The sequence below is a fragment of the Panicum virgatum genome, chromosome 2K (assembly GCF_016808335.1).
Source record: "Panicum virgatum strain AP13 chromosome 2K, P.virgatum_v5, whole genome shotgun sequence".
Lineage (NCBI taxonomy): Eukaryota > Viridiplantae > Streptophyta > Magnoliopsida > Poales > Poaceae > Panicum > Panicum virgatum.
In genome coordinates this window covers 38,751,412-38,807,122 of record NC_053137.1, presented here as the reverse complement: position 1 = coordinate 38,807,122, position 55,711 = coordinate 38,751,412, and the positions used below count along the sequence as shown (strand labels likewise).

Here is a 55,711-nt window from a genome sequence, read left to right as displayed (position 1 = left end):
ACCAGCGATGACGCCCGCAGACGCCAAGGGGGTGGCGGGTATTTCATGAACCACGAATAAATCTGCAAGCGCACGGAATATCGCTGCAGTATTTTACCCAGGAGTATAGCGGGGTGTCATTTATATTTTCGCAGGGAAGGCGGCGAATGGAAGTACATAGGCTTGTTAATGAACCGATCTAGATTAGATATTCAAATGCATAAACAGAGGTAAGATAAATAACTGGTAGGAGGTAGTGTGACACACACACAAACTACCCTCAATCATAAAGTATATTCTATAGGCAAGGAGAAAAGAAGAAGTTAGAGCTCGAGTCAAAGGTGCTAGGCTAGCTATATCTATTCTATCTTATGGTTAGACCAACAGAAGATTAAACTGGTACAGGGAAACCGCTCCTATAGCTGATGGTGGAAGCCCAACCAACTATACAGCTTTATGCACCTCCTACCTCCCAATCCGAACATGGAGGATTACAAGGCACGGACAGAACTGTCACCACCTGTCGGGTACCTCTACAAAACATGGGAAAGCGCAACATCCAGCAACACATAACTAGTCTATACACCACGTCTATATTAGCAGGCGATACTTTAGTGCCCCGCGTGGAGCCCCCACCCTTCGGATGGACAAACATCACACTAGAGAAAGCATACAAATACTAGAGTAGTTGCCAGAGTTCTAAAGCTAAAATGTTAACATTGCAAGCACAAGGCGATCACACAATGCAAGCATCGAATGATAACGCAACCAGATCACGAAATATAAGTCTGATAACTCAGAATAAACTTCAAGCAGATATCGTTAATCATAGTCTAAATCTATTACAAACAACTAAGAGTTACACGAGGGAACTAGAGAATAACCCATACCAGCACTCCCGAGCAACTCCGGAGACTCGACGACTCCTAGACTTTACCTAAACTCCTCTAACCTATAGACTAATGCAAGAGAGCTTCACTTGAGAGGTGAGAGAGAGAGAGAGTGTGTGTGTGTGTGTGTTCATTCTCACCCCCTCCCCTCATATTTATAGTAGGGAGCCACATGTGAGAAGCTATCAATCCTCGGTGAACTGATGTTGGGGACCAATGCCAAGCCTCCACGTGACTGGTTGAAGGTGGTGGGGCCCACTAGGCCATCGGCCGACCAGGGTGGTCGGCCGGCTAGGCCAGGGCCCCAACCACCCCCCCCCCCAACTGCTGGGGATGGGCTTATATGGGCCTCCTTTTGTCCAAATGGGGTGGCACGCCGTGTCCTAAGCTAGTTCACCTAGGTTCTTAGGCTACTTTTGGTCCAATTGAGCCTGAACTTGTGCTCTAATTTTATCTTAAGTATGCTTGCAACTTGCAAATTAGCTCAAAAACATAATTTGCAGTTTTCTTGAGGTAAATTGTGTTTAGGGGTTTATTTGATAACTAATGCGTGTAAGAAATGCAAACTCTCATGATTTTCTGATCAAGTTGACGCCAAGAATTGTTCGTTACTGAGCATCAACAATGTAACACCCGGTTTACAAAAGGACATAAACCGAGCAATCATATATGTGCCAGGATCAAGTCACACGTATATACAACAGAATGAATAGTATATCATAGCACATATCACGTAAAAAATATAATAAAGAGAGTACGAATGTTATTTATTACATTAATGACAAAATGTCTGATACAAATATATGGAAGCGTAGAACAAGTACGAAACTCTCTCTGAAGCTGGGTGCCACAGGGACGTCGACTAGGAGACGACCGCCTAGAAGTCCTCGTACTCCTGGTAGCTCTGGGTGAACTCCCTCGTGTCGGCAGAAACTGAGCAGTAGTAGAGTATCCCCAAAAAGAACAAGGGAAAAAGAGTAGAGTAGGCAAGAGTGAGTACACAACTTGTACTCAACAAGTATAACACAAACTATGAGGCTCTAATGTTGGCTGACTCAACTGCATTAACTTTTAATCTTGGCAAAATTTTATTAAAGCTATTTACTACAAGTTGATGAGTTACCATACCCCAGTTACATAGTAATTAATCAGAATTAATTATGATACTACTGAGAACCATACCAAACCAAACCACCCGGGGAACCCCCCTAATCAAAGGAAGATAACCCCACTAATCGAAAGGAGGATCTGGGCCGCTCATGACCGTGAGCACGGCTAGTATACCAGTTTTACACTCTGCAGATGTTGCACATCTTTACCCACAAGTCGTGAGCTACACTAGTTGTTCATCACACTTCCGTAGGTGAGATGACTAGCAAACTCACTACGAGGCCGTTACAAAGGACCACATTGGTAAGGTGTAACCGCTAAGAATTCAGGCTCCGCAACAATAGGGCCCATCTCGAGGGGGTACAAGATAATACAGACCAAGCCTCGCAGCGCAGGGACCATTGAAGCTCACCCTTCCTCTTGCCCCGTCGGTAAGTTACTCCCGAACAAAAATGACCTAATTAGTAAGCCAAGACCATTCCATTCCAGTCTTGTGGTAGCGTTGTTGTCCTAGGTTGTCGCTCTGTGAACTGGTCCTTAGGGAGAGTGGCCAACCCAGCAATAAGCACCGTGCTGGCCACCTAAACCATGTTTCTAGAAAAACCAATTTTAATGAGACGTGAGCCACTCAAGTACACCGCACAGAGGGCCACTCTCAGAATTAAGTTGCATATACCATTAATCAAATTAATTAAAAAGGACCAAGTGTGTTATAGCGCGGCACCTAGCACAACTAACCAAAATGCAACCCAAGGGATATATATAAAGGATATAAAGTGGCTAGGAAAGTCCTTATAGGCATACAGTATTAAAATGCAGTATGAAATTTTGTTTAAAGGTGATAGGTGTTGTTCATGTTATACTTGCCTTCCTCAAAAGTTCTCCTGCTGCTCAAATTGCTCTGAAGATGGCTCCTAGTACTCCTCCGACGGATCAACGACTACTCACGATCAAAACGCCAAAACAAGTCCAGCACATACACATACATGCAAACATAGTCAAACACTAAGAAATAGTACAACATTACATAAAAACAGCAAACAAAACAGAGCTAGAACTATTCTACGCATTGCAACGATCACGTGGAAATAAAGAACGCCTAAAACGGAGCTAGAACGCGAAATCTAGGGCTAAAACAAGGTCCAGGGACTAAACTGCGAGAAAAACTAGAGTTCCAGGGGCTTCTGCGCAAAAACTAGGGACTAAAACATAATTAATGGTTAGATCCAGGGGCTAGCGCATAAAAACGCACGGGCTGGACTGCGGGCGCTATTTTCAGAAAGCTCGGGGGCTAAAACGCTAAAATCAAGACCTAATTGGAATTTCTTTTGAACTAAGAAGAACCGCGGGTTGATTTCAAGGAAGATGGGGGGCTCTTTAGCAAAAGTGACAGCGCTGAAAATTACGCCGCGGGTCAAACTGGATATGGGCCATCGGATCGCGATCGGGCGATCAAGAGTTGCTTGGGCGCGCGGGCGGCGGCGCAGGGTCGCCGGAACAGAGTCCCCGCGGCGGCGCGCGGCTGGATCTCGCCGGAGTAAATCGAAGTCGGTCATCCGGGGTTCAAATCGACCGGAGTTTGCCTCTGGGGTGATCTACGTGACATGGGTGTTCCACTAGAGGCAACAGCTAGGTACGGCAGGGCTCAGGGGCACGAAAGCGGCTGCGGCGGCGGCTCTGGGCGTTGGTGCTCGCCGGCGTGCGGTGTACCGGCGCCTAGGACAGGCCCTGGCCTACGGAAACTTGCGCAAAAGCACATGAAGGTTGGGCAACGGCTTACCGAGGCTTGAACTCGAGATGAGATGCCGTGCAGGGGTGCTGGCGTCGAAGTCCGGCGGCGAGTCGCGGGCGGCGCTCGGGGAGGAGGCTGTTGCAGGTCGTCTCCGTGCTCTTGGACTCCACGGATCGATGCGTGGAGTGCCTGCGAGGGAGCCACGACGGTTAGGGAGGCTCGGGGGTCACCGGCGGTGAGGAATCGGGCGGCGGACCGAACTCACCTACGGCGACGCTCGATGAAATCCCGGCGCGGGTGTGGACCAAGGTCGGGGCAGCGCACTCAGGAAAGGTCCTGGGCACTAGGCGGAGTTGCTGCGTGGCTTTGGGTTGGCTGTGGCGCGGTGAGGCCGTGGTGGCGCACGGAGCTCTGCCCAACAATGGCGGGGCGGCAGTGGTGCTGGGGCTGGTGGCGGCCTTGGCGTGGCGTGGTAGGGTTCAGGAAGGTGCGCGAGGCCAATTAAAGGCCGAAGCGGGATCTGGGCGTGCGTGCCCGGGGCTGGAGCGGGGATCACAGCGGCGAGCACGGCGTGCGGAAGAGGCGGATCGCGCACAACGGCCTCGCGCGATCTCGGCTCTGGTGATGGAGCTTCTAGAAGGAAGAGGGAATGCAGGTGCTGGCCAGTGGGCCTCGGGCGCGCGCACGGGGCGGAGCGGGGCCACGGGACAGCGAGGGAGCACGGCAAGAGTGGAGCAGAGGGAGCCGGCACGGGGAAGAAGATGGAAAGGAGGAGGGAGACGCTGACGAATGGGACCGGGAAGTCAGCGAGGGAAAAGGCGTGCGCGAGCACGCGGCGCTAGCGCTGAGCGGGCGGGCGACTGGGCTGAGCGCGGAGCGAGGAGGGGAGCGGGCCACGCGTTTGGGCCGAGCGCGGGGGGAGAGCGGACTGGGCCGGTGAGAGGGAAAGGAGAAGGAGTTGGCTTGGGCTGCAAGGAGAAAGGGAGCAGGCCCGGCTGGGTTAGCTGCTGGGCTGGGTTTTTCCCTTTGGGCTGGTTTGGGTCTTTCAGGTTTTCCTTTTCTCTTTCTTTTTCTCAAACTAACTCAAATCTAATTGAATTCAAATAAAATTTGAATTCAAATCCTAAGCACTCAATCAAAAATAAAACTATGCTCCAGCATGAATGCACAACATGTTGACCTAAGAAAAATTTTATTTACTTGTGGAACCAAAATTAGATTAAATGAAAGACTAATCATAATAAACCTTAGAAAATTAAATAAAGCCAATTAAATTTATTATTAAATACTGAAATTTAAATTAGGGTGTTACAAACAAGATCCCCCAAGCTGTCTTTTGCTCATCCCGAGCAAAACAGGACAAATCAGGTTGTTGATCAGAAAATCACTTTGAGTCTAACCTACTTGTCATGTCATGGTCTATATAGCAAAGATATTCATCTATGAGTTTAAATGAGTTGGCTCTCATACCTTTGCCTTAGTCCCTTACTCATCCATGGGGTTTTTTAGCTATCTCCTTGTCGTGGGCTGTTAAGAGTTAGAACGGTTCATAGAGTAATACTTACTTATTTATAAATCATCAATCCATCTGGAGATATTTTTGAAAGAGATTTTTGAAAATATGGCTAAGTTCCTCAAAATTGTTCTCTCAAAGCACTCAACTTCTAACATCCTTACCAGGGTAGTAATTGCCTTCAGTCTTTTCTACTATAGATAAAGCTTTTATGGAGCTCAAGGTAGGTTAAGAACAGGGCATACATGCATTCCATATATTTTAAGTCAAAGAAAAGATCCATGAAGAAACAAGTCATACAATCTCGTTCAATATGTGCAAGTGTGTGAATTGATGGATAAGTGGGTAATGGTATGGCTTACTTCTTACAGTGTTGGTTCCCTCTCTCTTTTATCATCCTTTGACATATATTTATTTTTATTTTTTCAGACATGGCTACCCCTTTTCCTTTCTCTCTTTTTTTTTGGCCTTGCTTCTTCGGCATGACATTTTTTCTCTTTTGGGGTAACCATGATCTAACATCATATTTTATTTTAGCAATGTTCTAAGAGAGAGTTTGCCATTATATGGAGTATTTATTGGTGGATGGTGGTGGTGCTAATTCTAAGTGTAGGAATGTCGCAGATGGTGGTGGATGGTGATGATGCTCTTGATCGAGAAAGCATAAAAAGATTCTCACTAGGATCACAAAATTTGACAAAACTCAACAGAATGACAAGCAGCATGTGCATAAGGTTTCTCATGGTGTATGACATATGGCTCTGGTAGGACATTGCTTATCACGGAGGAACTTGCCTTAATTTGAAATTTTCGAAAACAAAAACTCCAGATTTCAAACATCATTAGAACAAGATCGCAAAGCTTTATTTACCATATTCATTCTCACAACAACCTAGACTTGGATCAAGCATGTGCAACCCACAAAACTTTCAGGTTTATGGCAAAGATTTAAGATAGCCAAAAAACTCAAACTTAAGAGAACACTTAGCCATAAACTAAACATATCAGGTGACGCAGAACAAAGCAAATTTCATCCTTTCAACTTTAAGAGAAGTTAAAACATTCTTACCGTGCATATGAAAGGGAAATAAAGCAATAAATATTTATTTTTTAGAAGTTTTTTTTATCAAATTTTATTCAAAGCAAATAAAATAATACAGTTGACTTAGGGGAAGGAACCTCCCACAAGATAGCTCTTAGTTTAGGGTCAGAAAAGCAGGATCTTTCTCTATACCTGATTAAGTTGAAGTCATTTTATCCGTACCTGAAGAAGTAGTAGCGGACGATGACGTCTTCTTCTTCTTCTTGCGCCACACCTCCTTGGTCTTCTCTTGTGGAGTAGGCGGCACAGGAACTGAATCCTTAGGTGTAGGTAGACAATTTTTAGATCTTCCGATACGGTGTTGGTGATGAAGTCAGAGATATTCTCGTCGTCTTCTGCTGGCTCAGTTGGGGGCTCATGAATCTCCCAACCTTCCCAAGCAAGCTCGGAAGGAGAGTGATGAGTGTCCCAATTTTCTCAACTGGACTCAGCCCATAATCCTTGCTTTTCGCTATCCTCATGAATCAAGAATAATTCCCTCTTGTTCTGGAAATTGAATCTCATGGTTTTCCTCATGATGCGGAGGCTCCGACATCAATTCTGGCATTTGTATCTCTCAGGAACGGTCGCCCAAGTATGAGCGGAATCCCGAGATCTCCTTCCATATCAAAAACCACGAAGTCTGCGAGTATGAAGGTGTTCTTGACTTTCACCAGGAGGTTCTCCATGACTCCCTCGGGATACCTCATGGTGGAGTCTGCCAGCTGCACACACATGATGGTAGGGGAAAGTGCAGGATAGCTTAGCTTCTCGAATGTTACTTTAGGCATGATGTTGACACTTGCTCCAAGATCGCACAGAGCATGATCAAAGTTGCAATCGAAGATTGAGCAACTGATCACTGGAGTTTTAGGATCCTCACTTATTGTTGCTGCTAATTCGCCCCACGTGCTCCTTCTTGGTTGCGTGAGTTTCTCTGCATAACTAGTAAAAGGTGATCTACTAGATGGCTTATCCCACCTAGTGGTCACGACGTTGATGCTCTCTAGGGTGGATTCGGATTGCCCTAGGATCTTTCCTAATTCAACAGCAGGAGTAGCAGCAGCCAGTTGAGCCAATTGAGTTTCAAGCATCTTGTTGAAACTCAGCTGGTTCTTGATGGCAGTGGAGAAGTCGTCCATCTTGACATGGATGGTCTCCAAGGATTTGTCATTAGCATCCAACTTCTTCTAAAAGGGACTCGTTGATCTTCGCTTGGTCGTAGACAAGATCCCTCAATGTAAGTTGGTTAGAATTGAAATAATTTTTGAATTTCTGTTACCTCCTTGGTAGACTACGAATCCGGGACTAAAGACCTAGATTATAACTTCAAATCTGAGACCTCTTACCTCGTGCATAGCTTCTTTACCACCCCACCTACATAGCACATGTGACTTTAAATATGATAACTTCCTTTTAAACTAATTCGTGAAGGACTCTTTAGTCACGGTTAGAACCACCAATCGGGACTAAAGGCTCTTTCACCAACCGGGACTAAAGTATCATTATTTAGTCCCGGTTGGTGTTACTACCCGGGACTAAATATTCAGAACTATTAGTCTCGGTTAGAGCCACCTATCTGGACTAAAGGACTTTAGTCCTAGTTGTAGCTTCAACCGAGACTAAAGCTCCCCACCGCCCCATAAACCGTTGGACTCAGGACTAAAGTCTTTATTAGTCTCAGACCCAACACTAGCCGGGACTAATTCAAAAATCAAAGACCATTTCTGTAATAGTGACAGTGACAGTGACAGTGGCAAAGACACCACCTTGCTAGCACAAGCACAAGCCATCCGGCTGTTGCTCCAACCACCAGCACCAGGGCAGCCCTTCCGCCGTGGCTTTTGAGGAATGTGGAGTACTCACTCCTGGTTGTGATGAGTGAATTGTCAATCGTGCGGTGTGATCATGTGCTTGGTCTTTGGTTGCAGGTACACGAGCGTCGAGTGTCGACGGAGAGCTGCCGTGGAGGTGTTGTGACCGATGGACCGTGCGATGGACGGCGGTGAAGGGCAGCCGGGACCGGAGCTCGGGCCGGGCGGCAGCTGTGGCATCCACTCCTAGATCGAGGGCGCAAGCACCGGTGGATGGCGGGTTTCTTGGTTTGTGCCAAAAAACCAAGCTGGCGGACGGCGGTTGAAGACGCCAAGTCGTGGAGGCACGGGCGTCGGTCTTGGGACTGGCGGAGAAACGGGCGTCGACGGCATCTAGGGCCTCGCTGCGGGCGAGGAGATGACGGGCGTCGGGCGGCGTCTTGGGCCGTCAGAAGGCCGAGGCGGGAACAGCGTCCAGGGCCACGGCGTGGAGGCGGGAATCTCCCCGCGCGTGGAGTTTTGGCGGTTTTCTCAAAACCGGCTACCTACCCAGGTTTCGCGGACCCTCCAAAACCGCGGACCGGATCTTCATCTACGTGGCGGCATCACGGAGAAGACTTCGATTCGAAGAAAGAACCTCGGCCGTCGGATGAGATCGTGTAGATTTTTCCTGTTTTGCCCCTACGGCCTTCTAGTTTAATTTCAGCTCTTAGGGGTATTTTAGTCTTTAGAGGGAGGTTAGGAGGATAAGAGAGGAGGGGAGGCCAGCAGAGAAAAGGGGGCTTTTCCCAGGAGCCAGAACGAACGCCCCCTCCCCTGCTCTCCCGTGCTCTCTCTCTCTCTCTCTCTCTCTCTCTCTCTCTCTCTCGTTCTCCTTCTCGGTTCTTCCTTCCTCTCCTCTCTAGGGTGAGTAATGGATTTTTGAGAACTTGTACTAAGATTGAATGGGAAAGGAGGTCTTTCCCTCCTTGTGCCCTCGGGGTGTTTGATTTCATCTCGTTTTCATACGTCTTGTGCTTTGTTTGTGACGATTTTTTGTTTTCGTTTGTATAATCATGAAGCACGAGATCGTAGTTCTTCTCTAAGCTCTTTGTGGTGAATCCATCGCTCTATACTTAGTACACAACGCCTAGGATTCACGAGCTCCTTCGAAACGAAGTTTTTGCGTTCTTGAGAAAACCCCGTTCTTGCTCGGGAATTCCTCGATTCCTCTCAAATCATGGAGTAATTCGTCGATTCCTTTCGTGGATATGTTCACAAAGTCTTTGTGATCGTGCCTACAAAATTTGAGCCCTCTAGACTTCATTTGATCCTCCAATCATCGAGTTTTCCAAAGGACGCGGGCTGGAAAAATGTTTCTGGACTCGAACAGAATTCTCCCTATCACCGGATGAACCAACGTATTTAAACATATACTCGTCGGATCAACCGGTGAGTAGGTGTTTCGGCTGTTAGGGTTTTTGACGAATTGAACCGATGCTTCTCTGTTGCGCCGCTACAACAACGCCAGATCATCCGGTGTATTTGTTTTCGTGACAGCATCTCTGGGTGTTGAACCGTTGCACCGACGAGTTCATTTTGTCCCTCATCGGTTTAACCGGTGAGTGGTTCTGGGTTTTGTCCTATTCTGGGCATCGGTTTAACCGACGAGGTGCTCCCTGTGCACGTCGGTTTAACCGGTGTTCACTATGGTGTTTTGCTGCCTCTCTGGACAACTGCACCGGCGTTAATTGCTGATTTTATCGGTTTAACCGGTGCATTGTTTTATCGTGCTGCAGGCTCTGTATCATCGGTTAAACCGGCGTACTCAAGTCTTTGTACGTCGGATCAACCGGTGATATATACCGTGCTGAATCTTGTGCTATTCTTCGTGTTTGCTTCCGTGTTTATTCTCGTTTGTTCATATGGTTGTTTTGTGTTGGTGTAGCTCCTCTATAACTATTCCACACTTCACCTAGGAATCCAGGGTTGAGTGCGCACTTGAGATCATAGGCCGAACTTCTGCTTGCGAGAATTTTTAATCGGCTCCCATTCACCTCCCATCTTGTCGCCTTTTCGGTCCCTCAGCCGCTGGAGGGTTGTACACGTACTGAGTAATGGTACAGGGCAGTCTTGGCATCCTTAATAGATGGAAGCCACCAATAAATCATTGTTCCTATGAGTTGAATCCTCATGATGAGCCACGTCGCTATAATTAGCTCACCGTTCAATTTTTGTATTACACGTCATCCAATCACTCACATTGTTACAACCAACGAACAAGGGAAGGTGAGCTGACAGGCGACGTTGTTCAATACCGGCCTGAAACAAGCATGAGCAGTTTAGGAAGATAAATTTATGTTCTGCACGTCCCGTAAACACGAGATGTCATGGCTTCTTGTTTTCGAGTTCTTGTTTTTTACCAACATGGCGATCTTGTTACTTTTATGAAATCATGAAAGCACGCACAAGGGGCACGACAAGGCACTTGTTCATGACTAAAATCGCGAGTCGCCAATCTGTTAAGAATCCCAATGCCAGCATGGTTGTTGCCGGGTGCAGACAAACGTGGCACTCTGGTCCACGAAGAGAATCTGAAAAAGGCACCGATGCCACGTCCGGGCTCCAGTTGACGTCTAGATGACGACGACGACACCAATGCAACCAACCAACACCAGAACACTTGTAATTTTTTGTCAGCGCTACAACGTACTTGGCGACGTCGTCAAGACAGAGGGCACTGTAAATCCATACAAGGTGCAGGTCTCGTTTGGTGAAGCCTCTGCACGGCTCTGTCCGTTCTGCCGGCGCCTTCCTCAACTGGCAACAACCAGCAAGAACCGATGACTGGAGTATTGGATTCGCAACCAAACAGAATGCCCGGGAGAACCAGAAAATTTCCGATAACAATGCGAGAAATGAGAGTAGCGACGAAAGTCTAGGCGTGGCATCCTCTTCATTTCCTTTTCCCCAAAATGGAAGGCTTATTCCTATTAATAATAGGGTTTCACACACTTTCACAAGGCCGGCAGATGTCGCATCGACGAAACCTACAAGGAAACGCATTTTAGAGTTGAGTGCATGCTGTTGTCGTGGAGATAAAACGCCGTAGAGTTCCAGGTTCCAGCCCCAAATTAAATCCTCTTTTCAGCAGCATGAGACCTTGATCGTTGATCTCGAAACAAACGGTCAGGATGCATCGCTGATTTTGGAGGCTGCATCGGATCCGCATCCACTTTCTTTATAATCTTTCAGTTTCAGGGTACCCAACACACTGCCACACTGGTATTGTTAATTGTTATCATCGCCACCTACGCAACTGCAGGGCTGTTGCCAGTACGTCCAAACAGCTCAAAAGACACGTCAGTGTGAACTGGAGTGAGGGATATACCAGCAGGACGTGGATCCCGTGCCTCAATTGGCCCTTTTATTCTGACGTGTACAAATGTTCACTATAAATCGAGGTCCATTTGTACCGGATCCTGCGAGCTCGCGCCATGATGGTGAAGGTGTCAGCTTCGTTTCGTCCGTGTCTCTTTCTGTCCTGTCGCGCCCATGGCGGTCGGTCATCCATGTCTGCCGGCGCAAGAGCGTCACCTGCAACATCTATAAGCTCCAGTTCAAAGGTCTCTCTCTCTCTCTCTCTCTCTCTCTCTCTCTCTCTCTCTCTCTCTCTCTCTCTCTCTCCATGTTACGGTTCTTTGCTGTAGCGCCAAGCCCTCATCACGTTCCTCTTGTTCCTTCAGAAGAAGCCTTTGATCGGAGACCTCCTGGGGAAAAATCTTTCGTCGAGGATCGATGAAGCCTCAAAGGTCCTAAAGGATGTGCCTCAGCGATTTCTGGATGCGCTGGTTGACTCAACCTTCAAATTTACTGATCAACCTCTGGATCCTTCTGAGGTACTGTACTTCATTCAACAGGCCTCCTTGCACCATTCTTATTACTACTGAAAAAAAAAGAAGAACAATGGAATCCTTATGCTTCTTTTGCAGAGCAATTTTGCACCAGTTGATGAAATCGGTGAAGCCATAGAGATACACCAGATCGAAGGAGCGATACCAGAAGATTTCCCTGAGGGGGTGTACATCAGAAACGGTGACAGATTCTGTCTTTACTTGTTACTCTATCAGTCCACAAGCTGGGGAGTTGATGATTGCAAACCATGCATGTCCTGAATGGTGAACAACTCTAACTAACATAGGTTCCAATCCACTCTTTGGTGCTCTGCATTCCACGGCCTCAATCTTCGGGCAATCCAGAGAGACATGGGTTGAGGGTGAGGGCATGCTCCATGCCCTCTACTTCACCAAAAACAGTTCAGGCCCTTGGTCGGTCTCCTATGTCAATCGCTATGTGCAATCCGAGACCCTCAGGCTGGAAAGAGCCCGGCAGAAACCATGCTTCCTCCCAGCAATTGAGGGTGACTCTGCAGCCATCATCGCCGCCTACATTTTCAATTTTGTAAGCAAACACTTTGCTACCTTGAATTACACGCGCAGCAAAGTATATATTACTATGTATCTGACATTCTGAGATGAGTGAGCATGAACAACAGCTGAGGTTTGGCAAGGTGAACAAGGACATCAGCAACACCAACGTGTTTGAGCATGCCGGCAGGGTGTTTGCTGTTGCGGAGAACCATCTACCCCAGGAGATCTGCATACAAAACCTCGACACTGGCGATACCTGGGACTTAGGCGGCGAATGGGATCGGGCCTTCACAGCTCATCCAAAGGTATGGAAAACTGTTTATCTGTAGCCTGCACAAGATAGATCAGCTGACTAGTATCAGTGATTGAAGAAGACATAGGGCAACAGTAAATAACTATCACTATTCACCTGAAGTAATTGTACTGCTGTCTCTAGCAAGTGTAACGCACATTATCTTCAAAGAAAGAAAAACAAGATAGCGACTCATCTTCCATACAGAAACAATATTCGACAGTTACATGTTACGCAAAGTCATATGCACTTGTCATCCTCTGCGAATCCTGTTAATTATGTATCTTATACATCTATAAACAAAGAATAAGACAATGGATTATCATTCATGTCAAGCAAAGTCATGTGCCTATCATACTTTTTGAGAAGAAGAATCATGTGCATGTGCACTCTAAAAAGAATCATTAGATGTTGCAATGCCAATCCTGGGTTTCCCCAATTTAATTATTTTTTGGAATCCATTATTCAATATAACGCAGCAGAAAAAGAAGTATTTTTAAACGAGGTTAGATGTAACAGCTTATGATGAATAACTGCAAACCAGAACATCTAATTCATTCATATTCACATGACCTTAGGTAGCTCCTGGATCAGGGGAGCTTGTTATCTTTGGAACAGCGGCAAAGAGGCCATTCCTAGTAATTGGAGTTGTCTCAGGTATTTCATTGTACTAGTTTGCAATTTTATACCTTCTCTGTGCCAAGGTTGGTATCAAAATAAGGACCCAATTCAAGTTCTACTTGACTGCAGCTGATGGGACCAAATTAAAGCATAGGGTGGACCTCAAGCTGGACAGATGTACACTTTGTCATGATATAGGAGTTACTCTAAAGTACGTTCATCCAAACTTCATTTTTCTCCCAATAAATTTTTACTTATGAAAATGTGGAGTGAACTGCACTTCGAAAATATCCCCTTGTTGCTGATCATGCTAAAATAGACTAGTAGAACTCCAGTAACAATTATGAATTTTGGTCTCCTGATGTAGGTACAACATAATAATGGATATACCACTTACCATCAACATCGGTAGACTCATTAAAGGCGGTCAGTAAGTAATCGTCACAAACTTTCTTGTTAAAAGATATATTTGGATGAAATTGCAAACCATAATACTCAAAATCTTGGCACAGGTTGATTAAGTTTGAGAAGGAAAGCTATGCAAGAATAGGAGTTATGCCCCGTTATGGTGATGCAGATTCAGTTATCTGGTTCAACGTCGAACCATTCTGTATGTTCCATCTTATCAACTGCTTTGAAGAGGGTGATGAGGTATAACAATGCTTAGAGTGGTTATCCTGGCCCCCATAGCAGTAATTGTATTGATCAAACATTTGTTTATTCTGCGAATCACCTGCATTACAGCTCATATCTTTTTGCTACTAGGTTGTGGTACAGGGTCTTCGTTCACCAGACTCCTTAATACCAGGCCCAAGACAGGCATTGAACAAGCATGACTCTAAAATATCTGAGCCTGTAGAAGATGACGAGTCAATGAAACAAGGAACTAGCAATGAATTTTTCTTTAGGTTATATCAATGGAGATTAAACTTGCGAACAAAGACTGTCTCAGGGGAATATTTAACTGGAACAGAGGATTCCTTGGAGTTCCCAATGATCAATAACCTGTACACAGGCTTACAACATAGTTATGCCTATGCACAAGTAGTGGATTCTTTAAGTCCTTATGGAAACAGTGAGAAAGGTATTGCTGGAAAAACAGAATTTAAGTTCTTATAGAATCTAGGTAGGAATGGAAATAAGTGACATCTCAAGGTTGTCTTAAGTCAACCATTCTACCAGTCAAAAAAAAGTCAACCATTCTAGACTTTGGTTGAGAAATACATTTTATGTGTTAGATTTGGATGTTTCAAAAAGGCATATGTAGATTTGTCTCGTAATTTAGTTCCATAAAAAGTGACAGCTTGACTGATTACATTCTAATTTTGCAGTTAACCCAAAGTATGGAGGTTTTGCAAAATTAGTCCTTGATAAGAGAAAGAATACGGAGGTAAGAACAAATATGTTTGCTGGATTAATCCAAGTACTCGTTCTTCAGTATTCTTAAACTTAAGTATGACAAAACAACAGATATCTGGGTCGAGTTTCATAAGAATGCAGTATCATTGGCTTGGTAAAGATCAATTCTGCTCTGGAGCAGCTTTTGTACCGAGAGTTGGTGGGTCACATGAAGATGATGGGTGGATAATTTCATTCGTACACAATGAAAACAATAATACATCACAGGCAAGTTTTAATTGTCCTATACACCTCAACCTTCCCGTCATAAAGTGACGCAGGAAATCAGCATTGGAATCTTTATGTTTTTACGTTGCAGGTGCATATTATTGATGCTCAACGATTTGAAGATGCTCCTGTTGCAAAAATAACAATGCCACGAAGAGTACCTTATGGATTTCATGGAAATTTCATCTATAGATAATCAATCATGTGATGGAACTCTATGGATACTAAAGAAAAACAAACTGTGCAGCTTAGAATTTAGCCCCTGAATCAAGCATAAATTTGTGTGTGTCATATTTTCTGCACTTGAGATGTTAGTGCATGGTCTCATGGTCCCTGTAGTTCAACAGTTGTACATTTTTACCATGTGAATATTGCGTGTGAGATATGACCTGCAACAATGTGTACCTACATTGGACACTTGTTGCACATGTAAAACAAACCGAATTCAGCTAACATGAGCATTTGTTTTGCAGTTATAGTGGTTTAATATAACCGATTTCCCTTGAGAATTAGCATGATTATTCTGTCGGTAGCTCAAAGATTAAATAAGTAACTAATTGAAGGATCGAAACGGACGACCAGAGAGGGGAGGAGTGAATGGGAGCCTTTAAAAATTCTCTCCGATCCAAGAACAAAGGCATATGTCCCGATTGCCACTCCACAGCACACTGTCATGATAACACAAGTCAACTGGTGACAAGCTCACCCTTAGAATGGTTCGCAAAGCTCGACGCAAAGCTGAAGCAAGCGAAAAGCAATCTACTCGAGCAAGCAACACAGAGCGGAAACAACGATTTACCAAAGTGCCAAAAAAGCTTTTCCAAAAGGACTAGAACCAATCACCACACAAAAGATAACTAAGCATGCAAAGATGTAAAAGAGATTAGCAAGAAAAAGATTTAGTCTTAACTAAGCATGCAAATTATCACAAGGCATTAGTGCAAGCAAGTACTAAATAAAGGGTTAATTGGATTCATGCTATTATAATTGTCCAACTTCACTGATCTACCATTACTATTCGTCATATTAGAACCGTGTCATTATAATTTTACAACTCTTTAAAACGCATCATTACATACCCCTTGAACTTGTTTCTAAAAAATTTTAGACCTAAATGCCCTCAGCCTTCTTCCTCCTCTCTTTCCCTCTCTCTCCTTCCTCTATCTCCATGGGCAGCCTCATGTCCGGAGCTTCGGCTCGGCCCCACACGTCCACCGTCGCCGCGTATCAGCTCGACCATCTAGCCTGCCGCGCGTGCGGCACTCCGGCCCACGTATCCGGCGCCGCCAAAGCCCGGCTCGGCCGCGCGCGTCCACGGGATTGAAGGGTGCAGTGCCGTGAGCTGATTTACCGTGGAAGAGGAAGACGAGCGCCTTGGGCCGTTGAGCGCCACCGCGGCGGGCGGCCAGCCGCAAGTGAAGAGCTTCACGCCCCTCGTTTCGCACACACTCGTGCTGGGCAGACCAGCTGCGAGCGCGTTCAGCGCCGCCGCCTGCCCGCATGCGCCACCGCGCCCTGCGCCCCTCCACGCGCCGCCGTCGGTGCTGGGCAAGGCCGCGTGTGGCCTGCTCCGCCTGCCCAGCCGGCCTCCGGCTGCGAGCGCACAGCTCCTCGTGTGCGCACAGCTCGCACCTGCTCCTCCTCCTGGATGCTCACGAACAGACAGGAACAAGAGCGGAGGAAACAGAAAAAAAGCCGGAGCTTCGAAAGCAAATTAACCTCTCAAAGTTTCATGGATACAAAAGAAACTTGAGACACAGATGCGCACAGACAAATCCCAACAGATCCAAGAACAATTTCGTGAAACGGTGGAGTATAGCTCGCGAATCGAAAATCACAAAAAAATACCCTCGAAAATTAAAAAAGAAAGAAAAACGCGAAACAAGAGAATGAACTCAAAAATTACTTTTATTTTGACGCCCGGAGGGCCTTTCCCAATAAAATCTTAGCACAAACTTTAATTCAAAAATCATAAAAATTAGAGGAGCAAATGAATAGGTTTTAAAAGCTAACTCATCCCCTAACCATGCCTATTTATATAAGGTTCTCGGTGAATGACTAAAATACTTCTACGCTAATAACTACGATACACAGCCACGCAAGGACAAAATGGTCCAGGTTTTTATAGAAACATCGAACAGACACGTTGCCTTCACAATTTTGCTTCGCCTCGACTCAAACTTCGTGATAGTGCCACATGCCCTCCACCTCGGCCATCCGGCTGCGCCTCCGGTTTTGAGGCTAAACCGGTCAAGCCCTCTCACACGCCGCCGCACGACATGACGGACTCTCCAGTTTTGAGGCCAAACCGGTCAAACCGCTGATGTCGACGCATGTCCGATCTCTCGCCGAGCCTTGATGCCTTCGAGTCATTCGCGCGCACCCACCGCACGGGTCGCCTACTTGACTCGCCATCGTTCTCGCCGACTTGACTGACGCCGTCTTCATCACCATATACTCTTACTCTTTCATGCACCATGTGGACCAGCCATGACTCCGCCCGGCCTCTTTGGGTCCCTCGGTCCAAGCCTACTCGCATTCACCCTTCACCGTCTTGGTCCCTCGACATGAATCTTTCGCTTCACCAAGCCTACTCGCGTTCATCCTTCACCACGGTTCTTCAGCATGAATCTTTCGCCTGATCTTCACCTCGCGCCGTCTACCGCCATGCCGCATCGTACACCTGCATATCATGAGCTAAGAGATATATCAAATTCATATGAAGTGGGTCCTCACTAATTTAATGCAACTGAACACTTGCTCGTGTATCCTGACCTGTGGGATCTCCTCAGTGTTGTGTTGGAGACAGAAGTAGAAGATTCACACGCAGTTCTCTGAAAGGACACTGTAAAAAAAATTAATTAATTAATTAATTAGTGGATAAACCAGCTGCGTGGTGGCTAGCACTCAACTTTGTTTAGTAAATAAACCAAAACAAACCAAATTAGTATAGATGATGATCACTAAAACACATGTCAGGGTTGGTTTAGTAGTCATGCTCCCAACACCCGTAGATGCAAGTCGTCAAGATGGAAATGCCGCCAATTCAAGTACAATCTAGAGGGAGCTATGTTATACGTGTGTGTTTGCGGTAGGGCTGCGACCTCACTTATTATATAGGCGCAGGGGATAGAGAATGTGTCAATAGTATAAAAGGCAACTAACCATAGAAAGAAAGTAATCCGGGCAGATATCAATCTCTTTATCTCTTTACTGTAGAAATCACTAATACAATCCTTGATTTTAGCCCACTGATTTTAGAAACCTTTGGTGCATATATACGGCATACATTTATAAAATAAGAAAAGTAATCTGAGCAGATATCAATCCTTGATTATTGCACAAATCACTAACCTAATCTATGATTTCAGCCCACTGATTTTAGAAATCTTTGGTGCATATGGCATACATCTACAAACCAAAGTAAATAATTCATGCAGGTATCAATCACTAATTGCATAAATCACTAATCCAACCCTTGATTTCAGCCCACTGATTCTGAATATCTTTGATGCGTATGGTATACATCTATAAAACATGGAGAGTAATCCAGAAAGGTATCAATCATTTATGATTGGCAAAATGTGATTGATAATGGATAATAGAAAATATAACATTGTAAATGGGTGCATCATGATTGATAAAGAATAAAATAAATGGAAAGTAGAAGTATTACGCGCAGTTAGAGCCACCAAAGGGGGAAAAAGTAGAAGGATTGTTCAAGATGATTACTAGTTGTCATTGTTTATATCAGCACATGATTGATATATTTTTAGAAAATAAAATCGATGATTGATTAACGTTCGAAAAAAATAAAGGAAAATTAATTGGCAACCGAGGATGCTTAATTGACGTCAACACAAGGAAGTGGAAGCTTGATTGGCGAGTGGTTAAGGAAAGGATAGGTTGAGCTGAGCAAAAATAAAAGTTTTGGGTGGAAATATTTTCCTTCATCCAATAACATGGGTCTACATCCATTTCATCAAATCTGAGGACTAGCAAGCAGGTTCTTTCTGAGGGGTATGATGAGTCTATTCTTTGTGGCAAGTGACTCCTTTCTGAAGGGTACGGTGAGTTTAATCTCGGTAGGAATTGTTTTCAATTATTTCAATATTTATGATTTATGATAGGGTAGATATAAACACGGTGATCCTTACTGTTTGATTTGTTTCATGTTTCATGGTCCAGAAAATTGCTTGCCAGGTTTAGCCCCCTCACAAAATTGCCTGCCAGGTTGGTTGTCAGACGACCATTGAAATATTGTACATTACATTTGTTTACTGTGAAATGTAACTCCGTATAGGAACGTTGTAAGGGACCTCGCAAGGTACCTTCCTTAGTCGATCGAGTTCGAAAAGTTTCTTTGCAAAACAGAGGAATAAAGTAGCAGCACTTCACCAAAGGAAAAAGGAACAAAGTAGCAGCACTCCCAGTGCTGCACTGAGCTTTCTTAATCTGTGTAGGCAGCTTGTCTGCGACAAGTGACAAACTGTTGACACCAGAATTTTGTAAGAAAATTTCCATATATGGATTACTAATGAACGCCTGCCGTTTTCCTCTCTGCAGCCAAAAAAAAAAAGCACCGCCATAGACAGTACATCTGTAGCATAGAACATATACTTCCTTTGTAATTCTAACAAGGGACGACAGTACACATGTCTAAAATCACACTATATCAAATATTCGACATTCTTGTTCCTTGATCATTGATCGGTACTAGAAACGAAACCATTTATGTACAATCGACGTCGAGCGGGGAGTTAATTCTGCTTTTGTCCAACTTTCTCTTTTTTGGCAAAAAACTTTCTCTTGCAGTTGTTGTTATACTCTATGGGAAGCACATCTGACTGCTAGGCGCTTGTTGAGAATTTGGCTTGCAGCATCTTTTGACTTCAGTGGTTTGCCTTTGCCTCATGATGGGGGGAAGAATCTGTTGAGGTTGAACGGCAGGGTATAGAACTCTTCGTTCCTACTGTCGCCTCTGAACGTCCTGAAGCGTGCCCACCATGGCATTCCTCGGTCCCTTGCTGCATCTCGGACGTCGAGTGTGTTGTCAAGGAGTACTGACACGAAGAGGGCCACAGTTGGCGGGGATGAGAAGACGGTGTTAATGTAGTCATTGAACTGCAACAAAAAAGTACATGTTAAGACAATTTCGCCTCTTTTTTTGCATTGTACAATACAAGATCAGATATAATTCGTTAGGGGAGCTCATTTTAAGTTGGAAACTTTAATTCTATGATAAGAAATGTACGAACCCATCCAGCCTTCGTGTGCGCTGGGCCTTGTCGAGAACTCGTGGAATACCGAGAAAAGTACTCTGGTATAGATAAACCAAGGAATAGTGAAACACCAATAATGAATAGGTTGCGCATTGAGTTCATGTTGGTGAACTGCATAAAGGAGAGCCCCACAGCAGCTGATGACAAAACAAATGAGAAACTTGGTTATACTGTTCGAAGTAGAAAGTTAAAACAGGGCATTTCACTTTGTTTGATATGATGCTTACCGACAATTCCAAACATAACACAGTAAATGGCGGCAAATATTGTGAAGGGAATGGAGGCGAAAAGTGCTCCAAATTTACCTGCACTCAAGATATGTTCAGAATCATAAAAAGAACTAAGTAATGCATCTTAATGTCATTTTCGAGGGACAAATGTTACCTAGCATGGAGAAGAAGATCATGAAACCAGCAGAAATTTGAATCACTCTTCTGCTACCAACCCTTGTTGATCCAAGGAGACCAACATTCTCACTGTGTTGCCGGCAGACATCCAGAGTATGGCGTTAGGCATGGAGTTAAAGAACAATCACAGAATGAAGAATTATGTATCAGTAAAGTGATGCACATACACAGAAACAGTAGAACCAGTCCCAGTGCCAAATAGGCCATCTAATAGGGTGCCAATGCCCTGGATGTATCAGCATAGGAAAACATTAGTTATTCAACAATTTTACCACTGCAGTTAAATGCCAGACATTTTTCTTGTCTGGGAAGATTACAGCAATCCATGAAATATAGTAGTAGATTATTTGGACTAAAGTTTTTCCTTCAACAAATAAAAGGAGGATTATATTATTTCCCATTTCATAGACATAGATCGAGTTCTATTGACGCCAGGATAATATCACTAACCTGCCACCCAATGCCTCTGCTCAGGACATATGCTGGTGGGGGTGTTGCACTAGCCAACCGGGCAGCAGCTTTGAATGCTCCTGTTGTCTGCAACCCTCAAATATTGTCGACCAAGTCAGATAGATACACAAATAAGCCTAATATTGACATCATGGCAAATTACTATAAGGCATGATAGAGAAAACACTTTTAAAAAAATTGCTACGTGTGGTTTTAGTGTGTCATACCTCGATTAAAGAGACTAGCACCGCAGCCATCATACCGAAAGCATAGTCTGCACTGAATGTTGGTGCGCCCCATTGTAATGGATATGGAATGCTTATCCTAACGAAAGTGCAGGGGAAAGTCACAAGAGGAATGTAAAATATGAATGTACACAAAAGAAATCTACAAACCATTGTGATGAAGAGATGAGGTTGGCAAGGTCTGTTCGGCAGTTGATCTGGGTGACAAGTGCCGTGTGCTTGTATGCACCACTTGCTGTGAGGATGTGTGCATATACCCAGACAAGAGCGATGCATATTAACATTGAGAACCTCTCCAAAACAGGAACATGCACGTGCTTTAGATACTGGGAAAGCGCAACAAATAGGATAAGCATTGGAAGACCTATCTCCACGCATTTCCCAACCTGCAAATATTTTTTCTTGAATTAGCTTACTCGGATTTTGTAAACCATAGCGGTAGAATGCCAGCTCGTGGCTAATAGTCGAATCCCGCCTATTATAGATGGATAATTGATTTATTATTTCCAATTGCCAAATGAAGCATTTTAAGTGTACTGACAAAACTGATTATAAAAAGATTTCTCAACGGCACTAAATACTACTCTAAAAATGACTAGATCTAACATATACTGAGATTACATATTTGGTAGCACCGTAGCAGATAATGTAAAATGGGTAACAATGTAAGCTCAGATCTACTCATACTTCAATTATAGTAAAGCACTAATATCATATCACTTAAGCAGCAAGGTAGGACAAATATAATAGTGCAGTAATAATGTTTAACAATGGAAAGAAAAGAAATAATAAGATTGTTGAGGAGAATATTTTTCAGTATGACGAGGAATCAAAGTGGCTGGCATTATTGTATTTGCATGCATAACAAAAGTAAGACTGCTAGAGCTTTTACCACTGGGAATCCTCTCTCGAAAAGGCCAAGCCCCACCAATGCAATGACGGGAACCATCCCAAGTGGGCTAAAGAATCTGCAACATGCACATCAAAGTGTTACATTCTTATTCCTGCCGTCGATCCGAAGGTAGCAGCCATTCCCATCACTTTCCGTATTTTCCATTCTCCCATTGAATATCTTATTAGCATATTGTACTTTTTCCTAAAGTGATGCGCGCAATTCAAACAGACAGATGCATAAAGTGGATGGATAGCCAAAGGACCCAGACTAGATTGTAAAGAATCAACAGATAATGATCCACGTATTGACTACATGGCCCACTATACCAAGACATGTCAACATGTCATGCTAAAGTTGAAATATTTATACCAAAGGGCCCCTCAGCTTCATCATATGAATCTTAACAAATTATTCTTCAGACATTCGGATATCTCAAGGAAATAACTTGTGTACTGGATATGGAAATTGATAGAAAATTATATCATGCATAAACTGAGGCAAAAGGGAGAGTTCCATGTACCTAGAACATATTGCCCACAACTGGCTATATCCAAGAATTATCTGAATGCTTGAGGATACAATCAGTGAACCTTGTATGGCCCTCATTGTCTGCAGAAATCTCTGCAAACAAGACAGAAGGAATACCATTGGGTACACAAAAACATGAAATTTTCAGCAGTGCAGTGGCCTAAAGATATCAACCTTTTTTCCATTTCAACATGGACTTCTGTTTTTGAAATACATAAAAAACGTAGGAAGATAATGGTATACTTACAGTATGGCCGTCAGCTATTTGCGCGAGCGAGGGGTCGCGGATTATGGAGAGGATTGGAACCACATATGCATATGAACCTCCCATGATTGTAGGAAGGCGAGTGCCAAATAGCGTCTGGAGCAGCGTCTTGATTCCAGTCACAAACAGCAGAGTTTGTACCACCTTGGCCTTATCATGCTTTGAGAAGGAAAAACGAAACAAACATTTCTATAGTCACAATGGATCCTTCCGTGGAAGTAAGAATGGTATGACTTGGCACTAACAATTCCGCATCTTTCAGTAATCTGTTTAAGTTCTAAATTTAGTTACCACTAAGAAAATAATTCTGAAACTTGAGTTACTGCCAACGTATACACTGAATATCACTGCGACAAAGAAAAACATTCAAGGACCGAAGTCTCACATCATTACCACCCATGAGCTGAACCAGCATTGTGGGGATCATGACAGCAGTGCCCAGGGACAGTATGTAGTGCTGGAACCCCAAAGCAATCCCTTCTCCTGCAACCCCCACAACACATTCAGAACTAGCAATATCTACACATTCAGAAACAGAACAGCAACATGATCCATACCCCAGGAAGGATTGGAGTCGATGCAGTACTCGAACCCCTGGAGCTGGTCCATGGGCATATGATGGACCATGTCCTCCGGCTTCACCTCGGCCATCTCCTGATTTCTAACCGACTGGGCTCAAGAATTTGTCAGAGAAAGCAGCAGTTGGAACCTTTGTCAGCAGAAGTGATCAAGAAGCGGCCCCGAGCTCTCCTAGATCTGAACCTGAAGCACAAGCAATGATCTTGGTGATCAAATATGGACAAAGAAAAAGGATAATCAAAAGCAGAAGGCACCATCATACCTTGAGACCAATCTGGACAGAGCGAAGAGACCCCCCCTGAGAGCAGAATAGCTGCAGTAGACAAGCGCACTAAACCAAGAGGAACCACTGCAAGACCCGGAGCAATGTTAATGCCGTAGATAAACACCGATACCCAGCAACGATCCTCTCCGGGCTGGGGAGACAAATGTCAGCGGGTGTCAGCGGCGGTAGCGGGGGTGGTCAGAGCTCGGCGAGGACGGCGACGACGGAGCTGCGACTGCGACACAGTAAAGCACGTACGCAGGCGAACAAGCAAAGAGGGAGAAAGGAGGCACCGGTGAAGGAACTGGTGATGTCGATGCGGCCGCCGGGGATGGGGGAGGATGTGTCGAAGCAGCAAAGGCGAAAGGTGCCAAAGGGGAAAAGATGAAAAGAGGCAGAGGCGGCAGCGCCGTTGCAGCAGAGGCCATGAAAAGGCGCGCGTGTGAGTGCGAGAGGTCAGTGGGCGCGCAACCGCTGTTCCCCTGGCATCAGGCTCAGATGCTATGCCCCGCAGTGGCAGAGTCTCTCTCTCTCTCTCTCTCTCTCTCTCTCTCTCTCTCGATTAACGGTTTTCTATCTCTGGAGTAGGAGTAAGCAGGATTAAGGAATGTGCGACAGATGTGTGGTGGGATCTTTTTCTTGAAATAAAGACATGTGGGGTGATGCCGATCCCGTTTGCTCTTCATGCGTTGAGATTGGAGCTGCAGAGATGTGGGGCGAACGAGGGTGCTGGCGATGGAATTGGGCCGTTGGAATTTGTTTCTTTGTGGAGAGAAAAGAGGGCAGAAGGATCAGAGTAAGGCCGTGTTTAGTTCGTGAGGGCTTTAAAAATTCTGAGTCGGAATCTTTCCAATTTGAAGTAGTAAATGAAGTATATTTATAAATTTTTTTGCATGGATGGGTTGTAAATCACAAGACGAATCTAATGATGCTAATTAATTCATGATTAATCAATAATTAGCGGTCGGTTACTGTAGCATCACTGTTGCAAATCATAGATTAAGTAGGCTCATTAGATTCGTCTCGCGATTTACAACCCAACCATGTAAAAAATTTTATAAATAAACTTCATTTAGTACTTCAAATTAGTAAGATTCCTTTTCACTTTAATGCGTTTACGGAATGGAAACTAAACAGACAAATAAGATGATGTAAGCGGGTACGACCGTACAAGATAGCCGCATCTGTATTAATGGTTTATATATATATTGTAAATAAACATTGTGAGAGAATATGATGCATCAAGTATTAATGGTTTATATATTATAAAAGCAATATGGAAGCGGCTTGTATGAGTTGCTACGTTACGAGAAGAGAGACGCTGAACTATAGCTTCTAAGATTTATTGTTCCGCTAGTTTGTCAGCCACTCTCGGGCCGAATCAGCACCGACCACCAGCCAATCAGCATACTTTTCTCTCATAACAAATTAGCACCAGCCACCAACTATAACTAATCGTGTTTAAGGATGAGGTGGTCGGTGAGCCATGCATTAATGATGTAACCTATACTCATATCTACCTATTATACCAGTGGGTTGTTATAAGCAATTCAAGTAGCACTACTGCCGGCTAAATTATTAGTCTTACTCCAAAGGTCTATTTGAATGGGCTAAAGTTGAGAGCTAAACTTATCTAATAGCAATCATACTTCTGCTAAAGTTTTAACCTTGGCTAAAGTTTAGCCCACCTTACTAGCACTCCTGTTTGGATAGGCTAGTGCTAAAATTTAGCACTTTTAGACTAAAATTTAACACATGTAATATCTTAGAAATCTACTCCATCCATCTTGGACGTAAGGCATTGGAGGGTTTAAAATTTGTACCAAATGTAATGCATCTTAGGTTTTTTGAAAAAAAAATCATGCTAATCTTTTTGGTTTTGGTGCTAGTTTTGTAAAGAAATCAATTGCGGTAGGCTGGAGGAGTAAAAAAGGCACGCTAATTTCTTTAGTTTTGGTGCGGGCAGGATAAAAAGGCATATTAATAAGGGGTATATATGTTTTTTTATACCTCTATAATTTGTCAAAAAAATTCAGGATGTCCTATATTTCAGAACGAAGGGAATACAGGGACCTATTATATAATGATTACGATATTACATAGTTGTTGATAATATATTAACAGTAAGTAGCCACCAGCTGGTTTAGAACAGGAATTAATGAATGCTCCGAGAGTGCGTGTGGAGTAGGACCGTGTCTCCCAAAGAATCTTTGCTGAATGCCTGCAAGACGCTGCAGATATGACGGAGCGCCGGAGACCAGTCCTTTGGTTTTAGTTGGTTTTATTGTTTATCTTTTACTTTTTCTCCATAGGAACGGTGACGGGCATGTAACAAAGGAAAAGTGGAGGAATCTTGAAGAATTTGGAGTGACGGCGGTGTGGCTGGAGGCGTGGCGGCGGAGGAGATCGACGGCGGCGCGGCTGCGGGCACAGCCTCCTAAGGCACGTGCGGGTGCGGAAAAGAAGACGAGCGTGGCGGGGGCGTGCGTGTGCATTCGGGCTGGGGGCTCGGAGAGAGCGTGCCCGAGTCCCGATCAAACTGGAGCTCGGGGATAACATGCGGATCCTAGTGCGCTGGATTCGGCCCAACAGAAAGAAAGAAAGGACGAGAGAAGAGAGGAGCCGGGGGGGAGAGGCAGGCGCGGTAGGAGTGGCCGACGGTCCGGGAAGAGAAAAAAAACTAAAAAAAAAGAAAAGGATTTTATTTTACTAAAAAGGAAAAAGTGTATAAAATAGAATTTAACATGGAGAAATTTGAAAAAAAATATGAAAACACTGTAGAGCTCAAACACAACCAAACAAAAAAAATGCATCGCCATGAATGCAACAAAACCAGTTTGAGCTTAAGGTATGTTTTAAATATCCTAAAATTATTTCTCTTGAAGCCTATGATAGAATAAAGCTAAGCACTCTAAAGGTGAATTTTAGGGTGTTACAATTTAAGGTCATTTGACTGTTCTAATAACTTATATCAAATATTTATGTCTATAAATAATTTTAAATAAAAAAATTGTCAACTATAAAATTTTAGATCTCGTCGAGTTTTATAATTTTGATATAAAAGTTTATCTTCGTTCACCTTCATATGAAGAAGTTTTAATCTTTTTTGTATGAATGAGTATCGTTTTCAATTTAGAAAGGGGCGAAAGTTTTATCACCACCGGTTCGTACGAACTAGCAGTGATGGTTGTTTGAAATTTTACCGCCAGTTCGTATCCCAAACCGGCGGCGATACAAACTTTCACCTTTGGTTCAACAGACCACTACGGCTACTTACTCACTAACCAGTGGTGAAAGTCTATCACCGCCAATTTGAGTTCAACCGGTGGTCATGGGGTGTTGGGGTCACCATATTTATGTTGTCGTACATCAACCCACATCGTCTAAAGAAAATGCCAGGGGTTAATGCATAGTTTTCCTATGTAGACAGAGAGCATAATTTGCATTCTCTATATCTAGGATAGGGCCAAAACAGAGTACCGTACGTCCAGAAATATGAGATTTCATAGATAGAATGCAGCTATTTGCTTCATTTTTCCAAGCTAGAACTGATGACTATGGCGTGCCAGAGCTATACCGCGTCTTGAACTAAAGAAGCTTTCAGCAGCACTAGCACAAAGGACAGACACGGGAAGGAAGCCAGGTGCCAAGATTAATTACTATGAAGAATGGAGACAGTGCACTTAGGTAATGTGTAGTGTACTAGTGTATACAGCACAAAAGTAAAGAAGGGGAGCAAATGCCGGTTATAAATGGAGCCGTAAGGGTACAGAACACAGAAGTAATTAGGTGGACTATCTCAGTCAATTTATTTTCTAGTGATGCTTGTTGTCCAGAAGGTATATATTTATAGCAAATCTTGCTCAACTGGTCAAGCAAGTTGTTGATCCATGTCAAATTTGGTTAAAGTTAATCAAAGGTGACTAGATTGATCATCAACGAAGCATTGCTGCAACGGATGCTCAAAATTGTATTTTTTTTCAAGAAGATCACGGTACATTACCATACAATAACCAGCTGTGTGACATACATCCCAACTGTTGCAAAGAAGCTACTCTTTTCCTCTAACGAGTTTTCCTAGAAGAGAATGCAAAAGTCTCAGTTGGGAAAATGTTGAAGCGAGTCCACAATACTCTTTACTCCAATCAATACACTACTACACCCACCCCATCACCACTGGGTCCAAACCCCACTTCACTGCCAGTTAGTTTGAGGTGGCGTTAGATTAGAGTCAGCGGTAATGGGGTTCGCTGTTCACAAACCGACGGAGAAACTCGGTCATCAGCACCACCGGTTTGAGCCACGAACCGGCGGTGATGACTAGATTTCACGGTCCGTTTGAGCCACGAGCTGGGGTTGATAAACTTTTTTAAAAACTTCATAAAAAATTATAATGATGGGGAAAAAATTATATCCAAGCAATCACCGCATAATCAATCATCTCAACATCCAACGTCCATAAATTTTACATATGATGTGTGAAATGTGCATCATCAGCACCGGTTCTCCAACTGATACATCTAAAAAAATTAATTGCAAGCTCATGTCGAAAATTCATAACCTTTGTTGCTAATTTTTTTTTCAAAAATTCTCACCCCCTCCCCTCACTAGGCTGTCATGGATAGTGCTGAGTTCATGGCAACTCGGGGAGGGGGTCTGGTATATATAGGCGGAAGCACTAGTATTGAAACATGGCGCAACTCGATACTAATAAGTCACTCATTAGTATGTGGAGTTATTAGCATGACCCGGTACTAATGGTGCGGGCATTAGTACCGGATCATGCCACGATTCGGTACTAATGGTGGGCATTGGTACTGGACCATGCCACGACTCGGTACTAAAAGTCCCCTCTAGCCACCTGACTGTTGTAGCTGGTGCTGATGCTCGTTGGTACTTTTGGCCTGGACCGATGGCCCGTTTAGTAGTGAGATCTTGTTAAATACTACAGCTTTGATGCTGATCCTTTTTTTTCATTTAAAGTCGTTTGATTGGTCTAATAATTTATAATTTATATTTGATATTTGTGTATATAAATTATTTTAAATAAAAGGTTTTCAACTACTCCTCGAGTTCTGTAATTTTTTATATAAAGTTTATCTTTATACAATTTTGTTTGAAAAAGTTATGATTCTTTTATGCGAACCGATAGATTTTCGGTTTGAAAATAGATGGGGGGTTTACTGTTCACTTATCACCGCCGGCGTTGATGGTAATTTGAACTTTCACCGCCGTTGGTATCTCAAAGCGGCGGTGATACCGCCGGTTCCAATGGCTACTAGCCTACTACAGCCACCTGCTCCCAAACCGGTGGTGATGCAGTGTTGATAAAATATAGTGCTGCGTGGCAGCTTTGATGAAATCTTATAATGGTCATGACGAGATTTCAGTGTTTGCTTCCTCTTCTTCTAAGCTTGAATCGATGATTATAACTGGATGTCTTGAGCCGAAGAAGCTTATAGTGCTGTTGGAACTTAGAAAAGAGTACTTAACAAAAGATGGGAGACACTTAAACATATCAGGTGCAAACCAATCTCTTCGTGCAAACCATACAAACATCAATCTGAGCCATTGGATCAACATCCAAAGGGAGGGGCGCAGGAGGGTGGGAGGGGAGATTTGCAAAAGTGTGATTACCCAATTCAAGGGTGGGCAGTTAATTGTAAAATTACCCAATCCCATATGCTCTTTGGATGTTGATCCGGTGACCCGGATTGAAGTTTGCACGATTTGCACGGAGAGGTTTTGCATCTGATATATTCCCCACCTAAAATAAAATAGTATCTAAAACGATAGTGGAACGACACAGCAGAGTACTGTTGAACTGTCGAGTACAATATGTTGTTCTGTAACGAAAGTATGGACAAAGGATGATTTTTCGGATAAGGAAATGTAACTAAATATTAAATAAATATGGTATTTAAATTTCTGGGCTCAAGTAAACAAATTAAATAAATATTGGTCTGGATACCTAAAAGATTAGTTTTCAGGTCAGGACCCATGTGATGTACAAATTAAATCTCAAGCAGAGAGAGAGAGATTCCTTCCACTCTTCAGAGACATCCCTGTCGAGTTCAATTCATGAGCCAGTTCACCTAAAATCTTGAGGCCATTACTCAGTATGGCACATAGTTAAACAAGCATAACTTTTTTGCGTAATCTAGAAAGCATCATCCATCTAGACCATTGCTTTGGCCTTGCTTAAAAAGTTGTTTTCTTAGACAACACTCTCTGTGAAGATAAAGATAAGGAGATGAGATGTCACATGATCTTTACAGGCAAGCCATCAGTGGTGGCTACTCCGATCCACTTCTCCACTAATAAAATGCGATGAGATTCTTCGCCTGCTACACTAATAAAGTGTGTGTGCAAGCACAAAAGGAACATATCAAATCTGTCACTGCCCTGTTTCTTTCGGTCCTCTTCTAGAGCCGGAAGGGAGAAGGTCATCTTCCAGCGTTGCATCAAAATTCAACAACGCCCACTCGCCCTACTGTCCCTATTGTCCATCAACCGACCGGGCATCAGAGTACAAGATGGGGGTTCATGCATACTGGAGCTCGTGAGATGAGGTCTCAGGACCCTCCTCATCTGGCTCGTCCCCTTTTCCAAGAACCCGAGGTATCCCTTTGCATCGCCTCTGTTTCCTGGTTCCATCCAATCCAAAGTTTTATTCTTTCTGTCTACATGTTTCTCATGGCCCTCGGAGATCTACTTTTAGTTTTGTTGATTTTAGTCTTGACTTGTAAAGATGTCCTAATTCTGTAAATATCTTAATGTGAAGTAGTTTCTTTTCCTTTTAGGTGAATGCAGACTTTCTTTTCCTTCAAATCGCAGTTTTTCATTTTGGTTACTCTTCAAATCGATTGATGTATGCATGTGCCCATCTCTTGATTTTCTCTTTATCCTACTTGGCATGTCTTCATAATCAACTCATTTCTCATTGACACAGGCTCTAAAGGAAACCTCAGTCTTTCAACTTCTGTCGAAGTGAACTTGTATATATCTGAGGGTTGAAACTTCTTAGTTTAGTTCTAAGTTATTATAAATTCCTTCGACTACTATGGGCGGGATCCAGCAGCTTTATGAGGTCTGTAAAGGATCATTATCTGAAAAGGGACCTATATCTTCTGAAGCCATCGATAAAGTCCGTGTTGTATTAGGTAAGAACTACTACCTACCTTCTGGTATTGACATAATCTTCAGAAAATCAAAGCTGGAGGACACAATATCAATTAGAACGAAGCAAACATCTATGGGGTGAGAGTATAATTTGCACAAAGCGTGTTTCTGTCACTGACATTATGTATTGGTTGTTAAATTGAAGTACTGTGAAAAGTTTAAAAGACACAAGCATGACTCATGAAAAAATTAACAGGTCTGTTCTTATTGTTCACAACTTCCTGGCAGACAAGATCACACCTTGTGATGTTGGACTAGAGTGTGAAGCTCAAGCTGCACGTGTTTGGCGGAGTCCACAAACCCGGAGTAGGAAAAGAGTTTTTCCTTCCAGCCCTGCGATCAGATACCGCCACATTTATGAGTGCAAAAGCTTCTCAGTAAGCCATTAACAACTTCATATGCCATATATCTTTTTTCTGCATTGCATCATTCAAGTTTTCAGCAGTCCACTTTCACCCTTTGCCTAAAGGTTGTTGTCGTTCATGTTGAATGTACAGATTGGGATATTCTGCATACCAGCATCGTCCATCATTCCACTCCACAACCATCCTGGAATGACTGTACTTAGCAAAGTTTTATATGGCACAGTGCATGTCAAAGCATATGACTGGATTGATAACGCTGAACCTCTTAGCTTATTAAAAGGTAAGGTTTCCTTAATCATAAGTACTTATGATGAACTTCACTAACGAATTAAAATTACCTTTTTAGGTTGTTCAAAAATGTATAAAAATCAAACTTTTGATATAATACCCCAAACTTTTTTGGATGTTAGACGTGCCAATGCCCTCTGATATAACAGTATTTGAATATAGTATTGCCAAGTTAATGCCTTCAAGTTCATGGCTCTGACTGTCCTGTGCTTTCCATCAATTTTGATTGCATACTTTCTTTTGTAAATTGAAGTGAAACCTGCGAAGGTTGTAAGAGATGGTGAAATGTCGGCGCCTTGTGCGGCCATGGTTCTTCATCCAGAAGAAGAGGGGAACATACATGCTTTCAAAGCCATCACACCATGTGCTATCCTAGACATTTTAACACCTCCTTACTCTTCAGAAGGTGGGAGGCACTGCTCCTACTTCCGGAGCTGCCCAAAGTCAGACCCATCGGGTTAGTGTAACAATCTTTATGCATGAACATATATGTACAACACTTGCTCTACTGATTGTGATTTGAATTCAGGTTCTTACTCACCTTTTGGATTGCTATTGTTTCTCCAGGCGTTTTATTGAACCGTACAAAGGGATCTGAATTTGTTTGGCTTGAAGAATACCAGCCCCGTGACAGCTTTGTCATTAGAAGGGACCTGTACACAGGACCTGCTTTAAAGTTATGAGAAGATCATGCGCAGCATAATAATTGCTTTCTTTAGTTTCTTAAGTTATAAAGAAGTACATAGCCATGCAAATCATTCCATTTCCCCATTTGCTTTGCACTTTTATTTAGAGGCACGTAATTATTCCATTCGATTCGATCAGATTTATGTATTTTAAGGTAATTTTATTGTACATTTAATGTGTAACTCGCTAACAAAATATTTATATAATTATATAAAAGTGAAGGTATTTTTGAGCCTTCCTTTGGATACAGGCCTCCCTCTTGGAACTTAAGTTTGATTTCTCATTGTATTTCTTATCGAATTATTATTATTAGTCTATGTCATTTCATATTTCAAATTTTATATAGAACTTAATTGGTGGAACCATGATGAAATGTAAAGTTAGAGACGACATGACAAAGGCACAAGTACTTAATATGTTGACAAATGATTTAAGCATTTTAGTGATTTTGAATGAAAAAACTAAAAACTACAAAGTTGTAGATCTTATTGAGAGCTACAATTTTTATATAAAATTCATCTTCATCCAAGTTTGTATGAAAAGATATAATTTACTAAGGTCAGATCTTGGCACGCCGGTGTGATGGCGTGACAATACTTTGCTGTCACGCTGATGGGAGTGGCGTGACAAACTCGACACGTAGAATATGCGCTGGCAGACCCCTCCCGTGTGCTCCAATGTGGTACACTTTGTGACGCCAATGCATGTGGCATGATACCCTGTTTTTGTCTCGCCACACCGACCAGCGTGACCAAAAGCGTTAGACTTCAAATATTTGTTTGGGTGGATTATTTTTAAAATAAAACTCTTAATGATGTGCGAAGAGATGAAACTTACTGATGTGCATAGAGATGAAAGGTTCAGAAAAGTAAAAATCCTTGCTGAGCAAATCTGTACAGTGGATATGTGAATTTTTTTTAAATAATATTATTTTAATAAATAATCGCAAAAATAAATGTTATATAAAAAGAATTGCAAAAATAGGTGCATGTCGGCTCTCCAACAACTGATAGGGCACCTATCAGCTTCTGAACGGTCGACAAGTACCTGTCGGCTTCTAAGAAGCCGACTAGTGGTGTCCACATCAACACCTCTCATGAACGTACGCCAGCGTGGCTTGTTGGCGAGATAGACCACTAGTCGGCCCCTTGATGGCCGACAGGCCTTCTCGGGACGATAAGGCCTCTTATCGGCTAGTCGCCGGCCGACAGGCCTCTCCATTGAAAGCATGGCTGCTGCTCCTCTTATCAGGGCGATACTATTAAAGTGCTCAATCATGCACAACACTCGGGCCCGGGCCGCCCACTGTTCGAAAGGGACCACTTCACTACTTCAGTTCATGCTGCTGATGAATTTTTGCAGACTAGAGTGGAGTAAACCATAAAAACATGGCATGAAGTATTAAATGAAGTCTATCTGAAAAAAAATTATAGATAGGTGCAACTTTGCGAGCCGAATCTAATGAGCCTAATTAATTCATGGCATTAGATAGGTGCAACTTTGCTACATACACAGTAACTAGCCATGTTTTAACGTTCTAGGAAAAAACACGACATGTTTTGATTCTTTTTTTTCCACATGTGGTTGCTGCAATGCATACAGATTCCCCTTCGAGAATGAGTAGCCAAAAAGAACAAATTGAAGCGCCAGACAACTGTTTGGCTCGAAGAATCACGCGGACAGGCACCTGTCGGCACTCCATGGGCCGACAGGCGCCGATTAGACTGTCGGCTGAAAAGATTCCTGTCGGCTATTACACAGCCGATAGCTTCTGTCGGCGCCGACTACCTCCCGATCGCGCGGTCAACTTGCCCCGAAGGATGCCACGCAGGCATCTACGTAGGATGTCGGCCGTCCAGAAGCCAATAGGTGCCCTGTCAGCTGTAGGAGAGCCTCACCTCGCCGGGAATCGCGAAACTGCGACCACCAAGCTCTGCCAGACCATCGCCCTCGACCTGCTTGATGAAATGCGTCGTCTCCTATTTCTACACCCAGCTGCAGAAGCCTTCATTCACTTAGCGCTCAGTGAGCTTCCACTTCCTTCCCAGAAGTTTTGGCCTTTGTTTTAGTGTCGCCGCACTCGCCTCTGCCATGGCCGCCGCAATGGGGAGCGCCGAGCTGCGCGAACCAGTGAGAACTGGGGAGCGTCTCAGTCACCTCTATCCTCTTACTGTAGATGTTTACGTGCATTGTTGTAGTTCAAATCATGCTGGGTCGCTGGATTTCGTGGCTGCCGGTGAGCTCCCGTTCGTGAGTATCCATCTATAAGCCATTGCTGAAGCAGCACTCTGCTTGTACGCTAAGGTGAAGAGAGAGAACAGTAGAAGCTAATAGTCTCTTTCTTGTTATGCATTGTTAGTACTTGTGTGTTTGGGATTTAGTGAATTTCAAAGTAAATTAATGGTAGCTCCAAAAATGATGAAACCAATTGTTTTAGCATTGTCTTATTATTTCCTGCATGCTGAAATTATGTTTTATGATGAAATGCTTGACCATTTTACTAGGATTAATTGTAGAGTATTAATTAATAACTTCATAGTTAACTTACTTTTGCTTGGAGTAGTGAACCCTGTTAGCCTCCTTAAAACCTGATCTATCTAGGACAATCATCTTTTGCCATGAAACAGTTGGTTAGCAGTGCAGTTTATCACTGGTTCATTTTGAGCTGCTGTAAAGTATAACATGTGCAGTAAATTCATATGCTTTCTCTGTAAGGCTGAAACCATTTGGCACGATAGGTTGCACACAGTTAAAAGTTGCTATGACTTATAGGATGGCTTTGAGCTGGTGGTGTTTACTGAATTATTTTGGAGCTTGAACCTCAGCAACCAGCGTGGCCAATACCGCCCAGGAAATCCACCTGGGGTTAAGTGCACGGGTTAGGATTGATCAGGGGGTGCAGCATCCGGTTTAGTTGGGGGGTGGGGGGGATTAAGTGTTCCGGACCTCATACTTCGTGGGGGTATGTATGTCATGTATACTAATCTCTGTGTATTGGGCTGTCTTCGTATTTGGGCCATGGGCTCGTGTGAGTTGTAATGGCCATGGGCCTGGGAGTGCGTGGGATGTTGCGGCTACGTCCGCTTATATGAACCCGTGTGACCAGCGTGTTTCGGCATGAATGAAAAGAATTAACTTCCTCGTATCTCTCTCTCTCTCTCTTCTTCCGTGTTCTGCTTCTCCTCCCAAAGTCCCCTCTCTTCTGCCTTGGATCTCTCTCTTGTATTGTGATCATCTCAATCTCGCGATTGGGATATCACAATTGGTATCAGATTCAGTCTATCCTTGGCGCGCCTCCGTCCAGTTTCGCCCTCGCCGCCTCATCCCCGGTCTGGTCAGCCTCCCCGGCGACTCGATCCGCTCCGCCGAGAATCCTTCCGATTCCGGCGGCCACGCAAATCGCCGGTTAGCCGCTCTGGCATCGTCGACCATCACGTTCCCTTGCGCCACTTAGGGTTTTAGTTTGGGGATTCACCTGTTCTTCGCGCGGCAGGGCGTAGGAGTTCACCACGGCTCCTAATCGACAAGCTGCGCACACCCGTCAAGTGTGTGAAGCCATGACGGAGATGGAAGATCGCCTCGCCAAGTTGTTCGACGAAAAGTTCAAGTCCCTCTTCGAGCAGCTTGAGGCGGTGGCCACCGTGAAGACACAGATCTCCGAGTTGGACGCCAAGCTCATCGATCAGGCCGGGTGCATCGAGCAAGTACAAGCCAAGGTCGACCTGACGATGACGTCGGTAGCGAACTTGCAGCAGGAGCAGCCGCAGGTCGCTCGTGCTCTGAAGACTACCGCGCCACCGAAGTTGCAAATCCCCGGGCGCGACGGCGCTGGGCTGATGGGAGCGCATCCCATGTACCCACCACCGCCGCCTCCACAGTACCTTCCTTCTCAGGTGGTGTTTCCCTCTTCTCCCGTTGCTACTGATCCACATGTCTCTAGTTCTGATCCAAGTGTTCTTCCAGGGGCAGGTTCTTTGGTTCCTTTGGGTACTCATCGTATTCATGATGTTGGGGTCGAGGATTCAGTGCCCAAACATGTTTGGCTTCATAAGATGGATTTTCCAGTATTTGAAGGGTCTGATGTCCGAATTTGGCTGGATAAGTGTAAAGCCTACTTTTCTCTGTTCCAAATCCCTGATGCATTTAGAATTATTGCTGCTACTATGAATTTGTCAGGCCGTGCATCTCACTGGTACCAGGCTCACAAGGATACTTATGAAGGTCAGTCATGGGAACAGTTTGAACAGTCTGTACTCTCTGAATTTGAGGTGAACACTCACAGGGATAAGATGATGGAATTGTTGACTCTGAAACAGGTCGGCTCTGTTGCTGATTATAAAAAGCAGTTTGAGCAGTTGGTGTATCACATAAAGCTGTTTCATAAAACCGTCAGTGAAACCCTTCTAGTGTCACAGTTTGTATTGGGACTTAAGGATGAATTGTGCCCTGCAGTGGAGATGCAGTTACCTAACACAATGACGAAGGCTGCTACTCTGGCTGCTGTCCAAGAATCTCTGTTGAGCAGGCATAAAAAGAGTTTCACTAAGTCTCCCTCCTCCAAGGCAGTTTTCCCTCCTGCAAAGCTTGATACAACCTCTCAGTTTTCTGCTGGTGAACTTTGGAAGGACAGAAAACTGAGGGAGTTCAGAAAACAAAATGGCTTGTGCTACAAATGTGGTGAAAAGTTTGTGTCAGGCCACAAATGGAAACAGCCAGCAAATCCAGAGTTAAATTTCATTGCTGTGGAAGATGGGGGTGATGGCGGTGTCATATTGCCTGATGACCTATTGGATGTGCTGGAGTCTCCGCAGAATATTTTTGCACCTGAGGATGTGTTGGTTTCTCTGAATGCCATAACAGGTGCTGAGAAGAGCAAACTGATCAAGTTCAGAGCCCTCGCTTCTAACCAGGTGGTGCTGCAGTTACTAGACACTGGTAGTTCTCACTCTTTTATTAGTGCTAGAATGCTTGTTAAAGTTCCTTGTACCCTGGTGGATATTCCTCCCATTGAGGTCAGAGTTGCGAATGGACAGACAATTCTCTGTTCTCAAGTGGTGCAGAACTTTAGCTGGTGGATTCAGGGCACTACTTTTACTACTGATGCTTTGGTACTTCCTCTTGGTGCTTACGATATGGTACTCGGTATGGACTGGTTGGAGAAATTAGGCCAATGACCTGCGACTGGCAGGAGAGATGGGTGCAGTTCCACTTCCAGGGCAAGCTGATTAAGTTGCAAGGTGTAGTGCCCCAGTCTGACCATACTATTTCAAGTATTTCTGTTGAGCAAGTGGTCAAAGCTGCCAAAGGCAATGACATATGGGCTATGGCGGTTGTGCAACCTGCCCTTGAGCAATCTTCTGACACTATACCCCCTATTCCTGCTGCCATTAAAATGCGATCAGCCAGTATGATGAGGTGTTCAAGGATTCTAAATCATTGCCTCCACAAAGAATGTATGACCATGCTATCTCACTACTTCCCAATGCTGCTCCAGTCAATTCCAAGCCATATAGATATTCACCACTGCAAAAGGATGAAATAGAGAGGCAGGTCAATGATATGTTGTCTGCTGGTTTAATCACACCAAGTATGAGTCCCTTTGCATCCTCGGTTCTCTTGGTTAAGAAGAAAGATGGTTCCTGGCGCTTTTGTGTAGACTACAGGAAGCTTAATGACATTACTGTCAAAAATAAATTTCCCATGCCTATCACTGATGATTTGTTAGATGAGTTGGCTGGTTCATGCTACTTTGCTAAGTTGGACATGAAGTTAGGATTCCATCAGATTAGAGTACTTGCTTCAGATGAGCACAAGACTGCTTTTAAAACACATCATGGCCACTTCCAGTTCAAAGTGATGCCATTTGGCCTCACCAATGCTCCAGCCACATTCCAATGTTTGATGAATGGTATTTTTGCTAAGTACTTGAGGAAGTTTGTGCTTATTTTCATGGATGACATCCTAGTCTATAGTCCCACTCTTGAGGCACACCTGGAACATCTGAAGCTCGTGTTTGAATTCCTCAAGGAACACAAGCTAGTGGCCAAGTTCAGCAAGTGCACTTTTGCCCAAACAAAGTTGGAATACTTGGGTCACATCATATCTGGTTAGGGAGTTTCTACAGATCCGGCCAAGACTCGAGCAATGGTGCAGTGGCCAGTTCCTTCTAATGTTACTGAACTAAGAGGCTTCTTGGGCCTCACAGGTTACTACAGAAAATTTGTGAAAATTTATGGGTTGATTGCCAAGCCGTTAACTCAGCTGTTGAAACTGAAATAGTTTGCCTGGTCTCCTAAGGCACAGCGATTCTTTGAACAGCTAAAGGAGGCTATGGTGTCTACGCCTGTGCTGGCACTTCCAAATTTTGCTGAGCCCTTTGAAATTGAAACAGATGCCTGTGACTCTGGTGTTGGTGCAGTTTTGTCTCAAAACGGTCATCCTGTGGCCTTTTACAGTAAAGCCTTGGGGGTCAACAACCAGAAGTTATCAATCTATGAGAAAGAGTTTACTGCTATTTTGATGGCTGTGGATAAGTGGAGATGTTATTTGCAGAGAGGTCAGTTTGTCATCAAAACTGATCACAAGAGCTCATGTCACTTACAGGACCAAACTCTGTCTACTGATTGGCAGAAGAAAGCAATGACAAAGCTAGCTGGCCTACAGTTCAAACTTCAGTACAAGAAAGGCTCTGAGAACAAGGTAGCTGATGCACTTTCCAGAGTCAGACATGCTATGGAGTGTTCTGCAATTTCCGGTGCTACTCCGATCTCGCTGCAGGAGGTGCTTAACTCCTATACTAATGATGTGACTGCCCAGCAACTACTTACTGAATTGGCTGTGGTTAGTCCAAATGCTGAACACTGAAGCATGGTCTTATCTATAAAGGCACTACGTTGTGGGTGGGCAACAACACTGCCTTGAGAACTAAAATTATAGCTGCATTTCACTCTACAGTTGTGGGGGGTCACTTTGGTGTTCAGGCATCATATCACCGAGTGAAGAAGCTGTTCTTTTGGCCTGGACTGAAACAAGAGGTTGATTCATTTGTCAAGCAGTGCTCTGCATGCCATTAAGCCAAGCATGAACATTGCAAATACCCAGGGCTATTGCAACCACTTCCAATTCCTAAAAATTCTTGGCAAGATTTGTCAATGGATTTTGTGGAGGGTCTTCCCAAGTCAGACTCTTTCTCTGTGATCATGGTTATTGTGGACAGATTTACTAAGTTTGCTCATTTCTACCCCCTTAAACACCCATCCACTGCAAAGATAGTGGCTCAGGTGTTCTTTGACAATGTTGTGAAACTACATGGGGTACCCAAAACTATTGTGTCCGACAGAGACAAAGTATTCACTGCAACATTCTGGAAGAGTTATTTGCCTTGCTGGGAACCAAGCTGCAGATGAGTTCTGCATATCACCCTCAGACTGATGGCCAGACTGAAAGGGTTAATCAGTGTCTCGAGATGTTTTTGAGGTGTACTGTTCATGACTCTCCTAAGCAGTGGCACAAATGGCTTGCTTCAGCTGAACTGTGGTACAATACTAAGCTCTGAAATGCACCCCCTTCAAGGCACTTTATGGTGTTGAGGCCAACCATGGAGCTGTTCCGGTCCTCAATGCAGATGGTTCTTCTGAGGCCACAGACTTTCTGCAAGACCGCCTACTCATCTTGGCTACTCTGAAACAAAATCTCCATAACGCCCAGAACAAGATGAAGTCATATGCTGATAAGAACAGGACTCACCGGCAGTATCAGGTTGGGGACATGGTATATCTCAAGATGCAACCTTATGCCCAGACTTCTATCACCAATAGACCTTTTCCCAAGCTGGCATTCAAATTTTTTGGCCCATACAAGATACTGGAGCGCATAGGAAGCGCGGCTTACAAGTTGGAACTGCCTGACACTGCTCTGATCCACCCTGTCTTCCACATTTCACAGCTAAAGTCGTTTGTTCCTGATTTCACTCATGTGTTCTCTGATATATCAGCCTTGCCTCGGTTAGATACAGTGGAAGTGGTTCCCGAAGCTATTATTGATCGTCGCCTAGTGAAGAAAGGGGACTTGGCTGTTACTCAAGTTCTGATCAAGTGGTGTGGACTTCCTTCAAACATGGCTACCTAGGAGGATTATTATGTGTTGAAGGCTCGCTTTCCTGCTGCACCAGTCTGGGGACCGACTGGTTCTTTTTTTTTTGAGAAAACCGGGTTATATTTCATTGATATAGAAGATTACAGTCATTGCTCACAAGAACACCCCACATAAAATAGAAATTACATCCAGATCCTTGTAGCACAAACCCGGCCACCTTGACACCTTCACTGCTGGTGGCTGGAGCCGCCGCCCAACGCCGCATCCCTAGAAGGAACCGCCGTTGAACTTGCGCCCTGAAGCCAAGCTCCAGCTCGATGAAGGCACTTCCGAAGAAGTCACAAAGCTTTTCAAGAAACCAACCTTGGCAACAAATGGTACACCGAAAGCATCGATGCACACTATAATCGCTGAAAGCCCAAACAAGCATTCTCTCGCCGAGAGAACGGAGATCTGGCGCCTCAAGGATTGCAGGCAACCCAGAAGCAGCCAGCAGTGAAGAACTCCAACCCGATCCGTGGTAGGAGTAAACTAACCTCACAAAGCAGACTTTAATGCCCACGCCGATAGCAACGCCAACATCCAAGCCGCTCTGGAGGGACAAAAACACCAGCTTCCTCCTCCCAGGACCGCCGCCGCACATGACGCCGGAATCGAAGACGAGAAACTAGTAGAAGACGTACCCCATCTTGACTGCAGGCTGCAGATCCTCGTCGGAGGTCACCATCGCCGGAGACCAAACTGAAGCCGACACCGCCGCCGCAGAAGAGAGGTACGGACATGAACTCCGAACCCGCGACCCCGATTCGGAGGAACCAAACTCTAGCTCATAGAAACCTAGTCTAATAGAGGTGTGTATGTACACTGGCCATCGATTCCACCGCTCCCCTCCACCTCCAGCGCCGGAGCAGCCGCCGGAGGCGAGGGGGAGCCAGCGGAATCGACGTCGGGACGCGAATCGCCCTTCAGTCGCCCTTCTCAACTGTACCAAGGGGAAGAAGAGACGAGAGACAGAGAAGAACTCAAGATGTCATGTATACTGATCTCTATGTATTGGGCTGTCTTCGTATTTGGGCCATGGGCTCGTGTGAGTTGTAATGGCCATGGGCCTGGGAGTGCGTGGGATGTTGCGGCTGCGTCCGCTTATATGAACCCGTGTGACTGGCGTGTTTCGGCATGAATGAAATGAATTAACTTCCTCGTATCTCTCTCTCTCTCTCTTCTTCCGTGTTCTGCTTCTCCTCCCAAATTCCCCTCTCTTCTGCCTTGGATCTCTCTCTTGTATCGTGATCATCTCGATCTCGCGATTGGGATATTACAATGTAGACTTCTCCGCCACCAGTTAATGCAATCGACAGACAACTTTTTCAGGCTAGCACAATGGTAACACTAGGAAATGGTGCTAAGGCAAGTTTCTGGCAGTCACCTTGGTTGATTGGGCAGGCGCCGATGGATTTGTTTCCTAATCTTTTCAATTTAGCATGGAGAAAGAACATGTCAGTCAAAGATGAGATAGAAAATCAAAATTGGGTAAGAGGTTTGTGGAGAATGCAAACTGTCGAAGAAATGGCTGACTTTGTAAAGCTATGAGATTCAGTACAAGAAATTCAGTTAAACGATGAGCAGGACACAATAAAGTGGAGATGGACAGCGCATGGAGAATATACAGCAAAGTCAGCCTACAATGCACAATTCCTGGGATCTTACAGCGAGTTCAATAGTAAATTTATTTGGAAGGCAGAATCGGAAGGCAAGCATAAATTCTTTGCCTGGCTCTTAGTGCAATCCAAGCTACTAACAGCGGATAAGTTGATGAGCAGGCAGTGGCCATGCAATCTCGTATGCTCCCTTTGCAATCAGGAACAGGAAACCGTAGCACATCTAGTACTCCATTGCCCGTTCGCTAGGCAGGTCTGGGCAAAAATGGAGGATTGGTCACAGCAAAGAGTACACCCTCCAGAAGATGGTATTGAGCTAGTTGACTGGTGGCAAAGGGAACTTGTCCAACTGCCGAAGAAGACATTGTGCGTGGAACTTATGGAAGGAGAGGAACAGGCGTGTGTTCGAATTTAAGGTGAAGAGCCCGGTGGAAGTATTGCAAGAGATCAAGTTTGAAGTGAATACTCAAAAATTGGCCCGGGGGGGGCAGAGTTATCTTAGTTTCTTCATGTTTTTTGTTTTTTCAAAGTTGAGTACTTTGTTTTTTATATAATATCATCCTTATAAGACTTGTGACTTGCTTTCCCTCTTAAATGACAAGGCAGTGCTCCTGCTAGTTTTTCAAAAAAAAATGTTGACTTCTTCGAGATCGAGATCGAGAGGGAGGGAGAGGGGGGGGGGGGATGGGGAACTGACGTCCTGGTAGAAGAGCTGGCGGTGGACGGCCCAGTTGAGTGTGTCCTTGAGCGCTCGGCCTCGCAGATCTCTATGGGCTCTCTGGATTGGATCTGGCCACACACACTGCTGAAACGTACCCACTAAGGCCCATTTTGTTCCTATATTCTTCACAGGCTCACATAGGCCTGCTAGATCATGGTTAATGGGCTTTTGCTGTCCACTTTTTTTTTCTCGCCTTCTGGACGACACACCTCTTTTTGCACTCGTATTTCTCTATGGCACATAGACCAATAATTTGTTTAAAAGCATCTTAATCTTAATCTTGGGAATATATCAGATGCAAACCAATCTCTCCGTGCAAATCATGCAAATCTCAATTTAGACCACATGATTTTGATCAAGGGACGCGTAGGGAAAGGTGGGAGGGGGGATTTGCAAAATCAGCGCCCACCCTTAATCCCCCTAATCTTCTCTCCGGCGAGTTAATCTCTTTCGGTTGCTCCATCGCCTAATCAACTCCGCGCATGCAAATCCGTCCATCTGCCTCCTCCATTGCATGCAAATTCATCGCCTCCCCATTGGTCCAACGATGCCCACGTTCTTTTTGCGCAGCACGATTTATTATCCGCGGAACCAATGCGGCATGCAGTGCCCTTAATTAAGTTGGACACAAATACGACATTTTTTTTCCACGATTTGAAAAACGAAATACGACATGAGTAGAGAAACAAACGGAGAGTACAGTAGAGTGGAGTAGAAGAGATGAGGCCAGAGCCCCTTGTTTAGAGATCGATTGTTTGCATTACTATAGCATTTGCTGCCGTAGACATGCAAGAAATTTTTGCAAAGACCTCCCTCACGACTCGCAATCACTGCGTACTCGGCGTCTCGTTCATCTACCACCGACGGCCTGTGCTCCCAGGCGAGGCGACGAGAAAAGCGACCGTTGTAGGAAATGCTACGGGGAGACGACGAGGCAAGGATCCTCTGTGTCGCGTCCAGGGCCGAGGCCGCGCTTGCAGACCACCGACGCCGAGTGCCGCCATCCTGGCGCGAGCCCGGCCACCATCTTCTGCGGCAGCGCAAGGTCCAACAGCAGGCTCGTGGTCCTCCGCTTCGCGAACGGCGAGGGCGACGACGTGGAGCCGCCGCTGCTCTGGGACGCGGAGCAGCTGTTTCGGAGACGCTTCCTCGTGGGCGTGGACATGTCACCTAGGGGTGGTAAAGGGCCCAACATTTTGAACTAGAAAATCTAAGGATCGGGCTCTAAAAGGACCGGGCTCTAAACATATGTATTTTTGAACTAAAAATTTTAAGGGCTTTATTGGGCTGTGAAGAGGCCATTAGGGCCATGGCCCATTACCACCCCTAATGTCACCTCGGATGGAACCCCCGTTGTGTGAAGATGAACCTTACGAGCTAGCAACCAATGGATGCTTAGTATTACTAGTAGAGTGCATGTGCGGCACACACATATTTTTCAAAAACTAGATAAAATAAAAATATTCAATAATATGTATGCATGAGAAGGAAGTGTATTTCCAAAAATCAAATAAGCAACTACAATTAGTATCACACATTAAAATTATCCAATCCAATAACTAAAACAAGTCAAGCATACATATTATTGATGTTGTATTTATGTAAACTCAAGACTCAAATACCTTAAAAAATAAAAATATTATTCAATATAAATACTTTAATTGATATTCATTTATGAAGTGCAGCATTTTATGATAATCTTTTATGAGATTATTTTCACATATGCTTCATATAATCACTTACGCTCACGCGAAGACGCATGGAGGACAATAAACAGGAGAGACAAGTTTTGGCAATGAACGCCCGACCGCTCGGCGGCCTGTATGTTGGCTTCTATTCAACTTCGAAAGGACTGAACAACCTTACACAAGGATTACATCGCCATATGTAGCCTCTCTGCGAGGTAGCGCCCGCACAACTATCGCGAGAACCGGTCTTCCATGCTGATCCCGTGGCTCGTCGTGCTCCTCTGCTACTGCCACCAACTGCCACCTCTAAGCCATCCCTGCACCTTCGTAACTAACATGCCAGCACGTGCACACGCTAAACATGCTAAACACAACTTGGAACGTGGCCACACCGGTGTCCTGACCCTGACTCGACCTGCAGGCACGGGCACACACATGCACCATCCTACTCGACACTGGACGTGAACACAAGCACGAACTTCGTGCGCCAGTGGACATGCTACGGACTCGATCAAACCCTAGCCTCTTTAGTAATCAACTGCATCAAAAAATGACATCAGTGTAACTTTCCTCATATCCCAAGGCTGTTAATATGTATTTCTTATATGAGTTAGTTGAACTGTAAGTCTATAACGGCAAAAAGGAAGATACCTGCAATAGTAATGGATGGTGTTTCGTGCTCTTATTCTCCGATGACTCCTTTGGGCCATTTTCTCCCACTATTTTCTGCATTTCATTCTGCAAAAAGGAAAATAATTAATGATTGAGTACTTATGTTCAGCACCAAAAGATTTACCCTAAATTGATTTGTTGTAAAGACAAATACTCAGGATTAATTGCAGATCTTATACAAAAATTTGTATTTCAGCCAACAAACGACATAATCAAGAATTCATATTCACTATCGAATCAGAAGATATAGTGCCTTCCTTTGCACTAACCCAACAACACAACACTGATGTTGGCAACATATGTGTAGATCATAATGAGAAAATATCTAATTCTAGTCAGTGCATTCAAATTACCTTGATAGATGCAGTTAGCACTGGAATAAGATGACTCTGATTTTGAGACCTTCTGAGGAGAGTCCTGTACATAATGTAAACAGGTGGATATAAATTTCTTAGTGTTACTGCAACAGACCACACCTTCATCCTGTAGGATCTGCATGATGACAAATAGTAACACGGATGAGATACTGAGCAACAGAATTTTTTGTTACTAACCTGTCAAGGTGAATAGCCAAAGTAGGGATCCTCAGGATAACCTATGCCCGTATAGCGCCGTTGCTCATTATGTGCATAAGAGACCCCGCCATCCCTCTTCTCCCATATAATCACCCTACCAGCTATAGTAAAATCGCGGTCGAACCACACAATCCGCCACCACATGTCTGTACCCCAACCTCAAGATAACCTCCTTTGGTTACCTGCGAAACAAAAAGCAAGATACTGTCACTAATTAATCATAATGTGTACCACAACCTAACACAAAGTAAAAGAAAACTTTTGTTCCTGAATAATACTTGTATCACTGGTTAAACAGGAATGTGCTATCATATCAAAATTGCAACACAGGATGTAAGGTACTGCCAAATCAGTAAGTTGTCCAGGCATGATACTTTGGAGACGGGCTTCATGTTCATGTTAACCTGCAATCCACCAGTAAATTCCAAAAAGATGAGTACTTTTTTCAAACAAAGATGGACCTTTATCTACCAGTGCAAGAGAATAACTTCGATAATTTAAACTGAGAACTGCAGTCCAGAAGAAGAAAAATACAAAATTACCTGCTGCTTATATATTTTCTCTTCCATTGTTCGATGTGCCATTAGGTAGTAAGCATATACAACTTTGGTCTGTCCATACCTGAAAAGAATATGCCCACTGAACAAATAAATAATCGCATCTACTGAACAAATAAATAATCGCAAGTGCAACTAATGAGCAACTCAGGTGACCCGTTCTTGCCTCTAAACTCGATAAATGGCTTGCAGATCGTGTGCTGGATTCAAGGATGCATCCAGAAGAACTACATGATTTGCAGCATGTTGTTTAATGCTCAGTGATCCAGCACGAGTTGATATCAACCCACATTTTACTCTTGCATTTTCAAGTTCATTAAACATGTCCACGAGATTTTGTCGATCAGAAGATGGAGTGCTCCTATCAAGCCTGTTCCGCATGATATGGATATATGATATTTGCAAAATCAGATAGCCATGAGCCAGGTTCTTAATATTTCTAGGCCTCAGACAGCCATTACCACCCTACTCATGAGCATGCAGACACAGTATAAGAACCAAAAGAAAACAGCTCAAAAGTAACAAACATGAAAAAAAACATTTAGGGAAAAACTTCCTATCATGCCAAGTACCAAGTTAATCTTTTAGAAGTAGATGTGCCAAATTACCAGGATCAAAAGTAAAACTAATCTAACTGAAACTTCGAATTCAGGTAGGTCCATAAATCAGAATTTATAATAAACAAATGGGATGAACTGTGAAAGGGGGGGCAAAAGGCACCCCTACAACTCTGCCAAACAAAACTCACCACCAAAAAAATGTATGGATTTGTAGGCCTGTGTCAGGGAAGACTGGCTCGTAGTATGGATCTGTCCACACAATAAAAATATATGAGATAAAGCTCGATAAACCTTGGCTGAAGAAAAGAATTAGAAAAAAGAAACGAATTTGCATCATACCCTAACAATAATCTTGTACTGAAGCACGGTGAGCAGCTCGTCCCGGTCGGCGGCCTCGCGCTCGAGTCGCGAGTCGAGCTGGCAACCTTGCTTGCTTTGTTGCCGGCGGCTGACGGCATCAACCCCCCAAGTGTTGCTGCCTGCGCCAAATTCCCAATAGTCCAACTGTAAAGAATAAAGCATTCCTGGCCATTTCTTCCAGAGGTGCAGGACCGAGGATTGTTTTCCTTGCTCTCCTTATTGCTTGCACTAAGCATCTGTTACCCATGCATTCAATTCCATCAGCGAAATTCAGTATGTATGCAGTTCTTATTTAAAATTACAGAGCCGCCAACACCATCACACTTTGAACCTTTGGTACTCTGTGTGAATATTCTGCTAATTTATTTGGTTCGACTAACAGATCATAATAAGGTTGAGCTTAGAAAGTATAATGATTGCAGATTAAGTGTTACAACGGCTTGTACTACTCAACTTTGTTTAAAGTTCTAGAACAAAATAGAGATGGATTGCTTGTGAAGCAGGGAAGCACAATGGCAGAAAAAGGCTGATCTAGTATCTTATTTCCCACAAACTGATGTAGCATAGGGTGGATTGCATAACATTTACATTTAAATCAGATCTGAGATTGGACAAATTCTACAAATAGCATAGTCACATAAAGAAATCAGAGAGAGAGAGAGAGAGAGAGACCCATGGCAACTTAGAAACAAGGTATTCTAAACATGCACATAGTCAAATATTGAGCTGCATCTTTTGAGCAGTTTGCACATGCATTGAGGTGCCAGTTGCAGTGGTTAAGTACCAAGCAAGACTTCAATTGAACACCTAATCCTACTTATTCGAAGCTTATGCAAATAAAGCTCCTTTTCCCTGACGACTTAAGTACCCAGCAAAAATTAGCAACTTGGTGGTACCGGCTAGCTGCTAACTCGGTGCCGAGCACGAAGCAAGGAGACCATGAGTGAGATCTAGGAGTAGGGGAACGGTGGAGTTCCTTACAGTGATATGACGGAGCCCTGCAGCAGTGAGTAGATCACGCCGTGCCAGTCGCAGGCGTTGCTGTCCGCATCAGTCCAGGCTGATATCCCTGAGAAGCGGATGGAGGTAGGCGCAGAAGCTGAGGAGCTGTGCTGCCGGGGAGGAAGAAACCGCTGCAGGGAAGGAGAGTCGCATCGAGCCGACCTTCTGCTCAAGGAAGAACAGTCTGCGCCGCCGCATGGGGAGCTCGCGGGCAGCCGGACATCCTGGGTCCGCGCCATCGAGCTAGCCGCCTGGAATTGAACTGCGGCGCCGCCAGTGGGGGAAGCCCGCCGCGCCGCTGGAAGCCGAGCACGAGCCGTCGGGGAAGAAGCCCGTGGACTCGATCCACGCCGAGCCAGAGAGAAAACGCCACCTTCTATCGATCTGGGGCCGCGCCGGGGGCTCCTCCTCCTCTAGATCCATGCCGGCGGGAGATGGGGAGGGCGAGGAGAGGCGGCTGGCGCCGGGCCGTCGGGAGATGGGGCGGGTCGGCCTTGGGGCGGACCGGCGCGCGGCCCCGAGCCGGCGCCCCAGGTGTCACGCGTCACGGCGGAGCGGGGAAGGCCAAGGGCCGGGCGTCGTGGCGAGGCGGCCTCCCGAGGGCCGCACGTCGGCGCCGAGTGGCGCCGCGCTTCGGGGTCGAGGGCCCCGAGCCGGCACCGCAAGGGCCGTGAGTTGGGGCGGAGGGCGCCGCGGGGAGGCGGCGTCGCGAGGGAGGAGGGGGCGTCGGGGGAGGCGGCATCGCAAGGCGTGCGGCGGGGAAGGAGAAGGGGGGCCGTGTGGGGCCTCGGCGCGGCTTCAGAGGCGCTGGCGGCCACGCGGTAACAGGGGCGCGGTAACAGGAGCAGCCAAAATCGCGGAGCAGGGGCGCGCGGCAATCCCGGGCCAAAATCGCGGAGGTCGCCTCGCGCAGGTGCGGGTACGCGCGGGGGGTAGATTTTCCCACGGTGAAAAAAAACAGCCCAAGTCTGGGTCGCGATCTCGTCTCCGTGACCAGCGCGGCTCCGTGACCAAACCGGGTGGAAAACCAGTGCACGGATGAAAAACCGGTGTGGGTAAAACCGGCGTGGGTGCAACTCGCGGTGGAAAAAAAACGGAGCGGGGAGGGGGGCGCGGCGACGATTGAACTCGCGGAGGAACTGTTTTGGCCTGCCATTCCCAGTCAAATATTTGGTGCTTCTAGATGGGTTTAATAGTGGAGTTTGTGAGATGGGTATGGAGACTAACTTTAGTGATGAATATTTTAATTTTTATGGATCCTTATAGTATAGATTTGTATGTTTATGATTTTGTGAAATCCATAATAAAATAAATATAGGTCTAAATGATCTGAAACTTATTTTATTGGATCTTTCTTGTGATGGCTTACATTTAAAAAATATGAATACTCATGCTACGGTTCTGTGTTTTTATCTATAGACTTTTTTGTGCTGGGGTGTTTAAATGCATATTAAATTATATATTGATCCAACAAAATGTGAAACAAAGTTTGTTAGACTCCTTTTTAGATTGACATTTCAAAACTGTAACCTTGACTCTTGAGAAGTGTTTATTTTTTGCTTTTCTAAATGGATTTCTTAATTACTACTTAAAATTTGAGAAATGTCCAGTAAATTACAGAAAAATAATAAAATGGCAAAAACTACTTTTTTCATCTCTTTTTCTTTGGGTAGAATATGAGAAAATAAGTTTTCTATGTTTTCTATTAGTTTATATGCCTTTTATGATTTAATGTGTTATAGGTGGCTTAAAATTTGCTACAAAGAGCCATACAAATTAATGTTTATATACGTTTTATGATTAATATGTTATAGGTAAGATTCATGCGAATTATTTGAATGTATTGTGCATTCTCGTATCTATGCAATAAAATGGATACACAGATCAATTATGCACTAGATCACCATGAATTTGTGTGTCAAAGGATGAATTAATTACTCTGCAGACAGCCAAACAAACAGCTCATTGTACAAGCTGTCTGTTTAGTTGTCTGTTTGTGACAAAAAAAACATCACCTGTTTGCACTGTTGTACTTGCCCTTATGGAATATTTGCTATTTTGGAAAGTTCAGATTTTAACATGCAATACAAATAATCATGGCATAATTAGACCAGTCTCAATAGAGTTTTCTAGAGAGTTTTATGCATTAAATTCTACGTCAGTATTTTTGCTGACTTGGCAATGTTATTTATGAAGAGCAGCCTAATGGTTAGAGCAACCGAGTAGCACCAAGCAGACCCAGGTTCAACCCTCCTTGAAAGCGGTCTGGAATAAAAAAATACAAAAAAATAGGTTGGGGATTCCCCTACTGACTTCGGTCAAAAAAAAAGACAAAAAAAAGAGCGGATGTAAGAGGAGTTTCATCAATCCCCATGCATAAATACGGTCTAAAGTGATCCTCCCTTGGTCAGCGTGCGTTGTTGGAATATATCAAATGTCATTTAACTTGGTTTTCATTATAGCCTTGTTTGTCTGGCTGGTGTTGATTTGTTGTGAGAGAAAAATACTGGTTGCTGGTGTTGATTTGTTGCGAGAGAGAAGTACTCTAGTGGCTGGAAAACCAGGCAAACCAAGCAATATATATTTGTGGAAACTTTATAAAGTTATTGAATTTGTACAAAAATAATCTTAATTAATTGGTATGAAATAAGTATTTGGGCACATCAGACTATACATATCATCTTGCCCGCACCGCACCCATGGCGAGCCGCCTTTCCTGCTCGCCCGCAGCCATGGCATTCAGCATCGCGCTTCTGCTGCTGCTTCTCCTGGTGGCGGTCCCGTCCACCACCGCCGAGGTGCTGGAAGGAAGGGGGCGGGAGGTGCACGCCGAGCCCGCCGACGAGGCCGGGTACAAGACCTACATCATCATGCTCAAGCCACGCCACGACATCATGGAGGACGACGCCGATGCTCGCCGAGAATGGCACCAGTCCTTCCTGCCGTCGACGACAACGTCCCTCGGTCAGCCGAGGTTGTTGTGTTCGTACCGCGCCGTGTTCGACGGGTTCTCGGCGCGGTTGACGGAGGAGGAGCTGGAGGAGGTCGCCGCCAAGCCGGGATTCGTCCGCTCCTTCCCCAACATCATCAACTACCTGCAGGAAATTAATAATCGGTTCCTGGGCCTGCCGATGACTGGGACTGCCCGACGGCGGCAGGCATTGACGACTTCCACCCTTCGTCAGGACCGCTCCTGAATTGAACGATGGAAGCAGGGCCGCTCCTGCCGTCAGGACATCAACACCATGTACGACTTCGGCGGGAGTTGGAAATTTACTGATCGATATGATGCAATTCCATTCCAAGCAAACTAAAATAAATTACATACGTACTGTCATTTCTTTCTTAATCTGAGTTTAGTTGCCATGAAAAATTCACAGTTTCTTTTCAGGATAGATGCAGGCAGGTGCCTGAGGAATCTGCTACGCTGCTAGCAAGCGTTGTGCTGTTGCTTCTGCGGGTGCGCTTACGCAGAGCCAGCAACAGCATACTACAACCTACAGCTTTAATAAAAATCACTGGTCAAATGATTTTCCATGGTTCATAACTCAAAGTTTCCACAGTTCCAAATGATCTTCCAGTTTCACCTATATATCTTACCTGTTATAATTGGGTGTGTTTGCTTCGTGGCCGCGATTTCTTGAGAGAATTCCTTATTTGATCCTAGAACATGACTCAATTCCTTTCTTGACCTAAAAATTGTTCCTACCCTTATATGTCACTGAATTTGAGCTTTCATTTTTTATTTGACATTTTCATCAGCTTTGTTAGTTGAGAGAATTCCTTTATTTGGCCATAGACAATGATTCAATTCCTTTCGTGGCCCTTAAAACTTTTTCTTCCCTTCTGTGACACCGATTTCCAACTTTTATTCATTATTTCACATTTCTATCACTTATGTCATTTAAGTCGAGCACAAAGGACCCCCAAATCACCTCCAAAATTAATGAAACAATTCCTAGTGATAGAACAAATACAGATGAGCCAATTTTTCTTAAAAACACGCATGTAAATAATTTACAATTTTAAAACTAAAATTCATCAAATTAGTCTACTTTTGAAACTTACTTATTTTTTTATATCACATAAATAGTTTCCAAAAAAATATGGAAAATAACTAATATTCTTCAAATAGCATCTAGTAATTTATAAAATGAGCTTTGTTCCGATAGTACCAGATAGTACCTTGTACTGATATGGAAAATAGTTTCCAAAAATATGGAAAATAACTATATCACATAAAAAGTTTCAAAAAATATGGAAAATAACTAATATTCCTCAAATGTATCTAGTAACTTATAAAATTGTTTCCTGGAGTAATCTACAGAAGGAATTGTGACAGGGATAAATATGAAAGGTATCTAATCACTCCTAAATTAGAGCTTGATAACGGGGATAAGGCCCACGAACGAGCCTTAGAGCTAAGAGAGGGAAGCTTCTGGATCGGACCAGAAGTTACCCGACCCCTGGTCTAGGGGTCGGGCCTCTCCGCTTTGCCCGACCCCTGCCGACCAAGGTCGGACCGCCGTCACCTGACCTTCAGCGAGAAGGACAGGGTGATCCACCGTGTACGACACCTCAGCTTTAACAGGGAAAAGTTTTATTTGGTCTTCACGCCTATTCACCCTCTCTAGGCGACATGAAGGTCCTTTCACACCTACCTCAAACTCAAGATGCTGGGACCCAAGGGGGTCATCAGCATAGGTAGCTCTTTTCAAAGCTCCTACCAGTGCGAGGTAGAGAGCTGCGAACTCGCGATGCCCATCATTGCCTTTGAGCAGGAGCTGAAGGCCATCCGAGCGACCGTGGAAGAGGAGGCCCTGGATTCGAACTGGAAAACCGGATCCTTTGAGCCCGTCGAGGACACCAAGGAGGTCTCGCTCGATCTTCGCACCTCTAGGACCAAGGTCGCGTGGATCGGATCCACCCTCTCTCCTCAATAGGAAAGCGCGCTCATCGACTTCCTTTGCGCCAACAAAGATGTATTTGCGTGGAAGCCCTCTGATATGCTCGGCATCCCGAGGGAGGTCGCCATGGAAGCCACTCCACGCCGCCGCCAGCCATTTGCGTGCACACAGTTCCGCGCCGCCATCGCTGCACGCTTCTGCAGCCAACGCCCCGCTCCACCACCGCCATGCCGGCACCAACCCTGCGCGCACCGTCTGGAGCCGCACAAACGGTGTCGGTGCGCAGTTAGCACCGGCCACCCGTGGGTCGTCAGTCGTGCGCCTCCGTGCGCCCGCACTGTGCCGTCGCAGGAGCCTCGCCGCCATCCGCAGCCGTCGCCGCCCCGGATCTGGCCATCCCTGCAGCCACAGTGGCCACCTCGCATTGCCGCCCGTGGCTGCTGCCTCTCGCCGCCGTCATGAGCGGCAGGTATCGCCGCGTCTCGCGCCGGACAGGTCGCGGCCGCGTGCACCCTCCCTCCCCGTCCTCACAGCCACTCCCGAAGCCCGAGGCCCCAAGTGCCAGGCCGCCACCTAGCGTCACCGTCTGTGCACGGCTGCCCTCCATGGCTGCAGATCCACCCACAAGGGGGTTAGATCCAGCCATAAGGATGACGGATCCGGCGTCCAAGTCACCGGAGGAGCTCCGCCGGCGTCGCCTCCCGCACGGCGCACGCCCGCTGACCTGCCGAGACGCCCCGCCGTCGCCCTCCTTGTGGCCGCCAGGCTTCCGGTCTGCTGGTCGGGCGACGGCGAGGCGGAGAAGTGGCCCGACAGCGGCAGCTCAGACGGCCGCCTGTGTCGCCTGCATTGCCTTCCACATCAACCCTCTGATACGGCACTGTCCGATCCTATCGCCCATCTGCCTCCACTACATCACCATCAACCTCGAAGTCGATGACTTCACGTACAATTCAACCTTGGCCACTACTATCTACTACGGAGTACATGACTACTTCCACTACATACGAAGCTTCTCTCACGAACAGCAGCCAATAAGGGCTGGGGGTGTACTGGAGGACCAGTCCATCATTATTGTCCGGCGAACGTGAGAGAATATTTGAAGATGTTGTAGTTACCCTCGACCACGACTACTTCGACTACATCAACTATCAAAGCAAGGCCAACCAATTGAGACTAAGGAGAAAATTTTTCTACAAAATCCAACATTCCAAGTGTAACACCTAGGGTGTTTAACTTAGGCAATTAGCGTTAATCCTTCATGCTAAATTAAGCTTTATAATCATTGTCATGATTCAGTTTAAAAATGTTTTTTATAAAGGGTTTTGGTTAAATTCCCAACTAAACATTAATAAAAAAGTCTTAATGTGAAATTGTGAAGTTATGTTCAATTATAACCTAGAATGTTCAAAGAAACATTTTTGGGTTCTTAAACATGTTAAATACTCAAACGAATCCAAATCCTATTTTTTTATGCGCATGTTGATAAAATGCTAGGTATTGGAATACATCTTTTTTAGCGTCTAGTTAAAATTTATTTTTCTAAACACTTCATTTTCGGCCAACATAAAAGTTGGAGTGTACCGTATATATTTTTACAGAGTAATATTGTTTAGATGATCAAGTCATGCTTAAACTTTCAAAAAAAACGTGATCAAATTGAGTCAAAAACGGGTCAAAACTTACCTGCACCCATGGGCGCACGACGCGCGGCGAGCTCCTGGTCGCCGGCGTGCTGTGCCGCGCCCCGCGCCGGCCCCTGCAGCAAATCATCGCACGGACCAGCACGTCGATGCAGCGCTCCGTGCCCAGTTGCCCGCCGTGCCCATGCCGTGACGCCATGCCTGTGCCACCGACGCCTGCGCCCGCGTCTCCCCGCCCGAGCCTCCCTCACCGCAGCTCGCCGTCCTCGTCGTCTGAGCGCGGCCACCACCCCAAGCGGGATATTTAACTGTTTGCCATCTCTAGAGCATCTCTAAGAGTTTGACAAATTTAACTTGGTAAATCTTATGATTTGCCAACTCCTAAAACTATATGCCAAGTAAAAATAAAGCACATCTCCAATAATTTGCTATTTTAGACTTGGCAAAATGTAAAAAGAAGACCCACAATAATTTTTTGCCGGCCTTTTCCTGTATGCAGAAAAAATAGAAATTAGACACCAGACATTGCCGTACAAGCTTCTCTGCATCTTCGTCGTCCCATCCGGGTACGGGGAGGGGGAGGGGGAGTTGGTACTACAGTAGTCCACAAAGCTTGCCGGCCGCCGCTGTTTCCTCGCGGCCTCCTCCTCTTCGAGCTCCCCTGCATCGCGCTCACTGGTCCGCCGCCGCCACCTCCTCGCCACGCCTTGTGCGGTGGCCTCCAGCGCCGGCGGGTCTGTCTAGAGAGGAGCTCGTGCACGGCGGGTCC

The 55,711-nt window shown here is 44.9% G+C and overlaps 3 protein-coding genes and 2 long non-coding RNA genes across 12 annotated transcripts; 3 read left to right on the top strand and 2 right to left on the bottom strand.

Moving 5' to 3' along the window:
- Positions 1–11,437: 11,437 nt before the first annotated feature.
- LOC120675773 (carotenoid 9,10(9',10')-cleavage dioxygenase-like) lies at positions 11,438–15,520 on the top strand. The gene is made up of 13 exons (XM_039956987.1): positions 11,438–11,724; positions 11,845–11,997; positions 12,091–12,193; positions 12,300–12,559; positions 12,654–12,833; positions 13,399–13,477; positions 13,571–13,652; positions 13,809–13,871; positions 13,954–14,092; positions 14,207–14,525; positions 14,773–14,831; positions 14,912–15,067; positions 15,159–15,520. The coding sequence occupies exons 1-13, from the start codon at positions 11,596–11,598 to the stop codon at positions 15,261–15,263; spliced, it is 1,827 nt and encodes a 608-aa protein (XP_039812921.1). The 5' UTR covers positions 11,438–11,595; the 3' UTR covers positions 15,264–15,520.
- Positions 15,521–19,571: 4,051 nt separating this feature from the next.
- On the bottom strand, positions 19,572–24,524 carry LOC120675753 (nucleobase-ascorbate transporter 2-like). 3 transcript variants are annotated; one of them, XM_039956972.1, is made up of 14 exons: positions 23,981–24,459; positions 23,697–23,808; positions 23,533–23,622; positions 23,122–23,298; positions 22,867–22,967; positions 22,344–22,419; positions 21,602–21,837; positions 21,434–21,530; positions 21,207–21,293; positions 20,924–20,982; positions 20,734–20,825; positions 20,577–20,654; positions 20,326–20,486; positions 19,572–20,191 (listed from the first exon to the last, which is right to left on the bottom strand). In XM_039956972.1, exons 4-14 carry the CDS (start codon positions 23,203–23,205, stop codon positions 19,979–19,981), a joined length of 1,284 nt encoding a protein of 427 aa, XP_039812906.1. In that variant the 5' UTR covers positions 23,206–23,298; positions 23,533–23,622; positions 23,697–23,808; positions 23,981–24,459; the 3' UTR covers positions 19,572–19,978. The 3 variants fall into 3 exon arrangements, with proteins under 3 accessions (XP_039812906.1, XP_039812912.1, XP_039812900.1); XM_039956966.1 differs by having other exon boundaries at positions 19,640–20,191; positions 23,525–23,622; positions 23,697–23,901; positions 23,981–24,524; XM_039956978.1 differs by lacking the exon at positions 23,533–23,622.
- Positions 24,525–30,326: 5,802 nt separating this feature from the next.
- LOC120675744 (plant cysteine oxidase 5-like) lies at positions 30,327–32,752 on the top strand. The gene is made up of 6 exons (XM_039956955.1): positions 30,327–30,604; positions 30,936–31,146; positions 31,394–31,542; positions 31,663–31,810; positions 32,072–32,275; positions 32,386–32,752. The coding sequence occupies exons 2-6, from the start codon at positions 31,047–31,049 to the stop codon at positions 32,499–32,501; spliced, it is 717 nt and encodes a 238-aa protein (XP_039812889.1). The 5' UTR covers positions 30,327–30,604; positions 30,936–31,046; the 3' UTR covers positions 32,502–32,752.
- Positions 32,753–34,215: 1,463 nt separating this feature from the next.
- Positions 34,216–35,647, top strand: LOC120696022. The gene is made up of 2 exons (XR_005683991.1): positions 34,216–34,530; positions 34,704–35,647. It is a non-coding gene; the product is annotated as an uncharacterized LOC120696022 (long non-coding RNA).
- A 9,018-nt stretch (positions 35,648–44,665) lies between these two features.
- On the bottom strand, positions 44,666–49,101 carry LOC120675723. 6 transcript variants are annotated; one of them, XR_005675469.1, is made up of 10 exons: positions 48,555–48,919; positions 48,372–48,459; positions 47,370–47,626; positions 47,219–47,279; positions 46,456–46,534; positions 46,192–46,317; positions 45,893–46,095; positions 45,692–45,755; positions 45,318–45,404; positions 44,666–45,204 (listed from the first exon to the last, which is right to left on the bottom strand). It is a non-coding gene; the product is annotated as an uncharacterized LOC120675723 (long non-coding RNA). The 6 variants fall into 6 exon arrangements; XR_005675467.1 differs by having other exon boundaries at positions 48,372–49,101; XR_005675465.1 differs by having other exon boundaries at positions 45,692–45,830; positions 45,934–46,095; positions 48,372–49,101.
- Positions 49,102–55,711: the final 6,610 nt, after the last annotated feature.

Bases quoted from the DNA above. Each gene is read 5' to 3' on its own strand.
- LOC120675773 (XM_039956987.1), top strand. From the start codon at position 11,596: ATGATGGTGAAGGTGTCAGCTTCGTTTCGTCCGTGTCTCTTTCTGTCC. The intron at 14,526-14,772 runs GTATTGCTGGAA...CTAATTTTGCAG, and splicing joins TTATGGAAACAGTGAGAAAG to TTAACCCAAAGTATGGAGGT. The intron at 14,832-14,911 runs GTAAGAACAAAT...ACAAAACAACAG, and splicing joins ATAAGAGAAAGAATACGGAG to ATATCTGGGTCGAGTTTCAT.
- LOC120675753 (XM_039956966.1), bottom strand. From the start codon at position 23,790: ATGGCCGAGGTGAAGCCGGAGGACATGGTCCATCATATGCCCATGGAC. The intron at 20,983-21,206 runs GTTAGTGATATT...TGATACATCCAG, and splicing joins GCAGAGGCATTGGGTGGCAG to GGCATTGGCACCCTATTAGA. The intron at 20,655-20,733 runs GTAACATTTGTC...TCTTGAGTGCAG, and splicing joins GATCTTCTTCTCCATGCTAG to GTAAATTTGGAGCACTTTTC.
- LOC120675744 (XM_039956955.1), top strand. From the start codon at position 31,047: ATGGGCGGGATCCAGCAGCTTTATGAGGTCTGTAAAGGATCATTATCT. The intron at 31,147-31,393 runs GTAAGAACTACT...ACTTCCTGGCAG, and splicing joins TAAAGTCCGTGTTGTATTAG to ACAAGATCACACCTTGTGAT. The intron at 32,276-32,385 runs GTTAGTGTAACA...TTGTTTCTCCAG, and splicing joins CCCAAAGTCAGACCCATCGG to GCGTTTTATTGAACCGTACA.